The sequence below is a fragment of the Setaria viridis genome, chromosome 8 (genome assembly GCF_005286985.2).
Source record: "Setaria viridis chromosome 8, Setaria_viridis_v4.0, whole genome shotgun sequence".
Lineage (NCBI taxonomy): Eukaryota > Viridiplantae > Streptophyta > Magnoliopsida > Poales > Poaceae > Setaria > Setaria viridis.
Window position 1 is genome coordinate 16,390,875 of NC_048270.2, and position 72,089 is coordinate 16,462,963.

Here is a 72,089-nt window from a genome sequence, read left to right on the forward strand (position 1 = left end):
CCGTTTATCTGCCAAAATAAATCAAATAAACCGAGGCAGTTTTACACCGGGGCCCTTAAGGTTTTCAAAGTCTCGTAGATAAGCCCTTAACTCTAACAAATAGGTCCCTACGAAATTTTGAACTTCACAACCTTAACCCTATGGCGGCCGGCGGCGGACGAGATGAAATCCGGCGATTCTAGCGCGCAATCCAAGGGGACGACAGGCTGGGGACACGTGTGAGCTCACCTCGAGTAGGGTTGAAGAAGGTGGCGGTGGCGGTGATGGCTCAGAGAGGGCGAACGGCGGTGGGGAAGGAAACGCGGGCGGCGGTGGCGGATCTCGAGTGTTCCGACGCCGGCGATGTCGCTGGAGGGCAACGGGCGGCGGGGAAAGCTCCACGGGGCTATTGGGAAGCTAGTGGGGATGGTGGCAAGTGGCGGCGCTGCGTGGGTAGAGGCTCTCCACGGCAGGGTAGCGTGGCGGCTTGCGGAGCAGAGGAGTGGGCAGGGGGTGACGGCACGGGTGAGCTCTTGGGCGGCACAGTCCTACCTTTTATAGGCCCGGGGAGATGTGGAGGGGTGAGGCGGGGCGAATGCTGGTGCCGGACGTGGCCAGAGGCGAGTGGGGAAGGAAGGCTGGGCGGTGCCATTGGCCGACGGCGAGCATTGGCGGAAAGAAGCGGGGCTGCGGGGAGAAAATCTCCCGACCATTGGCTCGGCGCGATTGCAAGCGCGCAGGAGCGGCTTTGTCGAGCGGGCGGATTGGCAGAGCTTGGTGCGCGAGTTGTCGCTGTCAAGCGGTGGGTTGGCGGACGGAGCTCGGCCAGCGGGCGGCGTCGCCATGGCAGAGGGAGGTGGGGCGAAGCGAGGTGCGGGTTGGGCGAAGGAGATCACGGCCAGAGGATAGGATCAGCTCGCTCTTCTACTAGCGGGTTCAGGCATTACCTCATCCCATCACATTGGTGATAGGGTGCAACGAAGCTTGCCGGTGAGGGAGGGACACGCCGCGGTGGCGCTTTGGGCGAAGGGGCCGACGCGGTTCAGGCGAAGGGCCAAATAGGGTCAAAATTTTCCCAAACTATGAATTGTTGTCCTAAGGTCCAGCTTCAACTTCTACAAAAGGCTTGGGTTCGAAATCTAGCTAGATTTGAAGATACAAGGCTTCAAAGTTTGGTGGAACACCTAAAATTCAGACTTAGCTGATTTTCATGTTTTGGGCTGAGTTGACTGTTTTGGCTGACTTTGACTCAAGTTTTGGAAAGGTTCTATTGAGTTTTGGGCCTTAGTCGAATAAGTGGAGTCATATTACACACTCAGGACTCCAACTTTTATAAAGGGCTTAGCTCGGGCTCAGTTTAAATTTTGTGAGAAAACTGCATGCCAAGATGATGTCTTTCACTGTTTTAGACTTAGAGTTCAAGGGCTGAGTTTAAGAATTATGCTGAGTTTAGCCTAGGGTTTGAGCATGTTCTAGGATGATTTAGTCTAAGCTCAATTTAACAAATTTGTTATTCAAGGTTTACTCTAAAACTTTTGTAAAAGCTCCAAGTCAAGTCCAGATCTAAAGTACCCTACTCAGCACTGCTTTCAACACTTAGCATTTTTGAAATGAGGTTGATTTGCCACTGGGTTTAAATCTGGTTTTTGAATCTCTTCCTCTCCAAATCACTCAAAGTTCCAATAAGAAAAGTTGTTTGGTTTGTAAAGTTCTACAACTCTTAGATTGACAAAATTTCAAGTTGTTATATGAAATTCAAATTTTAAATTACCCCTAAATTGAGCTTCTAAAGGGCATTTTTGACCATTCAAGTGCTAGCTTAAGCAAGGTTAATTTAGCTAGGGTTGTTACACTTGAGACCAATGACTCTCCTAGGCATGTCAACCGAGTTGCTCCTTACCCGTATATGAGTAATGTCAGACACACCAACTATCATTGCTATAACATCTGGAAGCACACACAATCATTGTAAGAGGGAAACAAAATAAAAAAGATAGCAAGTAACCTAACAGTCGATACCGCATCACCGACTTGTAAAATACGCCTAGCTTCCTACCCGCGAAGAAAGGTCAGAAAGCGGCGACAGGTGGAACACAAATTGAGGAAACGATTCAGCGACAGGTTTAATACAAACCATCTTTGTCCACGAGGTGAGCTTGATCTTCGCACAAAAAGGCTTGTAGGAAGGCTTCATATTGATCACACGGAACTTACTAAATGAATACAGACCACCTTCCTCGATGGTACTCCTAACTATATCAACGTCACACCAGTAGCTTTCGCACACATAGCGTCCCCCTACACACCCAGTAGCCGAATCAGCACAAACACACACACAAGCACAGCCACAATCTGGATGAGAAGCACGCACCTTTTCATTCACAAGCACCAATTGAGATGCAGAGTAGGCCGTCCATCCCGAGCACCGCAATAATCCTACATGCGAGCGATACGAGCACGCACACACCAGTTCTTGCTCGCCGGCAAAACATCACGCAGCCCAGAGCACGCCATGGTTGCAGTGGGCGATACGAAGCAGGGGAAACTCTGGGACCCCAAACACTAGCACAGTAAAGCGAAGGGGCTATATATGGATAGAGCCCAACATTAAGAAGGCACTACATACCAACACGTCGGCGGCCACATGTGCGCAGCGAAGGACACGTCAGCGCAGCAAAGAGCATGCCAACACTGCGCCGATGCACACGTACACGCCACCACCACCGACAGCAACAAATTTTAATGTACCTAGCATAAACAAACGCGGGGTAGTCAAGCACGCCCTTATCCTCGAGGCTCCTAGCCAGCAGGGCGAAGGCACATAGCCCAACACCTCGGGACAGAGCAACCCCCGGACCCGGAACTGATAAGGCGAGGGCCCGAGGGGCTCCTTGCAAAATGGCGTGCTCCACTAGCAGCCCCGGCTAGGCCTAAGGGGCTCCGGGATGACCCCTAATTACTAGGCCGCGTCGTAGTCTACCACTTGCCCCAGGGGCGCAAAGCAAACATGTGGCGCTGCACCTCAGGACAGAGCACCTCGGGCCGTGGGCAGGCACCGGGGGCGGGCGGCGGTGGCGGGGGGCTCCCCGCAAAGCGCCAGGCGGGTGCCTTTCCACAAAAGCAGCATGATCTCTGAATTTCCTCTTCTTGGTGGAGGAATATCCTGGAGCACAGGGCCACGCCGCAAGAAAAATGGCCGCATTTACTGTACACCAAGGGCCTCCCCCGGACCCCGATCCGATACGCCGTGGACCTGAGGGGCTCTCCGCGAGGCCGTGTACCGCGTGGCGGCCCCGAGGCTGCTGGATCGGTCGTGGCCAGACATCCGGTCGCGATTTCAGCGTGACGTGGCCCGCACGGTTGGCCAGGGCAGGGATGCCGGAATAAAGGGAGTTGATAAGGACCCCTAGGCCCAGACCGGATCAAAGGCTGCCTGTTGCGTTTTCTCTGTAGTTCCCAGTTTCCGACCCTCTCCCTCCTCTCCTCCGGCGTCCTCGCCAACGGCGAGTCCGGGTGCCTTTGCTCTTTAGTTGTTCGTAGGAGTAGCTACCTATTTCAGTTTGTCGTATGGCTATGTAGTCGAGGATGGTAGTCCTCTCCCTTGTCTTGGGTGGTGGTGGGCAGGCTCCTCACCGGCGTGGTTGCCGGCGGTGGTCTCCACCAGCATGGCGAGGTGAGTGATCCAATAAAGCCCTTTATGCTCTCCCTTCATCTTCTCCCCATACTCGGTGGCCACGGGGGCGGCGTGGTGCTGCTCAAGTGGGCTCCGCGACAAGAAGACATCACCTCTGCTCCCTCTTGCTGAATGTCGCGGCATGTGCCTGTATCCCTACCTTCTCCGGTTGGGGGTGCTACCGTGCTTCGTCTGCGGCAGTTCCTGTGGGCGAGGTGGCACTGTTTGGGTCCATGGCCGGAGTGGTCGCCAGTGGCTGGGGATTCACGGAGGTGCTGGTCGGCGACGAGTTCGACGCTCAGGCCTCGCCGGTGGTTCCCATCACCAGTGTTCAAGCGGTTATGGGCCCCAACTTGGTTGCCTGGGTGGGTCCCACTTTGGTCTCCTTGTGGAGCCGTGGAGGTGAAAAAATGACCGGAGGTGGACACGTTTTCATACGTGCTGAGCATGCAAGCCTATGCTGTGGTTGCAATCAACGAAAGGATACTTCTTTCCATCCTCCTTCTGACCATCATTAAGTTTTTCAAGGTGAAAGTCAAGCTGTGTCAGTAAAGACTCACATGCACATCTCCAACGTTCTGCATCTCCGAAGCAATATCCATTACATCCTCTGTACTTGGCAGTAAAAATGTTCGGGGACGTTGGGTTCCTTTGCTTATTTTTAGCACGTGTCACATCAAATGTTTAGGTACTAATTAGGAGTATTAAACGTAGACTATTTGCAAAACTCATTACATAAGTGGAGGCTAAACGGCGAGACGAATCTATTAAGCCTAATTAATCCATCATCAGCAAATGTTTACTGTAGCAACACATTGTCAAATCATGAACTAATTAGGCTTAATAGATTCGTCTCGTCGTGTAGCCTCCACTTATATAATGGGTTTTGTAAATAGTCTACATTTAATACTCATAATTAGTATCTAAACATTCGATGTGATGGGTGCTAAAAATAAGCAGGAGAAACCAAACCAGACCGAAGTGGCAATACTCCTCAACGTTCGGGCTGACCTTTGACTCTTGTCGATGCTGGTCCTCAGATTTGACGTTGAAAAGAGTAGAGCCAACTGTTGGATGCGCGTGGCCCAATCTGAACTGCTGGCCCATTAAGCAAGTATTATAAATACTTAATCACCAGCCACAAGTTTTTTAACCCTACTCACTTTTCCCACCTGCCGCCGCATACACCAAGAGCTGGTGTGCCGCCGCATGCACCAGGAACTGGTGCGCTGCCGCTGCTGCTCTCACACGCAAGTAGTGCGCTATTGCAGTCTTTTCTCCCGGACAAAAGGTTGATCGCGGGAATCTCCGAGTATGTGCCGTGGAGTGCTAGCACGCTCCGGTTCGTCACCTCATCCTGCAATGTGGACTCCCATAGAGGTGTCGTTTGGTTGCGCACTTTATTAGATTGTACGACTACTTCCTCAACGTCAATCGGATCAACCACTCGCGCTTCATTAAGACTTCCGTTGCGACGCACGACGAGCGACGGTAAAATCTATGATCATCTACTCGCAAGTGATCATGTTTACGCGGTTATTTTTGTGTGGTAACGAGTAGAAAACCGCATTTTCTAACAATGGTACTAGGGTTGTGCTTGTGTTGTTTTGATCTAGATTAAAAACTTTGCATGGTTGGTTGTAGATCAAATCGTTTTGGTGAATAGCATTACGCGCGAATCAGACTGTATTACTCCGTTCTTGCTTTCTCATTATATGACTGGCTAACTGGCCGTCTTTACAACAGCGCGCGAGCGTCGCGCGGTTGACCACGAGGTTGTGAGTTCGTGTAGTGAAGCAATCGATACGCGGCGTGAACGGCTATGTCAGCTAGAACGACATGTATGTTAGCTTGCTGGCATCATGCGAAAAGCTGTTCTATCTGTTATCGGCTGACGGGATCAGATCATATTTTTTTTAAAAAAAATGGGGGAGGGACGTGTTGCATCGTTCATAGAAATGCCTAACTTGTTTTTACTGAGAATGATGTGATGGTATGGCCTCAAAATCATTTGATGATCTATGTGTAATAAATTCGTGTGGCATGCGTGTCACAAATTATTAAAGTCGGGTTGAGGCTGTTCCTATTCGGCCTGCATGCCACTCATGTGATGTATTATTTTATTTTAGCTACTAGCGTGTATAAGCTGAATTAGACTATGTAATTCTTTGACACGAGCGAAGTGGCTCGATGAATGTCGTACCTTGGAGAAGGTGCCCAAGATGCGACATCTCGGTGTAGGCGTGCATACTAGCGGTCGTCGGCATGTGCTAATTTTCGTTGGACGAAGACCATGCTATCACAATAATTTGATTATATGTGATGATTATTATTATGCACTGCCTATGATGAGCATGATAAATTCCTCACGAAAAATTAAGATTTTATGCCCTTCCAACAGCTGCACCATTAGGGTCTTGTTAGTAGGTGATGGGTCTGCCAAAGTAGGATGTCATCTCCTACCTTGATCCATTGGGTGGTATTGGACACCACGGCATAGTGTTGGTTTGCTTGACAGAGCTATCAAGTTGGACTTGGATTTTGGGGCATAAGTGTTGGCAGCCGAGACATATGATGTCACCCAACAAACGAGTCGCATTGGATGCGATTGGCAATTGTTGCCTACCTTGTTCACTATGATGCTAACGGTGATGCCAAAGCTCACTAGTATCATAGGGAACATTGGATCTCATCCTGCTATGCAACGTCGAGGGACGTTCGCACAACATAGTAGGATTCTTTCATTAAAAGTGTTAATAAAAGAAGTGCAAACCGTTGCATATCTTACTGCAATCTGTGATCGATCCTAGATAGATCGATCCTAAAAGTGCTCCAGTCAGCCCTCATGTGATTAAGATGATTGGGTACATTGAGAGCTTGCAGAGACTGGGTTTTCCCCTCAATGACGATCTCACCACCGATGTGATACTGCAATTGACTGAGTTGCATGGGATGCTTAAGACAGCAGAGGTGAGTCTTAGGAAGACTTCTGGTCATGTGATGACAGTCCAGAAAGGTAAGAAGCGTAAGCGCTAGCGAAGGCTAAGAAACTTGCCAAAAGTGGGACTTCCGGGTAGGCGTCCAAGGCCAAAGAAAAACAAAAGAAAGATGGTGCCTCTACTGATGATGCTTGCTTTCACTGTGGTGCCAAGGGACATTGGTTGAGGAATTGCAAGAAGTACTTGGAAGATAAAAGGAAAAAAGGAGGTGAGACCTCCTCTCAAGGTATTAATGTTATTGAAATTAATCTTGCTACACGTTGTAATAATGCATGGGTATTTGATACTAGTGCAATGATTCACATTTGCAAATCGTTGAAAGGACTAAAAATAATTAGACACTTTGCAAGAGATGAAGTGGATTTGCGCGTCAGGAATGGAGCAAAGATTGTTGTGTTGGCCGTCGGTACTTATCCATTGTCATTGCCTTCTAGATTAGTGCTAGAACTCAATAATTGTTATTTTGTTCCTGCATTGAATAAGAACATTATTTCCTCCTCATGTTTAGAGGATGATGGTTATGAATTCATAATAAAGAACAAGTGTTGTTCTATTTTTATGAATGGCATGTACTATGGGAAATGTCTCATTGTGAATGGGCTTTATGTTCTTGATCTAGAAGATGCAGAAATCAATAGCATTAGTACTAAGAGAACTCACGTAAATAACTCAAATCCTACTTACTTGTGGCATTGTTGTTTAGGCCATATAGGCAAGAAACGCATAGAGAGGCTCCATAAAGATGGTCTTCTCGATCCTTTCGATTTTGAATCAATTGAGATATGGGAGTCGTGCCTACTTGGAAAAATGGCTAAAACTCCCTTTGTTGGACATAGCGAGAGAGAAAGCGAGTTATTAGGCCTAGTACATACAAATGTATGTGGTCCAATGAACTCGGTCGCAAGAGGTGATTTTTAGTACTTAATTACCTATACTGAGGACTTGAGTAGATATGGCTATATCTATTTGATGAAGGATAAGGCAGAATCCTTTAAAAAGTTCAAAGAATTCCAAAATGAAGTACAGAATCATACCGGCAAGACAATTAAATTCCTACGATCGGATCATGGTGGAGAATATTTGAGCCATGAGTTTAGCGGTCATCTGAAGAGTTGCGGAATTGTTCCACAACTGACTCTGCAACGGTGTGTCTGAGTGGAGGAACCGATCCTTGTTGGACATGGTGAGGTCTATGATGAGTCAAGATGATCTTCCATTGTATTTTTAGGGCTATGCATTAGAGACTGTTGCGTTCACACTAAACCATGTACCATCTAAATCTGTGGAGAAGACGCCATATGAGATATGGACTGTGAAGCATCCCAGTTCATCGTTCTTGAAGATTTGGGGCTGCGAAGCCTATGTGAAGTGTTTGACATGCACTAAACTCGAGCCCAAATCTGATAAATGTGTCTTTGTGGGGTATCCTAGGGAAACCAAAGGATACTATTTTTATAACCGTCAAGAGAAAAAAGTGTTTGTTGCTCAAAACATTGTCTTTCTTGAGAAAGAGTTTCTCTCGAAAGAAATTAGTGGGAGGATGGTGCAACTTGAAGAAGTTCAAGAAACACAAGAAAATGTTTCAGTTCCCATTAATGAGGTGCGACATGATGAATCAGTGATGGTCGCTGACCAACATGATGAACCTCAACCACGAAGATCAACATGGGCACGTCGCGCACCTGATAAGTACACACTCCTGATTACAGGGCAGCAGGACATCCTATTGTTGGACAATGAGGAGCCTAAAACATGGATAGAAGCATTGATGGGATCGGAGTTTGAGAGATGGCTTGATGCCATGCGATTTGAGATGGAGTCCATGAGAGAGAATCAGGTTTGGAACCTGGTTGGTCCACCCGATGGCATGAGAGCCGTTGAGTGTAAATGGATTTTCAAGAAAAAGATAGACGTTGTTGGAAAGGTTCACATCTATAATGCACGAATAGTAGCGAAAGGTTTTCGTCAAATTCAAGGTGTTGACTATGATGAGACATTTTCGCTCGTCGCCATGCTGAAGTCTATTTGGATCCTTCTAGCAATTGCCGCATATTATGACTATGAGATTTGCCAAATGGACGTCAAAACGGCTTTCCTTAATGGAAATCTAAGTAGGGATGTGTACATGACATAGCCTGAAGGTTTTGTCGACCAGCAGAATGCTAGAAAAGTGTGTTGACTTAGGAAGTCTATATACGGGCTAAAGCAAGCATCCCGGAGCTAGAATCTTCGTTTTGACGAGGTAGTCAAATCGTTTGGCTTCTCAAGAATAAAGAAGAGGCATGTGTTTACAAGAAAGCTAGTGGGAGCGCACTCGTATTTCTAATCTTGTATGTGGATGACATACTATTAATTGAGAATGACATTTCGCTTATGGAGGATGTCAAGATCTCATTGAGAAAGAGTTTCTCTATGAAGGACCTTGGAGAGGCAGCATACATACTAGGTATAAAGATCTATAGAGATAGGTCTAAACGCTTAATTGGATTGAGCCAGAGCATGTACCTTGACAAGGTGTTGAATAGGTTCAACATGAATGATTCCAAGAAAGGATTCATACCTATGTCACATGGTGTAACCTTGAGCAAGACTCAGTGTGCGTCATCGCCTAATGAGCAAGAAATGATGAGTCGGGTGCCATACACTTCGGCTATTGGCTCGATCATGTATGCCATGTTGCGCACGGGCCTAGACATTTCGTATGCTCTAAGTGTTATGAGCAGGTACCAATCAAACCCGGGTGATGGTCATTGGGTTGTAGTAAAAAATATCATTAAGTACTTCCAACAAACTAAGGATATGTTCCTAGTTTATGGAGGTTCGGAGGATCTCATTGTAAATGGTTACACCGACGGTAGCTTCCAAACTGACCAGGATGATAGCAAATCTCAATCAGGATATGTCTTCTGCCTCAATGGTGGGGCAGTGAGCTGGAAAAGTTCCAAGCAAGAGACAGTTCAGATTCGATAACAGAAGCTGAGTATATTGCAGCTTCGGAAGCTGTATGGATCAAAAAATTTATTTCTGAGTTAGGCGTGGTCCCTAGTTGCTCCAGTCTGATATACCTCTATTGTGACAATAGTGGTGCTATCGCACAGGCAAAGGAGCCTAGGTCGCACTAGAAGTCCAAACACATACTACGGTGATATCACCTGATTCGAGAAATCATCGATCGAGGAGATGTGAAGATAGGCAAGGTGCACACCAACCTGAACATTGCAGATCCGTTGACTAAGCCACTCCTACAAGCAAAGCATGAGATGTATACGAAGTCAATGCCATGAGATGCTAGCATAACTGACTAGCACTAGTGGGAGGCTTATGATGATGTATTCCATAAAGGTAGTCATAAGATGATGACATCATGTCAACGTTTGTAATATGCATTTTTCAGTGATATGTTCCATGACTTTGTCATTATATGTGATTAGCGAATACGTGATTCGTTAGTGAAACTCCATGGTACAATATTGACATTGTACTAAAAATGATCCCCAACTTCCATCTGTCATGCGAAACTGTGATGTAGAGATAAGCTAGTACATGTGTTGGGTGGATGATCTTGTTTCACATGTCCTGGCAATATGGGATATTGCGCCAACAATGTAGGCACGTGTTAGGAACACGGTGCTGGATAGACCCACTACGAGACACCGCGAGTACACTGCTATCGGTGAGTCTCGTAACGACACGCATATTATGTCCTCTAACCTGAGATCAGTGGAGAGTCTCGGATTGTGGAGCATCGTATTTTGGGATTGCTAAATGCTATTCCATAACTGGGTAGTTATAAAAGTAGATTTTGTGTACCGAGTCAAGAAGGAATCTGCCCCTCCTGTTTCAGGAAGAGACTCCTCTAGGTCCTCTTGGTGTGATGAACTAGAAGCGCATGGCCATGCCTCGACCTAAAGGTTAGTTGATCAAAAAGGTTCTTCACTGAGCGAGAAATGGCTAAGAATAAGGGTAGCACTTCACTCACCTTATACTTGGCTAGGTGTCATGTGGCAGAAGAATACAATATTGACGAGTGTCAAGGTTATGCAAGATATGATCTTCGTGGACCTCCAGGAGTCAGTACGCCTTGCTAGAGGCCAATGCTAACTATTGATCAGAAATGGTTTCCAAGTCATGTCCATTGGTTGCATGAACCTACGGGGTCACACACTTAAGGGATTGGAACACATGGATACTTGCATAATTAACTCTTGTGCAAGTGGGAGACTGTTGGATGCCTAAGAGGGTCTGGCCCAATCTGAACTGCTGGCCCATTAAGCAAGTATTACAAATGCTAATCACCGGCCACAAGTTTTTTTTAACCCTAATCACTTTTCCCACTTGCCGCCACATACACCAGGAGCTGGTGCGCCGCCGCTGCTACTGTCATGATGAGGACATCACATGCTCGAATACAACCATCTTGGCATCTTTTGACTCCGAGGTGAAACAATTCTTTATCATAATTATACGTGATACATTTGATGAATTGATGCTGCACCATGATGTGTATTTGTTGTCAATTTCAGAAATACATACATGGATCAAAAATAGTGTTAAACACACATGGAAGGTATGGAGGACCAAAGAAGTAGATTGGGGGCCAAGTCTAAGTATTCCTAACGTCCTCCACCAGGCCATCACGTCACTTTTGGCCCAAGGAAAGAAAGAGATCCAATCCAACACGTTTTGGTGCTGGATTCAGACTGCAGCTCTGGCCCAACTTGCAATGGCCGCCATGACCTCATCCGGACTCCGTTTTAGACGTTAAAGTACTCCTTGCAATCCTTATGAAGTCTATTTTCATATGGATCTAGACTCATATCCATATCTATTCTGAGGCGGCCGAAATCACCGAAACACTACCAAGAGGTTTTCTATCCAGAGGTGCTGCGTCGCCTTATTTTGGCCCAATGGGCCGTGTATCATGTTGGGTCCATTAGGGACATGTCCTAGGGTTGGAGCACGACCCCAACACCCCCCTGGTCATCCTCCTAGGTATTAATAAGGATTAGAGCCACCACAAATAAATTGGGTTTTGTTTTGTTGAAAGTTTAGCCATTGCTACTTCCATGTAGACGTGTGTGTCGACTAGACCATCCGTTCTACTCGATTCAGAACCCCAACTTTGTGATTTCAGATTGGTTTTCATCTCCATATTTGCAATTGAGTTGCTTGTTCTACTTGTTCTTGCTTGTTCTTCGATTGCTTGCAGGACGAGTGCCCTAGTGGCCGGGTGACGCGCTCCACAAGATCATGGCAGCCATTGGAGGTGGTGTATCGGTTGCTAAGGCGCAGATTGGAAGGCTGTAGTTGGGCTGTGAACGTCATCTCCATCCACCAATCGAGTTATCCACGCCTCTCTCATCGAAGATCGGGAATCAACCCTAGCGGGTTCATATCATGTCACACGCACATGTCCGGTGCTGCACTATTGCAGTCCTCCCTCCCATATCAAAGGTTGATTGCGGGGATCTCCGAGTACGTGCCATGGAGTGCTAGCACGCTCCGGTTTGTCATCCCATCCCGTACGTGTGGACTGCCGTATGTGGTAGAACCACCCAAATTAACCCGGCTAAAGTGTGCTCAACATCACCTCAAATGCGAATAGACACTTTAATGGAATTAAAACGGTAGTCTGTCGGGTTTCACTCGATACAACCACGTATTTCCGATCGAAACAAGCATACAAAACTCGCACGAAGATGAGCCCAGAGATTACAACAATCTAGATAACATATTATAGAGGTCCCAAAATAAGTTATTACAAACTGTTTGTTCAAATCATAAAGAGTGTTCAAAGTTCAAAGCAGCAGAAAAGAAAATGATAGTTCTAATGACGATACATAATGCCATGGCAAAGCCTTCCATGATATCACTCACCACGATCCTCGCCCAACGAGGATGGGTCCGACTAAACCATCCACCCCGGAGGGATCTAACGGCGAAGTCACACTGGCAATCATATTATCAACATCAACATTACCTGAAAACATAGCCACAAGTAAGGCTGAGTATACTAATACTACGCAAGACTTACCCGTCAGGTGGTATCTAATCCACCGACTCCTAGACATGCAAGGCTTTTTGGCTAAGGGGTTTGTTTTGCCAAAAGCTTCTAAGGTAGATCTTTACTTTCAAGTTTTAGCATCAAGTTCTAGGTGTTTAACCATTCTAGGAAAGCACCTATTCTAAGCAAGCATGGTGAAACAAGCAAATTAATCAAGCATCAATATTTATCATCGTCCTTGTTCCTCTTCTTACTCAGTGCAGAAAGGCGGTCAAGTAGTCCCAAACTGTGAGAAGCAGACGATTTGAATCAAATTTATTAACCTTGCAAGGTGAACCTAAACACACGACATATGTGTACCACGCCGGGTTCACATATATCAGCCATTTCCATCGATCCCCGGCACATGTCCAGGGCCCACCCCCTTGGATACAATGCCCCAACGGTCCCAGAACTATGCCGTACCGAGGCTGCACTTGTACCCACATGATGCATCAGGGGAACCCGGTTCTAGAGAAAGCGGGGATAAAGTCCACGCTCTGGTTCAAACAGGTACTAGGCTTCCCGATCCCATACTCGGTATGTGTTTAGTATGTTCAAACACTTTACCACAACTCTAACACATTTCGACCTTAGCAGTTTGCCTCTTAACAGACGGGGCATCCACCATATACCAATCCCCGCCCGTCAACCTTATGATTCCAACATAAGTAAACAGGCAACTCCTATAGCTCGCGAGTGACAAGAAATCTCTCCAACTCATACGTACCATCATGAGGTTAGCTTCTACATGAGATGCATATGCTTAATATTTCATTTATAACAGTTCATGATGTAGATTGCATTTCGTAATTATTGTAAAAGCATAGGGTGCATATTCGACCACATTCACCTAGACAAGCTTATACACCTTTCTTCCTTTTTGGCCACGTTCACCTGGACAAGTTTGTAACAAATCTCTTCTTCGCAAAACAAGGTTGGTTGTGAAGGAAACATGGGTTTTACTTTGATGGTGATTGTGTACACATATAAGATTATTAGAAACTTAGTATTCATAAGATAAAAGGTGGTGTCATGTGTTACTGTTTAGCAATCTTTTTAAGCGTGATCATGTTCTGATGAAAAGCATAATTAATCACTTGCTAGTCTACCATCTCTAGTAGCAATTATATTAATAATTAAATTAGCTCTTAAACATGAATAAATGTTTTAGGAAGCATCTATTAAGATATGAACATGAAATTTTTACAAGAGGTTTCCCTCTACACAAGTTATTTACTGTAAAAATTTGAGATGAATTTGACATCTACAGACTAAAAAAATAAAATAGTGTTAAATTGCAGAATATGAAGAATAATTTTTAACTAGAGTTTTACCAGAAGTTTGGTTCCACAAATTTTACAGAAGGGTTACCAAACACCAACATATGCTACTGGGAATTTTTCAGAGTTTTATTAGGACAAAAACCATTTATTGCACAACAAGGTGATTAAACAACATGTATTTCATTAAGCAATGAACAACACATATTTCACAGGAGCAAGTATTTTTACTAGTCAGACATGGACATCACGAACCTAACAGAATTTATTTTGCATTTTTATCGATTTTCTACCAAATATCATGCAAATAACAAGATTAAGACAACAATTAAGCATTTGAATTAAAACGGTATGAACATCATGGATTCCATTAGCACAAGGTGCAGATCTAGATCATGAATGTTAAAAGGAAGTTAACAAAATTGGTTTCACAATTTTTAGACCTCTATATGATTTATAAGGCATTTATTAGCTTTTATACAAAATAAATCATAGCACCAGATGCAGGACAGTAACATGCACATGAACATTTTTAAATTGAACTAGACATCATCAGGAACCCAACAAAACAAGTTTTACATTTTTCTCATTTTTCTAAAATTTCTTAGACATTTTCCAAGTTTCAGCCATTTTAATCAATTTAAAACCAAAAAGGAAAAAAAGGTTTCGCGATTAGGCCCTTAGATCTTTTGAAACATCACAACTAGACCCTTGCATTTTACGCCTAAACCCTGGAACTAATTTTCAGGTTTTGCAATGTAACCCTTGGCGGCTAGCCGACGGTGAGATTTCGGCGAAGTCCGGCCATTTGGGTGTGGGCTAAGGGCGCAAGTGTGACGAGGAGCTCCCCAGTGATCTTTGGGCTGTAGGAGTTGAGGGCGGAGGAGGTTTGGCGAGGTAGCTCGACGGCGAGGCCTCAGGCGCAGCGCGGTAGCTTTGTCTCCAGCGAAGGTGGCGGTGGAGATGGCTGGGGGAAGGGGCTAGGGAGGTGTCGCGAGGCTCTAGTGGTGCAAAGGAGGGCTCGGGTGGTGTCGGTGCTGCTTGGAAGGGGGAGCTCGATGGAGACGGCTCTAATGGCACTCGGCGGAGCTCGGGTGCGGGGAGTGAAGGGATGGCACCGCCGGGTCTGGGCATGTCCCTTTTATAGTGGCAAAGCAGCGTGAGGATAAGGCGACGTTCGGGTGCTCCTTCTTGCGCATTGGCATGGACAGCGCTGGCATGACGCTAGCTGGCAAGGGGGCACATCAGGACTGGCCGGAAGGGCACGCAGTGTGCCAGCGTCTCGTGGCCCGTGGACCGAGGTTGGCCGGGAAAGATAAGGCGTGCCCGGGGGAGATTGCATGCGCGCTTGGTTGGGCAGCACGACGCTCGTGCTGTCGCGTCACCGGTGGAGGTTGGGCGATGGGGCGGAGCTAGGCAGGTAGCGCCACATGGCGACGGCTTGTTCGCCACGCGTGGTGACCACGCTCTGGGTTCGCGTGTGGCGTGCGAAGATAGGATCTTTGTGCCGGATTTTCTCCCAAGTTTTGAACTAAACGATGAAAAATTCAAATATAAAAGTTTGAGGTTGAACCATGGACTCCAACTTTACAAAGGATGATTGGTGAAAAACACAACAGATTTGGAGATAAAATTGTTGAAACTTTGGTGGAACGCCAGCAAAGCTGATTTGAATTTGACTTGAATTCGATCCGACTTTGACCCAGTTTTTGAATGCCTTCCACTCAAAATCAGAAAAAGTGCTAATTATAAAGTTGTTCAGTTTAAAAAGTTCTACAAGTTTTACATTGGCCAAAATTTGAGTTCTTATATAAAAATTTGTTTTTAAATCCTACCCAAGTGAGTGTCATTTAGGGGGTGTTTTCAACACTTAGCTAGATTTTGAAGTGTTTTTTGAATTTGACACTTAGCAAATTTGAATTGTCTCTTAATCTCTTGATGTTTTCTTTGATTACCCTTTTAATTACTAGGGATGTCACACCATAGAGGTGTCGGTCGGTTGCGCACTTCGTCAGATTGTACGACTACTTTCTCGATGTCGATCGGATCGACCACTCACGCTTCGTCAAGACTTCCGCTGCGACGCGCGACGAGCGAAAGTATAATCTATGATCATCTACTCACAAGTGATCCTATTTACGTGGTTATTTTTATGTGCTAGTGAGTAGCATACCGTGTTTTCTAACACCAACATCTCGAATTCGGTGAAGCACAATCAACATCTATGACGGCTTAAGATTCTAAATCCTCGACGACACAGCTCGGTCAAACAGTCGAGGGGAGTGCCGGCTGTACTATCGGAGTGCAACAAAGAGGACCCCAGATGTGAAGTGTCCCCACAAAAGTAGAGACTAAATGTGATCCAATTATTAGTCCCAGGAGGCTGATAACATATTTATTCAACAGATAGTTCAGAAACCGTACAGCTCCCGAAGGAGCGGGCGGGCAAGCCACACCCAAAGTAAAACTAGAGCGATCACAATACAAATCCAAGTTGCAGTCCAGTCAGACTCCGGGCTGCAATCGGAACTATGCGTCAGCGGAAGCATCCTGCAAAAGGGCCAACACCGCAGGCAGCGTTGGGTGCAGACGCAACCTCCTACTCGAAATCCTCGACGACGAAGTCTGGATACTCCTCTGAAGCAACAAAACAGGGGCGATTACAAAGGTACTCAACAAGTCCAACCCCATCCACGGAGGGGGATACAGCAAGAGTATGCACAGGATACAACAAGGATAAGGTTAAGGTTCATTTGCAATAAAGCTAGATTTTCAACACATTCATGGGTTCCTTTTCAAAGAGTTTTCGTAAAGCATTTTATTTAGTAACCGACACATCAAGTGGGGTTGATCCTACACAAAGGATCCAAGTTTTATCGCTAACGGACTCCACGTCCACCGTAGCGCACGGCACAACTGCCGGACACTTCCAAAATCCAACACACACCGTATAAACCAACCATCTCCAAAAGCTAGTTATGTGACCAAGCCGTAACTCGTCCAATGCCGTGGATACGGCTACCCGGATAGGTTTTAACTCTGCAGAGGTTGTACACTTTTCCCACAAGTAGGGTACCGCAGCATGATCACCTTAGTGCCGGTGCGGATCCTAACAAAGCCATTACCCACCTTAGCGAAAACTGACTAGTCAACATGGAAGCACCCAAGGGGTTATCGACCCATCCACGAGGTCAAAACCGGGACCTAAGTCACCAAGAGCTTAATCCTTTTCCATAGGCTCCCGTTGCTCACCAGCACACCTGAAGCCTAGCAGTTTAGCTAGTGGGGTTTATGCTAAGCCGTTGCCCCTACAACGGTCGAGTGGTTGCATGATGATTGAATTAGGCAAGATGACACATCAACTTGGTCCTTAACCATGACAAGATGGATATCACCCAACCTTGCTCAACCACTAAGGTACGAGCTCAACATTCCGGCATTTCACACAAGAAACACCCATCCATCTCATCCATGCACCACTTGTCTTTACACCTGAAAACCCATCTCCTCAGATGAACACACTCACACATTTATTTTCTGAATAAACAAGTGTAGTCATGATTGATTAAGAATAATGAGTTTCTAAGCTTTCTAGCAGTATTTATCATCTAAACCGAGCAACTCATATTTAGAGACAAATATAGGACAACAAGGAATAATCATAACAATCAAGGGGTGGCTATCCAACCACGTCTTGCGATAAAACAATATGCATTTTATAAAACAGGCCAATAGGTTGTGTTTGAAAAACTAGGTATTAAATATGCATCAAAGGGTGAGGTTGGACTTGCCGTCCTCAAAGCCCTCCGGGAGCTCCTGCTCGTGGTACTAGTCCTCGGGCTCGGGCTCGCGGTTGAACTCCTCATCATGCTCCTCCTCGGGTACTCCGCGATCTTAACTAGCTAGTGATGGGAAAAGGGAGGGGCGCCGGTGGCTATTCTGGAGGCGGTGGCGACGGCTCGGCAGTGGCGCACGGGCGGCGGCGGTGATAGGCAAGACAGGGGGTGCTTGTGGTGGTGTGGAGGTGCAGGGGCTCGCCCCCCCCCCTTTTATAGGTGGCGGGAGGAGCGGCGTGCGGCCGTGGTGATGATGGCGGCCGGAACTTTGGCCGGTGGCGTGCCGGGGTGGAGAAGCTCGTGGACGGCGTGGCGGCACGGTTGACGAGGGCACAAGGGCGGCGACCGGTGACCGGCGGGTGGCGACGCGACGCACTCGGCCAAGCGCTAGGCGCCAAGGCGCGAGCGGGCGCGGGCGGGCGCGGCACGGGCGAGCACGGACAAGCGCGGGGCGGGGCGAGCGGCGCGGCGGGCGAGCGCGCGGCTTGGCGCGACGCGGGCCCAACACGCGTGCGGGCGCTATGCGCCTCGGGGCGCGCGCAGGGGCAGGTGGTGCACGGGCGGCGCCAGGAGGGAGGAACCAGGCGCCTGGCGCCAGAGAAAAGAAAAGGTGGCAGGGAAAAGAAAGGAGAGAGAGGAAGGAGGGAGAAAGAGAAGGAAGAAGGAGAAGGGAAAAGGAAGGAAGAAAGAGAGGGGAAAAGGAGGGAAAAGGAAAAGAGGGAGATGGCGGGAATTGCGGGATTTGACGGCATGCGTGATGGACTTGATGGGCACGCGGCGAAAAATACGGGGAATGAAAAAAGAGGCTTGACGACGTCGGGGGTGGGAACGGCGGATCTGACGGGAAAGAGGGGATTTTTCGGGAGCTCAACGGTCGGAAAATTTTGGAATGCATTTTTAACGAGTGAGTTAAATTTGTAGTTTTTACGGGCGTTACAAACCTATCCCACTTAAATTGAATCTTGTCCTCGAGATTCGGCTGAATTCTGAAAAGATGGGGAAACTCCTTTAACGCATCCTCGCGTTCCCAAGTAGCTTCTTCTTCACCATGCCTACTCCATTGGACTCTGCAAATCCGCACTACTGAATTCCTTTTCCTCTTGGTGACGGTGTCCAAAATCTTGACGGGCACCTCCTGATACCGCAGATCCTTTTGCAAATCAATGGTTTCCAACGGTACTTGCTCCTCTGGCACTCTTAGGCATTTTCTTAGCTGGGACACATGGAATACCAGGTGTATATTCGACATTTCTTCGAGCAGCTGAATACGGTATGCCACAGCTCCAACTCTCTTTAACACCTGGTATGGTCCAATATACCGAGGGGCTAATTTTCCTTGCACTTGGAATCTCCGGGTACCTCGAATCGGGGAGACCTTGAGGTATACGAAGTCCCCTTCATTGAAAATCAACTCTCATCTTCTTTTATCTGAGTAACTCTTCTGTCTAGACTGTGCTGCCTTCAGCTTCTCTCGTATTTCAGCCACTCGTTCTTCTGCCTCTTTGATAAAGACGGGTCCCACTAGAGTGCGCCCTCCTACTTCCGACCACATCAACGGGGTCCTGCACTTTCTTTCGTAGAGAGCCTCAAACGGTGACATGCCTAAGCTGGCTTGGTAACTGTTGTTGTATGAGAACTCTGCATAAGGTAGACTCTGTTCCCAGTCTTTACCATAAGTAAGGACACATGCCCTCAACATGTCCTCCATAATCTGATTCACTCTTTCTGTTTGGCCATCAGTCTGGGGGTGATAGGTTGAACTAAAATCCAGTTTGGTGCCCATGGCCTTATGCAAACTTTTCCAAAATCTAGAGGTAAATTGGGTCCCTCTATCCGATACAATTCTGCTAGGCACACCATGTAGCTTCACTATATTGTACACATAGAGCTGAGCTAGCCTTTCTCCACCATAGGTGGTCCGTACAGGTAAGTAGTGGGCAACTTTAGTGAGTCGATCCACTATTACCCATATGGAGTCATTCCCTTTCTGAGTTTTGGGTAAACCCACTACAAAATCCATGCCAATCTCGTCCCATTTCCAAACTGGGATGGGTAGTGGTTGTAGTAAGCCGGCTGGCTTCTGATGTTCGTCCTTAACCCTTCGGCAAATATCGCAATGAGCGACGAACTGGGCTATGTCCGCTTTCATCCCATTCCACCAGTATTTCTACTTTAGGTCCATATACATCTTGGTGGATCCCGGGTGGATGGAATATGCTGAGTTATGAGCCTCATTCATGATGGTTTGTCGGAAATCACCTTCCTTGGGCACACAAATCCTATCCTTGTACCACAAGGTCCCTTTGTCATCCACTCTGAAGTCTGGGGCTTTATTCTCTCCGGTTTGCTTGCGAATTCTTACCAAGTCCTGATCTAAACCTTGGGCCTTTCGGATTCTATCCTCCAAAGTGGGCTGAACACTTAGCTTGCGGCTGGTATTCTAAGGGATGATGTGTACATTTAGTCGGGCCATTTCCTCCTACAAGTGGGGGTCCTTAGGTCCGATCTGTCCATAGGATTTTCTACTTAAGGCATCCGCTACCACGTTAGCCTTACCGGGGTGGTAGTGAATTTCCAGATTATAATCCTTGACCAACTCTAACCACCTTCTTTGCCTTAAATTCAGATCTAGTTGAGTGAAGATATATTTTAGGCTCTTGTGGTCTGTGTAAATCTCACACTTGTTCCCAATCAGATAGTGCCTCCAGATCTTGAGAGCATGCACTACTACTGCAAATTCCAAATCATGGGTGGGGTAATTTTTTTCATGGGCTTAAGTTGGCGGGAAGCATATGCCACTACTTTCCCATCCTGCATCAGGACACACCCTAACCCTTGTCGGGAAGCATCACAATAAATGACGAAGTCCCGCTGGATATCCGATAGGGTTAATACTGGGGCGGTCGTCAATCTTCTCTTCAGTTCTGGAAAACTCCTCTCACATGACTCTGTCCAAATAAATTTCTTGTCCTTCCTAAGTAGCTCTATCATGGGCTGGGCTATCTTAGAGAATCCTTCAATAAACCTCCGATAATACCCAGCTAGACCAAGAAAGCTCCTAATTTCACTAACATTAGTGGGTTGCTGCTAGTTGGAGACGGCTTCAACTTTCTCGGGATCAACTGCTACTCCTTCTGTAGTCAAAATATGACCAAGAAATGCCACTTTCTCGAGCCAAAATTCACATTTGCTGAATTCAACATAGAGTCGGTGGGCTCTCAATTTCTCCAACACTACCCGTAGATGATGCTCATGCTCTTGGACACTCTTGGAGTAAATAAGTATGTCTTCGATAAAGACTACGACAAACTTATCTAACTCCTCCATAAACACCTTGTTCATGAGGTTCATGAAATAAGCAGGGGTATTGGTCAGTCCAAAGGACATCACTGTAAATTCAAACTGGCCATAGCGGGTGACAAAAGCTGTCTTCGGGATATCACTTTCCTTGATCTTGAGGTGATGGTAACCTGATCTCAAATCTATTTTGAAGAAATATTTGGCTCCTTTCAACTGGTCAAGTAGGTCATCTATTCTGGGAAGGGGGTATTTATTTTTGATGGTGACCTCATTCAGTGCGCGATAATCCACGCACATCCTCATGCTTCCGTCTTTCTTCTTGAAAAAGAGCACTGGGGCTCCCCACGGGGACGAGCTAGGTCTGATAAAGCCACTCTGTTGCAGCTCACCTAACTGTTTCTTCAGCTCTGCCAACTCAGATGCTGCCATTTTATAGGGTCTCTTGGCTATAGGGGAGGTTCCAGGGATAAGGTCAATTACAAACTCTATATCCCTGTCTGGGGGCATTCTAGGTAGTTCTTCAGGAAAGATATCAGGGTACTCACTCACTATCAGAACTCCTTCTATGGCCTTGGCTTCCAAGCTAAAAACCATTGGGTCGGGTCCACTTTCCCGAGTGTGATAGGTCACTTGTACACCGTCCTGATTAACCAGGCGTACCACCTTATCGGCACATCCTATGTGACCATCATGTAGGCTTAGCCAATCCATTCCAAGGATCACACTATCCCCTTAGACTCAAGTACTACTAAGTCTGCTAGGAATCCTACCCCACTTAAATTGATCCTTACCCGGGAACAACCTAGTCGACACTGGATGTCGGCTCCAGGCGTCTGGGTTATTAGGGGTACCTTTAGTAGTACTATAGGTTTGTGGTGCTTATCCACAAAGCTTGATGATATAAATGAATGTGATGCCCTAGAATCGAAGAGTATTGTTGCCAAGACTGAGCTGACTAGAAACTCACCGAGTACCACGCCCTGAGCTTCCTGAGCCTCTTGCGCGCTGATGTGGTTGACGCGAGCTTGTCCGAACAACTGCTGGGGCTGCCTCATCTGCTGGTTGTTGTTGTTGTTGCCGGGGTTGTTGTTGCTACGGACGGGAACACGGTTGGCTCCTGACACTGCTGCCCTTGGCCCAGTCACTGCGTTGGAGAAGGCTGATGCAGCTGGCTTGTTGGCGTAGGGCCAGTTGGCAATGAAATGCCCCAGCTCACGGCAGTTGAAGCATGCCCTGCTATTTGTAACAGCTGCCAATTTAGTCATCTAAGTGACTTTGAAGAATTAAAAGCAAATTGAGAAGAAAAGAAAAAGAAATTAGCCGAAAATCAAATTCGGGTCAAATTTGGCCGAAATTTGAATTTTGAATTTGAAATTCAGAAAAATTCGGCAAAAATATGGAATACAAGTGTAAGAGTGATTAGAACTTAGGGATCAAGAATTTGGAATAGAAATGGTGCAAATTATCTCAAAGGAATTAAAGAAAGGAAAAAGAAAACTGAAGTTACTGTTCCTCGTCTGAAAACAGAAATTCAGAAAAAAACAGCAGCAGAGTCTGTTTTCAAAATTGAATTCTGAAGAATTTTTCAAATAAGTGCATCAGGACAACTATACCATATTGAAGTATGAACTTTGGACCACAAGATTTGAGTGTTGTTGGCCAGGAACATGGAAGGGAACAAATTCGAAATTGAGCTCAAAGTCAGCACACTGTCACAGTTGACTGTCACCCTGAAAATGGTTAAGTCTGAAATCAGCAGTATAGGGTCGACTTTGGACTTGAATTCAGAGCAATGTAGATCAAGAGGGGTAGGAGTTCTTGAGCAAAATGGAACCTTGGGATGTTGTAGAACACATTTGGGAAGAAGTTGGACTGAAAGGAGAGGAATTGGATCACTAAACTCAGCTCCAAAGTGAAGCAAGTGCCACTGTCAGTTAACTGATGAAACTGAATGAAAGAGTAAACGGGATTCAGACATTGCCCGAGGAAAAACTTAAAATTGAAGACTTTTTGATGTTTATCTCGGGCAAAGACTTATAGATGAATTGGAAAGCCTGAAATTATCTACGACTTTGGTTAAGACCCACGTGCACCGTCGGATTGGAAATCTACCATAGGGAGGCTCTGAAGTTCAGGCATTAAAAAGAAAAGGGGAGGAGGCGATGACAGAGCAACAGGACGTGTCGCCGCCGCCGTCGTCGGTCGCTCGCCAGCGCAAATAGCTAGGCCACCTCCTCACCACGCAAGCCTATGAGTAGGCCACGGTGTCGCCCATGCGCGCGGTTAACGGTTCGTATATTTACCGCTCCCGCGCCGCCGTTTCACCGCCGCTCTTTTTACCGCCGCCAGCGCCTCTGTCTCCGTTGCCGCCGCCGAGCAAAATTCCACCGCCACACCGCAGCTCCCGCCGATTCCTTCCGTCCACACCTCCGCCCACACCCCACCAGCAACCCTAGCAACTTGTTGCCCAGCTTCTCCGTCGTCACGCCTTGAACCACCGCTGCTTCTGTCCGCCATCGCCGCGCCGCCCGCTCACGGTGAGCCCTACCTTGCGCTGTTTCCCTTCCTTCTTCAGTCGTCGTAGGCAAGTCCTTAGGGTCCTAGGATGGTGTGAGAGTAGTCGTTCGAGTAGTTTGTGCCGTCGTCGTGAGTAGTCACGACCGGCCGAAGGTGTCGTCGCCCGCCGCCGTGGAGGGGATGGCTCCGGCCATCTCCCGAGGAGCTGTTGCCGCGCACGGGTGCGTGAAGGTGTAGAGGTGCCGTCTTGGCCTAGCTTCGCCGCCGGTGGGGCGCCGGCCGGCGAGTCGCGCCGCCCCCTGTCGCGCGCGTTTTGGCGGGAGGAGGAAGAAGCATCTGGACGCTCGGGCCCGCGCGGCAGTGAGAAGTGAGAGGGGGAGAAGAAGGCCGGGAAGGCGCGGGCGTCTGTGGGCCGGCGCGTTGAGGCCCAGTGACACGCGCGCGGTCGACCGAAAGAGAAAAAGGCCGGAAGCCCAGTGGAAAGCAGGCCGCGCTCGCGAGAAAAGAGAAAAAGGAAAAGGGCCGTTGGGCCGGTGTCGGGCCGGAGGAGGGGAAAGAAAAAGAGAATCGGCCCACGGGGCCCGTTAAGGGAAGAATAAGGCCGGCGGGTAGAAAAGAATAGGAATAGGTGGGTCCGCGCCGTGGGGCCTAGTGCGCATGAGAGGGGGTAGAGTTAGGCTCAGTAAGAAAAGTTTTCCGGGTGTTTTTCGGGAAAATTAGATTTCCTTTAAGAAAGTAATTAGTTTAAATCCATTTTACACCGTTTAAATCACAGAAATTTCTAGGAGTGTCCAAAATTAGTGAAACCAATTTTGTTAGGCTTGTTTTATTTTCCTTTATGCATTAAAATTTTTACACCCTAGAAAAAAAAATAATAAAAATTCGGGTATTTATTTAATGCCTTCCTTTTAAGGTAATTAAATAAATACTTAATATTTATAAAATGTATAAAATATGAAATAACACTTTCTTAATCACAAATTATTCTTAACTCATAGGAAATTAGATTTTCAAGTTAGAAAACAATTATAACTTTTTCTAAAGATAAAAGAAAAAGCCTTAAGGAAGGTTGAGTAAGACAAAAAAAATAATAAAATTGTGGGTTAATCTTTTGGGTTTACGTGTGTTGGCTTGCAACTTTATCATGATAAGTTGTATAGTACTTGTTGGCTTGCAACTTTATCATGAAGGAAAGTTGTATAGTCTTTTATTCAAAATTTTGCATTTCTAACCCCTGCATGTATTGTGCTATAGATCCCGAAGCACCAGAAGGAGAATATTTGGAATTTTCAGAAGGACCTTCGGAGTTCGAAGAAGTTTTTGAGTTAGTCCCCTGTGAAGCCAACCCGTCAGAGAATACTAACTTTTTAAGCGAACAAGGCAAGCCCCGGTGCATTTATACCTATCTATTTTGGAGTCGTTATTTCATGTGTCTAATTATTGGTTATTTGCTTTATGTATGCACTAAGTCTAGGAGTTGCTTGAAACCTATTCTTATGTATGATCATGCCTTGTTTTAAGGACATCTTTGCCACTTGTTCAAACCTTAGAAGATACCCAAGTCTAGAATTGCTTACTTGCTTACATACTTGGTTTACCAACCTTAAGGAAAATTTTTGAGTCATACATGTTGCTTATGAAAATAACTTGGAAAGTTGAAAGCGGACAGAAGCTAGAGATGTAGTTATGTCTGCTAGATTAATTTGGTTAAGGCCCGATTCGTTGTCTTAACCTTTGATCAAGTGATAAGCATCTAATCACTTACTGGGTATGGGACCAGTAAAGCCCAGTAGGTTAGTAAACTCTATGATCGGGAATACTTCGTACCCGCGCTTGACGTGCTGGAGATTGGCAGGGGTGTAGCCTGAAACTCACATGGTGATCGGGCCAGACGTGGGGTCCCATGTGGGGGTGCATCCCTGGGTCCGGGTAGTCGTATTCCTAATCATTGATTTTGCTAATCGAGAGGTTGTTATGTACGACCTGGACAGTCGTATAAAACTGGTGATCAGGGTACTCTCCTGCAGGATGTAAATGGGTCCGGATCGCCGCAATTCTCGGTTATGAATGCACTCGATCACTGTTGAGCATCGTAGTATCAATTCATGCTATATATATACCTTTGGTTGATATTTGATGTATGACTTAACCTCTATGGTTGTTTTTACTTTCTGTTATCATTTAGAATGATTAGGTAATGACTTAACCCAAATAAAAGATAAAACTAAGGCATCACTTGTAGTAAGCTTTCAACAAAAGTTGCATCAGCCAAGTACACCAAAAAGCTACCATATATACCCCAAGAAAACTATTATATTGGTTAGTCGGGTAAGACTTGCTGAGTACCCCGTACTCAGGGTTTTCCCCTTGTGGCTATCTTTCAGAAGCTCCGCAGGAGTCTACAGAGGAGGAGACCCCGAAGTCCTAGGGTATTGTCCTGAGTCTCACAATACCCCTAGAGAAGAAGTTTTACATGCACATCTTCTCCTAAACTGTTTATGTTTAAATCTTAGAATTCTGTCTAACACTGCACCGCTAAGTTTGCTTCAATCTATGTTCTGTAATAATTCGTACCTTTTATATGTATGTAAAAATGTAATGTTTGTTGATATTATCCCATCGCGGATACTATCCTGATGTATGGCTATGAGATACGTCGTGGGTTTTTCGAGGAGTCCTAGGGACACTCGACGGACTACCGGACTTATGCTGTTTTAGGTGCGTTTCGGATAATTGTTGTTTCGACAGCGATTAGGCGCACTTAAACCAGCTTAAGTTGGGCAGTTCCGCCACACTATTGTTGGTGACTTGACCGGCGCTGTTCTGTGGGGCCTTGGCAGTGTTCTGGCTTCTGAATGGGGCATTGGTCTGATGGGAACCGGAGGCTTGATACTAGGTCCGGTACTGCATGGGAGCTTGGGACCTGGGCACGGGGTGACCAAAGCTCCTTGGTTTCTGGAACCTGTCCTGCTGGTGGGCCTTGCTGTCCAAGAACCAGCGCTTGTTGTCCCTCCTTTCATCTGCTTTGGCCCTCTCAGTCAGGATGGCCATGTTCATCAGGGTGTTGAAATCAGGATAGATCTGAGGAGTAAGCAGGGTCCTCAGCTCTGCGTTCAAACCCTTCTTGAACATATCTTGCTTCTTCTCATCCTTGTCTACTTCTTCTGGAGCATAGCAGGCCAACTCCATGAACTAATAGGTGTATTCTTCCACGGACTTGTTGCCTTGGCGCAGTTCACGGAACTCATTCGCCTTGCGCTTCATGGTGGCCGCAGGGATGTGGTAGCGGCGGAACTCAGTCATGAACTCATCCCAGGTGATAGTGGAGGCATCCTGGGCGGCAGTGCAGTAGTTCTCCCACCAAGCTAAAGTAGTCCCAGTGAGTTGATGGGCAGCCAGGAGAACCTTGTCCCTGCTCTCACAGCCAAACGGCTCTAGCTTCCTCTGGATGACCCGCAGCCAGTCATCAGCGTCCAGAGGGTTGATGGACTCACCAAAAGTGGGTGGCTTGGTCCGGAGAAAATCTGTCAGCTTCTCATTCATGCCCTGTCCGCGGGGCCTTTGGCGGGTGATGGCATTGGCCAAGGCTTCCAGCAGAAAGGTTTGATTGTTCATGACTTGTACCAAATCAATAACCGGTGGGGGCAGTGGCTGCTGTGCTCCCACTTGACTTTCCCCCCTGCCCTCGGGCTGATTCACTTCTTGCTCCTCATGGTGCACCGCTGGTGGGGGTTCCTGCCTTTCCAGATGTCTTTCTGCACTAGGTGTGGCACGTGCTTGACTCGGGGAGGTCCTGGTAGCACGCTTGGGAGGCATCAGCAGATTGAGTGAACTTTCATGAGACTTGGATTTGGATATTAAAGTGATGTTTAGTTAATTAATTCGGATTTTCGAAGAGACAGAATCGACCTCCTATCGACAAGCACACAGACTAACAAACAACAAGCACAAATGATTTTATTATTTTGCCGGGGCGGTTACAACACTTGGGGTGGGGCCAAAACACGCACTATACGGCCGGTACAACAACACAACTGGGGTACAAGTCTAGACTCGGGACAGCTTCTGGGGTACAACTCTAGGTGGGGCACTCTACTCGCAGGACGAATCTTCACCCTGCACGGAGTGGTCTTCTGGCGGAATAAGGAGGGCCAGCACCTCGTCCCTTAGGGTCCCACCGGCGGAAAGGGGTTCCGAGGCTTCTCCGTTGGCCACCTCATAGTCCCTTTCCGAAGGCGGTGGTACTGGTGGGGCATCAGGGCTCTTCCGCTTCCCGGACCCCTGGGCAACAGGGACTCCATCCAAGACTGGGGCCTCGTCGTCCTCCACGACCCGCATCTTCCTTCTCGCGCGGTTCGAGTGGTGGACCTCCTTCAATGCCCGCGCGTGCCGATCCTCGACCTCCTTGAGGGCCTCAATGGCGAGGGCCTCATTGCTTTGGGCGGCCGCGGCTCGTGCCTCAGCTGCTGCCAATCTCACCTGGAGTCTCCTCACCATGACTTCTGCGTCCTCGGCTCTACGGATCTGCTGCTTCAGATGGGTGGTCTGCTCGTCGTAGAGTTCATCCAAGGTGAGGAGGTAGGCAGCCATGTGGAGCACGGTGGGGTCATCCTCGCGCTGTCCACGTCCTTACAAATTCCTTACCCGGGCCAGCCAAACCGGGCGGTTTTTCTTGACAAGCGGGTAAAACCTCATCGGTGTGCGACCGATGTGCCTCTCATAAATCTGGCACAGGTAGCACAGGACTTTCCGAGCTGCCACCTAGTAAGTGCCTTTCCGCCGGAAACCAATGGCACACACGTTCCAAGGCTGAATGTCGGGGAAGCGGCTGCTCCTGCCAACGTAGATGGTCATCTCACACTGGAGAGTCCCGCGATCTTCATACTCCCGGCTAGAGTACTCCGAGCGCTCATAAATCCCAAGGCGGTCCATGCAGGCGAACAGCAACCTGGGAAAACCGAGCTCCTCCAGGCGATGGCTATTGACCCTACCTTATTCGGCCATCTGGAAAGAATCGGGGTGTAAATCAGTTTTGCAATTGAGCAGAGGGAGCAAGAAATTTTGTAAATCATTTAATTTGGTCAAAAGGGCTTTCTTGGTCCTAATGGTTATGTCCTACGGCCAACGATGGCTTTGATACCACCTGAAGCGTCCCCACAAAAGCAGAGACTAAATATGATCCAATTATCAGTCCCAGGACGCTGATAACACATTTATTCAACAGATAGTTTAGAAACCGTACAGCTCCCGAAGGAGCGGGCGGGCAAGCCACACCCAAAGTAAAACTAGAGCGATAACAATACAAATCCAAGTTGCAGTCTAGTGGGACTCCGGGCTGCAATCGGAACTATGCGTCAGCGGAAGCATCCTGCAAAAGGGCCAACACCGCAGGTAGCGTTGGGTGCAGACGCAACCTCCTACTCGAAATCCTCGGCGACGAAGTTCGGATCCTCCTCTGAATGAACAAAACAGGGGTGAGTACAAAGGTACTCAACAAGTCCAACCCCATCCACGGAGGGGGATACAGCAAGAGTATGCATAGGATACAACAAGGATAAGGTTGAGGTTCATTTGCAATAAAGCTAGATTTTCAACACATGCATGGGTTCATTTTCAAAGAGTTTTCGTAAAGTATTTTATTTCGTAACTGACACATCAAGTGGGGTTGATCCTACACAAAGGATCCAAGTTTTATCGCTAACGGACTCCCCGTCCGCCGTAGCGCACGGCACAACCGCCGGACACTTCCAAAATCCAACACACACCGTATAAACCAACCATCTCCAAAAGCTAGTTATGTGACCAAGCCGTAACTCGTCCAATGCCATGGACATGGCTACCCAGATAGGTTTTAACTCTGCAGAGGTTGTACACTTTTCCCACAAGTAGGGTACCGCAACACGATCACCTTAGAGCCGGTGCGGATCCTAACAAAGCCATTACCCACCTTAGCCAAAACTGACTAGTCAACACGGAAGCACACAAGGGGTTATCGACCCATCCACGAGGTCGAAACCGGGACCTAAGTCACCAAGAGCTTAATCCTTTTCCATGAGCTCCCGTTGCTCACCAGCACACCTGAAGCCTAGCAGTTTAGCTAGTGGGGTTTATGCTAAGCCGTTGCCCATACAACGGTCGAGTGGTTGCACGATGGTTAAATTAGGCAAGATGACACATCAACTCGGTCCTTAACCATGACAAGATGGATATCACCAAACCTTGCTCAACCACTAAGGTACGAGCTCAACATTCCGGGATTTCACACAAGAAACACGCATCCATCTCATCCATGCACCACTTGTCTTTAGACCTGAAAACCCATCTCCTCAGATGAACACACTCACACATTTATTTTCTGAATAAACAAGTGTAGTCATGATTGATTAAGAATAACGAGTTCCTAAGCTTTCTAGCAGTATTTATCATCTAAACCGAGCAACTCATATTTAGAGACAAATATAGGACAACAAGGAATAATCATAACAATCAAGGGGTGGCTATCCAACCATGTCTTGCGATAAAATAATATGCATTTTATAAAACAGGCCAATAGGTTGTGTTTGAAAAACTAGGTATTAAATATGCATCAAAGGTTGAGGTTGGACTTGCCGTCCTCAAAGCCCTCCAGGAGCTCCTGCTCGCGGTACTGGTCCTCGGGCTCGGGCTCACGGTCGAACTCCTCATCATGCTCCTCCTCGGGTACTCCGCGATCTTGACCGGCTAGTGATGGGAAAAGGGAGTGGTGCCGGTGGCTACTCTGGTGGCGGCGGCGGCGCTTGAGGCGGCGGCGGTGATAGGCAAGGGAGGGGGCGCTTGTGGTGGTGTGGAGGTGCAGGGGCTCGGCCCCCCCTTTTATAGGCGGCGGGAGGAGCGGCGTGCGGCCGTGGCGATGATGGCGGTCGGAACTTTGGCCGGTGGCGTGCCAGGGTGGAGAATCTCGTGGATGGCGTGGCGGCGCGGTCGACGAGGGCATAGGGGCGGCGACCGGCACCCGGCGGGTGGCGACGCGACGCGCTCGGCCAAGCGGCGCGAGCGGGTGCGGGCGTGCGTGGCACGGGCGGGCACGGATGAGCGCGGCGCGGGGCAGGTGGTGCACGGGCGGCGCCAGGAGGGAGGAACCGGGCGCCTGGCGCCAGAGAGAAGAAAAGGAGGCATGGAAAAGAAAGGAGAGAGAGAGAGAGGAAGGAGGGAGAAAGAGAAGGAAGAAGGAGAAGGGAAAAAGAAGGAAGAAAGAGAGGGAAAAAAGGAGGGAAAAGGAAAAGAGGGAGACGGCAGGAATTGCGGGATTTGACGGCACGCGTGATGGACTTGACGGGCACGCGGCGAAAAATACGGGGAACGGAAAAGGAGGGTTGACGACGTCGGGGGTGGGAACGGCGGATCTGACAGGAAAGAGGGGATTTTTCGGGAGCTCAACGGTCGAAAAATTTTGGAATGCATGTTTAACGAGTGATTTAAATATGTAGTTTTTACGGGGGTTACAAGATGTCTCTTACGTGGCCAGCTCTCTCTTGTGGCCCGACGCCCGCGTTGGAAATACCACCCATGCTTCTCCACCACAAGTGCTGAATTCGTTTTTTTAGACCATTAAGTACCGATGAATTTGAGTGTGTTCATTTGAGTCATCTGGCTTACTCTATTGTAGTAGCTCGGAAGCTACAACTTCCCTTGGGAGGGAAGATCCCAATCTTTGTACTCTGTTTTAATTTTTAATATAATCGAGTCATTAAGTATAAAAAAAATCAAAGGAGATAACATTTACGAAGAAAACCAGAAACCATGTTTTTTTCACTTTCTCACTTTAATCTTTTTTTGCAGCACGAGCTATGTAAACTCTCTATATCCATATATACTCTTGCTGCTAACTAAATTCAATTGTCTCCCTCATATCTCAAATGCTGCAGCTTTCGCGATGAACAGTCAAAAGGAAGGAGGGAATAGTGCTGTTTCGGACCCCTATTCCAGGGATCCTACGGGGCCATTCGGCTGGGTCACGTCGCCCTTTTTTCACGGGTGCCCGATCCCGGAGGATCCGGCTATCACAGGATGGTGCCACAAGTTCCCGCAACTTTGCGAAAAATCGCTTAAGTTTTCTGCTAATCGGACCTCGGAGAGGTTCTCAGACTATAGGGGTGTTTGGAAGCACTCCACTCCATAAAAAATTGCTCCACTCCACCAACTCCGAAAATTTCGCAGCCAACGCGTCTAGCTCCAGCAACTCCGGCTCCAGAAAAAAGGTGGAGCAGGAGGGTAGATCCACGTTTTTCATGGAGTACCTCAAGAGGTGCTCCAAAAATCTCCTTTTCAGACCTCATCATGGAGGGATTATTTACCCACCATTGCCACTGGTTACACAGGTTACCGGTTCGGTTCTTATTTTTCTATCTCCTCCGTCATCTTCATTTCCTTCTCCCATGGGCGCAGGCCGGCGGGGGAGTCCGGCCGGGGGCGAGCTCCGCGGCGGCGCGGCCGGGGCGCAGGCCGGGGGCGAGCTCCGCGGCGGCACGGCCGGGGCGCAGGCCGGCCGGGGGCGAGCTCCCCCGCGGCGGCGGCGCGGCCGGCCGGGGGCGAGTTCCTTGCCAGGTGCCCACTGTCGTGGCGTCCGTGGGAAGAAGAGAAGAGGAGAGGAGAGAGAGGAAGAAGAGAGGAGAAAATAGAAGAGTATGACATGTGGGTCCGTTTACAAAGGGTAAAATAGAACATTCACAACAAGTGCTCATATTTTTGGAGCTGAAGCACTGCCATTAGCCAAACACGTGCAACAGCTCTATATTTTTTTGGAGTTGGTGGAGTGGAGCTAGGAAAGTGTGGAGCTGATGGAGTGGAGCTGGTTTTTCTGAAGTGGAGTGCTCCCAAATAGGCCCTATAGTAATCGTGTTCATTTTTCTTACATAAAACCCCTAGCTTCTAAAATATTTTAACAAATCGAAAAGGGAAGTGCTAGCGCCCAAACGTCCGATAATTTTGTTTTATCGGACGCTTCATCGTAACATTGAAAAATAACTATCGAAACATCAAAAATCAACACTTGCAACACCGAGGATTGCAACACCTTTACGTGCATGAAACATCCCGAATTGCTTCGTGCAACATTCAAAACAGATACATTGCAACAACACAATAAACATCTCTTACAACATTGCAACAAAGAAAGAAGAAGAGACGAAATAAAGAAAACAACTATATGCAACATCATGAACAAGTTGGTGCAATACCCAATTGCTGGTAAGTTAGACTGTTGCAAAACAGATAAAACATCAAAAGCTACCGTTGCAACATCTAAAAATAACTATTGCAACATCATGAAGTACCTATTGCAACACTCAGATCCACGACAACCAGCCTGCCCGTTGTCAGTTGAAGGAGAGGAGATGCCGCCGGATCTGAGGAGGCTGCCGCCGGCCGGGGTAGGGGAGGGTCAGGGGTAGGGGACATCCAAAATAACTATTGCAACACCATGAGGTACCTATTGCAACACTCAGATTCACGACAACCAGCCTGCCCGTTGTCGACCGAAGGAGAGGAGATCCCGCCTAATCTGAGGAGGCTGCCGCCGACCGGGGTAGGGGAGGGTCAGGGTAGGGGACGAGGTTCCTGGAGTGTAGGAGCCCGCCGCTGCCGGGGTGGACGAGGAGGACGCCGTGGTGGGGGAGCGCGCTGCCGTTGGGGTGGGGGATGAGGCCACCGGGGTGCGGGACGAGCCTGCCGGGGTTGAGGAGCGTGCTGCCGCCGGGATGGAGGAGGAATACGTCGAGATGGAAGGTTCAAGAAGAAAAGGGATAAGGAAGAAAAAAGCAGTAGAAATAGATAAGGGGGGTGTTTACTTCCACCTTGCTAAACTTTAGCAACTAAAGTTTAGCAACTTTTAGCTGCTAAACTGGTAAACACCCTTGCTAAAACTTGTTAAAGTTGAGTTGCTAAAGTTTAGCACTTTAGCAAGTTTTTGGTTGCTAAAACTTGCTAAAAGGTGGGCTGGACAACATATACCCCTCATTTATTGCTTGTCTTCCCCCTTCTGCGCACCTTTAATAAGGGTAGATAGGTCCTTTTACAGCTCATTAAATGTCTTTTAGCAAGAGTATCCAAACAGCTTCACTAAAGTTTAGCAACTTTTAGCAACTAAAGTTTAGCAAGGTGAAGAAAACATACCAAGAACAGAGCGGTGGGAGCATCCGTTCGTCTGGACGGCCTGACAGTAGCGTTTCCGAATCGAAAATCGTGCCTTTTTTCCAAAAACCGCCCAACTGACGCTTTGCAAAAACCGCCCGCCGCCGCCCACCCTGGACGAGCTGCCCCCTCCCGTCCTTCTCCCTCTCCTCTCCTGTCTCTCTCTCCCTCTTCCCTCGCTCCTGGCACCGCGCCGCGCTGCCCGCTTCCGCCACCGTCCGCCCTCGCCGCGCGCCGCGGCCCGAGCCGCCCCCCCCTCCCTCTCTCTCTCCCTCTCTTCCTCCCCCTTCCCTCGTTCCCGGCCGCGTCGTGCCGTCTGCTCCTCCTCCCCCTTCTCTCTCCTTCCCTCTCTCTCTCTCCCTCTCCCCCTTCCCTCGTTCACGGCGTCGTGCCGCGCCGCCTTCCACCCTCTTCCTCTTCTCCGTCGCTCGCTCTCCCCCCCCCCCCCCCCCCCCCCCCCTCTCTTCCTCTCTCCTTCTTTCTCTTTTCTTCCCCTGGCTCCCGGCGGCGCGGTTGCCTTGGCGCGCTGGCTCATCGTCCTAAGATCCCCCGTTGTCGCCTCCTGCTCGCGCCGCTCGCCCGGACCGAACTCGTCGCCCCTCTACATTCCTCTTCCTCTTCTCCTTTCTTCCCCGCATCCGCCCCCGATGGCCATCGTCTTCCGCTAGACTCCTCGAGATGGAGGCCGCCGCCAGCAAAAAGATGCGATCCGGCGGCTTCACCTCCCTCACTTCCCTCCGCCCGTTGTAGGCGCCTTCTCCCCTGGGTCCGCCCCCCGTGCGCTCCCTCATGGCCTTTTGTGTCAAGCCGGCGGTGGGGGAAGAGGAGGCGTAAGCAGAACGGGAGTTCCTCCCCACGGCCAGGGCCGGCTCTAGACCCGGGGACGGTGGTGAGGTGAACCACGAGGAGTGCCGGTGCTGTCACCTCCACGCCACAATTCTTGCCGAACTGCAGCATTGAAGATAACCCCATCGTAAGGATTTTGATGCTCCTTGCTTCTTACAGTTTCTCTTATGTGTCCCTGGTCCAAATTGAACTCAGATTCAATGCATTTTTCGAGCAGAGCATCAAGACTTAGTGCTTAACGAATTGGTGCTGCGGATCCAATTGGTGCACTCCCGCATGATTCCTACCCACTCCCACACCTGGTCATCCTTCAATTTTGTCTTGGTTTGCCTTTCTGAGCCTTAAACTTGCATTTTTCTTACTCAAAATTTTCACAACAGTATGATTCAAACTAAGCTTGTTAATCTATTTGTCTCCATGGTCCTAAATTGTTCGATGAAATGCCACCAACCAATGTGAATATTATGTAATCAGCTTTGCCTTTTGTATCCAAATTTCTAAATGAGAGATCAATTTGATTACTTTTATATGTGTTGAATTATTTGAGAGAGTAGTAACCTTTGACAGGGAGACAATCCAAATTTCCTGATTCATTGGCTTCTGAGTCACAGGTTCTTTTACCTGAGATATTGCACCTATGGTTGTTATATTTAACTGATGTTTACATGAAGTCCATGTAGAATTTGACTTTTTTTTTCTTCAACAAAGGGCAACGTTACATTATATTAACTTGAGAGGGCAACGTGCCTTTGATATGTCCAAATAATTTAAAAATTTCTGTATATCTAATCTGTCTATCCGGTGAGCAATTTTTGTGGCATTACACTATATTCCCAAGCATATTTCTCTTGACAATGAAGATGCTTTTCCATGACTGCACTATCCAGTATTGTAATCTGGTGTGCAATTCCTATGAGAAAACCGTTAACAAGGTTGTCAGGACTCAGGATTGGTGGTTCCATACAAATGGCAGGGCCTCAAATTTACAAGATGGTAAATTGTGTTGAATCAGGGGTACTAGAGTTTGAGGAATCAAATAAGTTGCTACTTGCTAGCTATGTCGGTACTCAGAACCATCTTTTATTTTGTTAAAAATGGTAATAATTATGTATGCACCTTTCCATGTCCTTGATCAAGGAGTTCTGCTACATCAGTCTTTTATTTTGCAGGAACCAAAGTTGTCCAACGCATGTTTGTTATTACCATGGATCTTGCTTCTTATCATGCAAGACAACTAATGCCTAGTGTTTGAAACTTGGCTTACCTCTCATTGACTATATTTGAGTTATCCGACTGTTACCTTTACATTTTTTAGTTGTTCAAGGGGATGATCTTTCAGTAGTTTAGTTGATGACAGATTGCATTTAAGCAACGGAAAGAGGCACCAGTCAGTTCAACCTACACATGACAATAATTTTGTTGTGTTGTCTCACTTTTATGAGAGGGTGCTGAATTTGATCCAGGACAGGCTATAAACATTGCTAGAATTTTGTTACTTGGGGTTAGGAGTACCGACCTACGACTATGGAAAATTTTACATGAGATTCAACTCAGTTGAAGGTAACTAGCTGGTCACCATTGTACATATCTTTTTTTTCAGTTTAGTTTTGCACAAACTGATGCTTGATCGGGACATAGGTGCTGTATACTCCATATCTGAAGCAAGTAGCAGACTACTCAAACAGTTGTCAGAATCTGTGATTTACCCATTGTATGGCGCTTAAGGTATACTCTCTTGTGATTTCTAAATGTAAACAGTGCTGTCACTTCTAGGTTTAGAAGTATATCGGTGTACTCCTTGTGTTTGTTAATTTCTTAATAGCAGCACTTAACCACCTTTGGATTGTGTTCAATGATTGAATCTAGTGGTGACTGAAACACACATTGGAGACCAGAGTTGTGCAGCCTAGGTGTTCCAAGGCCACAACAATACAAAAATATAGATCTTGTTAATATGGTCAACCTCCTGTAGTGTTGGATTACCAATTCCATGGCGACAGTTAGCATATTGGTTCCCTCGCTGCAAGTTCTCAATTTTGTCTTTAGTGCAGTTAATCTGTCAAGCTACATAAGTGCTTGCATAATTATGACGACATATTAGAAATGAGTAATCTAGGAAAGTGTCATTACACAATTGCAGACTAGCGCATGCGTGTAAAATAGGAACTGAAACATTTTTCCCCAGTTCAAGAAGCAGGTTGGGCTTTTGGGCATCTATTTCAAATCTCGTTATTTTCTTTGCCTGAATTCATACTTTGGTTCACCTGTGTGTTACAGAGTAATTCTTGTGTATTTGCAAGATTTGGTTGCTTGAATATGCCAATTTCTTTGAGGACTTGAACTTCAAGACTAGCAGATTTTTTAAATGTACAGTACAATGTTCCTTCAAGATTAGCAAATTTTGTAATGTACAGTAGAGTGCCTAACTGAAATTTTTTTCCCTGTAGGTACAGGATAAACCTGAAGGTTGATCTTGAATGCCACCAGGGGCTCGGGCTAGTTGTGAATTTGTGATCAAGCAATTGGTTTCCAAATCTGATGGCTTGATGCAATATTTTATAAATATGACTTAATTGTTAGCTCCGTAAAGACTCCGATCATTCAAAAAAAAAATCTTGTGCAAATGAGCATGAGCCTTTGACGACCTTGTATGATGCTGTCTTGGTACTTATTGTTCATGCATATTTAAGATTGTGACTGGATTCATTGACAGCTGCTGCCTTTACTTATGCATCAAAATCTTTTTAGTGTTGTGATTGGTTGTCCAACTATTATTTTGGTGGTTGTTCATCAAAATCTTACTAATGTTTCTTTATTTATTCTCCAGTCCATCAAACCTACGGTTCTGATTGGAACATCAGGAGTTGGAATGACATCCACAAAATATGTTGTTGAGACGATGGCTTCCTTCAATGAGGTAATTTTTGTCAGCTTTTGCTACCTAGGCTGTAATGTTGAGGTGTTGTCTTGCAATTGTGGTTTGTTAACTTATTACATCTCTGAAATATAAATACAAAGGCATGTCAAATCCATCTTTGCATTCTGAATGTACTGCTGAAGAAGCATATAACTGGACTCAAGTGAGCAGAGTCAGATCTGCAGTACCATTCGAAATGCAGACTTCATGAGTGAAAAAATGATTTGTGTTTCATAAAATGTTTATAAAATGTGACCAAATTTGGTCTTGGTCTGGTTATCCCTGGTGCCATCCATGTCCATGAGGACATGCTTCTTGATGCCTGTAAGTACTTTCTTAATGGAGCCTATGAACATACTATTTATCAAAATGTAGGAACTTGGAGGGTTGGGTGTGAAGCAATCTGATGGTTTTATTCATTCAAATAGTGGAAGCACTAGCTGATCAGGTCACTCGAGAGAATTGAAAGGTATCAACCTTCGTGCCTGTCACCAGCATCAGAAAGATTTCCGCTCACATTGCTGTCGCCATGGCTGCAAAAAAGCTTATGAGCTTGGTACACTTCACCTCAGTTTGCCCCGATTCCAAATATTTCCATTCGCCTCCAATTCCCATAAACTTTTGGCTACAGGTTTGGGGACCATTTGCATTACCCCCGAGACCTGGTGAAATACGCCGAGAGCTGCATGCACACTCCTGTCTACAGCAACCACCGATAGCTCTGCGGGGATAACTTTTTAGTAATAAAAAACTAGAAATGCAGGGTACTACAATGTTGCGGTGGTTTTTGTTGGTTTGTCACTACTTCGACAACCCTTGTTGCTACTGCTGATGCTAGTAGACATTGTACATGTCTATGCATATATATATTGTAACGTACCGAGGCAAACCATCTTGTGTGCCAATGTTTGTTATTCTTTCACAGTTACGACAGGCAGATGTCCGAAAGAGTCAAATCGCTGTCCCAAGTAAGCTAGCAGTGGAAACAAATCCAGTTGACACAAACTGTTGGGATACGAGGAAGATTACGCTAGTGTAAAATAAAAATTTTCTATCGCGTAAATTAGGAAAACTGCTGTATATGGATCACGGGATTACCACTTGACGTACTGGTGCGGAAGATGTAGAATCGCGTGGGGGGCAGCGAAGTCGATCAGCGTAGTTGAAGACGTAGTCGATCACGTCGATGTCGAGCAGCTTCTCAGCAGCTCATCCACGTGCAGCAAGGTCGTCCTCGTGCTGCGGCTCGTCGCAGCTCGTCCAAGTACTGCAGGTGTAACACCTCCAAGGTATCCACACGTGCAGGGAGGAAGCATCGCAAGCCGGATTGCTAGGTCCGCGGGTTGCAACAGGGCGAGGGTGTGGGAGGCGCGGCAGATGTGTTTTGGGCAAAAGGGATGAAACCCTAGGGCACTCCAACCTTCTATTTATATTTATAGAGGTTCCTGACGGGCCTCTGGGTCCGAGGTCCATTAATACTTCTAAACCTGATCCAACTCGGATTATATTCGAATTGGGCTTCCAACCTTTTAAGTGTGTGACCCTATGGGTTCGGATACGTATAGACATGGCCCGAGTACTCCTACTCGGCCCAATAGTCGGTAACAGCCTCTAGCAAGATGTGCCAACTCCTATACGCACACGAAGATCATATCAGATGAACCGTCACAACATCAAGTATATGCTATTTCCCTTTGTCTCACGATATTTGGTTTAGCTCCAAGTCGACCGCTCTTTCTCGATCCCGTGATTCGGAATCCCTTTGTAGGTTAACTCTTAACCGTACGTAGCATGGTCATGTATTTTCAGATCCGATCACTCGAGGGGTCCAAATATATCTCTCTCAATCAGAGAGAGTCAAATTCCATCTTGATTGACCATGCCTCATAACATGTTTCTCGACAAACCCGAAAGCTACCTTTTTAACTACCCTGTTACGGTGTAACGTTTGATAGCCCCTAAGTAAGTCGATCCACATCTTGAGTACATGCAACAATCTCAGGTCTAAGGACAAAGCGTACATGTTGTGTAAAGAGAGAACTACTTCTCATGTTGGGTCAGTCCTAGCACATGTCTCTACATATGCCTACATTATTAGTTTGACATCTCTATGTCCATGACTTGTGAAACATAGTCATCAACTAATATATGTACTAGTCTAATATTTATGTGTGTCCACACATGAACTCCGACTAGGGACAACTTTTAGAATAACCATACAAGTAAAGAGTTTCACGTACAATTCACATAATTGCAGATGAATTTAAGTAGCCTTTAATGGATATTCAATAAATATAATATACAAATCATGGATACAATCAGATATCATCATCTCTATGATTGCCTCTAGGGTATGTCTCCAACACAAACATGTAGATTGAAGGAGTTGTAACTGTTGCAAGCTACAATTGACCCAAACTGGACCGGAAAGATGGCGCGCAGGAGGCGCCCCCCAGGCTCTAGTGAGAAGAAACTAGAAAGTCACGTCATGGCAGTGAATCAGAACCCCCGTGCTATTTCTCCTCCCTGCTCCAGCATTTACGGACAAGCAGAATCAACTAACTAGGGAATACCTGGCTGTATGAAGTAGATATCAAGTAGATTGTACACCTTAGGAAGTTACTTTATAGTTAATTTTTTATGTTTGCTATTTTACAAAATTTATGCGCTCTTTTCATTATCTATGCGCCTAGACACCTGATGAAGTAGCTTTAAGTAAATTTTGTTAGAGCACGGAGTAACTTCTTAATATAACGGATGAGGGAAAAAGTAACTTAACTTTACTGAATAACAAATTAAGGCCCCGTTTTCTTCCACTGACTTATTTTTAGCACCCGTCACATCGAATGTTTAGATACTAATTAGGAGTATTAAACGTAGACTATTTACAAAACCCATTACATAAGTGGAATCTAAACGGCGAGACGAATCTATTAAGCCTAATTAGTCCATGATTTGACAATGTGTTGCTACAGTAAATATTTGCTAATGATGGATTAATTAGGCTTAATTAGGCTTAATAGATTCGTCTCGCCGTTTAGATTCCACTTATGTAATTGGTTTTGTAAATAGTCTACGTTTAATACTTCTAATTAGTATCTAAATATTCGATGTGACACGTGCTAAAAATAAGACACAGGAAGAAAACGCCCCCTAAGTTCCACTAATTTGCACCAACATTGCACACCTAAAATCTCAATTTAATTGTTCAATGGTGGGTTTTATTTTTTTTCATGTTAAGCCTAATAGATGTATATGATAATGTACCTGCTACAACACAAATATTCTCATTTGAAAGTAACTTCTCAAAAAAATTTATCTGTCCAGGAAGTAACTTTGGCAGATTTTTTGCAAAATACAAAGTAACTTCTTCGTAGTCTAGTTTCAAAGTACATCCGGTAATACCTTGTTTTCTAATTGATGCAAATCAATCCCGTAACTAACCAAATTAGTGCACTCATAATCGCACCTCGGCTTACAACCGATTTAGTGCGACTTGACAACAGTTTAAGTCATGTAATCATCTGTCCAATCACTACTTAGCCATATCATATGCTAAGTCAAAAATATAAAGCCCACAAAAATATTTCGGAAATTTTCTAAATTAGTTTTCCTATGAAATTTATTCTTGATGGCAAAATCTTTGTAGAATTGAAGTTGCATGTGATCTGATTGACCAGGTGTGGGTCCTCATGATAAGAGTAAGTACATTGCTACACCTCAGCAGTCTCATAGGTTAGCTCATAAAATGCCACGTAAGATTTTTGCTGACGTGAGGAGAGAGGGTGAGGAGAGAGAGGTCGTTGTTTCGTGAAACAACCGTCTCATAGGCTATATTTTAGGATTGAGACGGCTCTCCACCATTATACGAGTTGTGGTTGCATGCAACTTATAAGATTTATTTTTTTTCTATGCACAGATTAAGAAAATAGAATTATTAATATGACAAGGCTAAGTAGTGATTAGTATATGATTACGTGGTAGAAACCGCTGCCGGATGAAACTAAACTATTGTAAAGTTGAGGTAGGATGATCGGTACTCCAGATTAGTTAGCTAAAGGGCTGGTTTGCATATACTCCCTCGGTTCCAAATTACTATTCGTTTTAGCTTTTCTAGATTCATAGTTTTTACTATGTACCTAGATACAATGAAAAACAAGGCGCGGTTAGGCGCTCGCCTAGGCGTGATTAGGCGTTAGGCGGGGCCGTTCCGCCTGGCCTAGGGGTGTAGGCGCGTCCTGCTCCGCGGCATTCCGCGGAGTTCCGCGGCGCCTCCGCGGCGAGTAGGCGGAGGAGGCGGCACCTAGGAAAGGAAAGCCCTGCGCGTGGGAAAGGAAAGCCCTGCGCGATAAAAGGAATCGATTTCCCTCCAGCCGTCGCATCTCGAGCTCCCTGCGCCCTCGGCCGCTGGTCCACCACCGCATCTGGAGGAACCTGCGCCCCCGTCCGCCGCCCAGCCCTGCCCCTGGAGGTCGCATGCGCACCCATCCGCCGGCCCGACGCTGCTCCTGGGAGGTCCCCTGCGCCCCCGTCCGCCAGCCCGACGCCGCCCCCGGGAGGTCCCCTGCGCCCCCGTCCGCCAGCCCGACGCCACCCCCGGGAAGTCCCCTGCGCCCCCGTCTGCCAGCCCGACGCTGCCCCTAGGAAGTCCCCTGCACCCCCGTCCGCCGGCCCACCGCCGCCCCTGGACATCCTCGCTGCACCTCGCCCCGCCGCTCGGGAACCCCAAGGTGAGGGCCTTGTCCTTCCTCCCGCCACCCCCTGCTCCTCTGTACTCTTCTTGGCTTCTCATCTCATCTGTCATCTCTGCAATTCAATTCAATTCATGGTTGATATTTGCAATTCATGGTGCATGTTTGCTCTGTGTACCTCTGTATGCTCTATATTGTAGTCATGGTTGATATCTGCAATTCCAATTCATATACCTTGTAGTCTCTGCAATTCATGGTTGATCTCTGCAATTCCAATTCATATACCTTGTAGTCTTGCACTGCTCTAGACTCTAGTGCTCTGTATCTCTGCAATTCATATACCTGATGCCTCTGTTGCTCTTCAATGTTCATGTAGTATGTCGGGAGGTAGTGCTGCTAATGGTTGTGCTCCTAAAACTGGTACTGGTGTTACCACTGAATGTGCTCGGGAGGAGGTGAATGTCCTCAAAAGAAATTCAGATGATGTGGGATGAGAGTATGGGTTTCTGGTGGATCCAAACAACAAGGACAAGGTGGAGTGCAAGTTCTGTGGTCACCGGAGCCAAGGTGGAGTGCATCGGTTGAAGGAACATGTGGCCAATGTTGGAACAAATGCGAAGAAATGCAAGAAGAGTACACAGGAGGCTAAAGACAAGTGCAAGAAGTCACTGGAAGATTCAAAAAGGAAGAGGAAGGAGGTAGTTGCTCGTGAACTAGAGCTTAGAGAAGAAGTGAATGTTTCTCGGGTTGGAGGAGAGGATGAAGAAGTAACTTGTGTTGGAAGTTCAGAGCCTCACAAATTAGGACCCATGGATAAGTGAACACGTGCTATTGATCCTAAAGCAACAAAATCTGAATCTTTGCAGCAACAGAAGCTGAACAAGGAAGTTTGGAAAGAAAGAACACATGAGGTGCATAAATATATTGCAAGATGGGTCTATACACATGGTAATTTACTACTCACTTTCTTTACATTTCAGATTTGAATACATGCCTGAACTACTCACTTTTTGTATCATATGCAGCCATACCATTCAATGCTTGTGACAATGATGAGTTCAAGCAAATGTGTGAAGCAATTGGACAGTTTGGCCCTGGACTTCAACCTCCACCTCTGCGTGATCTGCGAGAGAGTTTGCTAGGAGAAGAATATGCAAGAACCAAGAGTTTGCTGGGAGAACGTGAGGCTGAGAAGGTGAAGAATGGGTGCTCTGTTATGACTGATGCTTGGTTAGATAGGAAGAGGAGAAGCATAATGAACCTGTGCACTAAATGTGCTGATGGATCCAGTTTTGTCAGCTCAAAAGAGATGTCAGATGTGTCACACACAAGTGAAGTCATATTTGAACTAGTGGACAAGGCAATTGAAGACATTGGTCTGGATGATGTGGTGCAAGTAGTGACAGACAATGCTTCTAACAACATGGGAGCAAAGAAGCTACTTTTGGAGAAGAGACCAAACATCTTTTGGAGCTCTTGTGCAACTCACACAATCAATTTGATGCTCCAAGGAATTGGCAACATGCCACGGTTCAAGAAGGTGATTGACCAAGCAAAGGCATTCACCATATTTGTATATGGGCATACAAGAACATTGGAGTGCTTGAGACACTTCACAAAGGGGAGAGAGATAATAAGGCCAGGAGTGACTAGGTTTGCTTCAGCTTTTCTCACTTTGAACAGCATACTAGAGAAGAAGGACCAACTAAGAAATATGGTGGTTCATAATAGGTGGGACACATTGAAGGATGTGATGTCAAAAAAAAGGAAAAGATGCAACAGCAACAATATTGAGTGTTTTTGAGCCATTGGTTAAAGTTCTTTGTTTGGTTGATGGGGATGTGAAGCCATTAATGGGTTTCCTATATGGAGAACTACTGAAGGTAAATAGAGAGATCAAGGAAGCCTATGGCAATGTTCAGTCCTGCTACAACGAAGTTATTGCTATTATTGACAAGAAGATGAAAGGAAGACTAGATTCTCCATTGCATTTGACTGCCTATCTGCTGAATCCATACTACAGCTATGGTAACCTATCAATCTTTGATAAAGCCACAATAACAGAAGGATTTATCAGCTGTGTAGAGACTTTTTATCATCATGATGAGAAGCAAGATGAGGCTGTCAACACTGAACTAAAGAAGTTTCAAAATAGAGAAGGAAATTTTAACAAGAAGCTTGCAAGGAGTTGTGAAAAATTTGATTACAATCCAGGTAGAGGTAACTTATGTAGTTATGTTACACAGCTGGTTATCATCTATTGTATGTTTGTAACTAATATTAAAGAGTTGTTGTTTATTTCAGCATCTTGGTGGCGGCTGTATGAAACTGAAGCACCAGCTTTACAAAAGTTGGCAACAAGGATCCTTTCTCTGACATCAAGCTCTTCTGGTTGTGAAGGAAATTGGAGTACATTTGAAATGGTTAGTCCCTAACTCCATATCTAGTGACTAGATTTCAGCAGTAAACTTACAGGAATTAAGATAGTTATATGCTCTCATGTTTAATTTGTAGATACACACTAAGAAGAGAAATAGGCTTACTACAACCCGACTCAACAAATTGGTCTTTGTTCAATTCAACTCCAAGTTGATTAATAAGAAAGAAAGGATAATGTCAAAGAAGACCACTGATGTTCTCTTGTCTAGTGAGACAACTGAAGCTCAAGGTTTTCTGTATGAAGATGGAGATAATTGTGCAACAGTTGTCTATAGAGATGAGGAAGATGAGGAGATGGAAGGTACAGGGATACCTTGGTCTGTTATTGGAGATGCAGTGGGAGCAGATCAACAACTTGAGCTGCGTAGAAGTGCAAGAGTGAGATAACTTTATAAAGGAGAAGAATTTGAGTCCGAAGAAGAAGAGTTTGATGATGATGAGGATGGATATATGGAACCCTATTGAAGAAGATATGGCAGTGGGGCTTTATCAATTAGACAATTATCATGTCATGTTTATCACTTTATCTTTTAATTTATCTTCAACTTATGCTGAAATACTATATTTATATATATTATTCAGCTATATATGCTGAAATAAAAAAAAGGCAAAACGCCTAGGCACGCCTAGGTGCTAGGCGATGGGTCTCCGCCTAGAAACCGCCTAGCGCCTAAAAAAACATTGCCTAGATATATATTATGTTTAGATACGTAGCAAAAGTCATATACCTAGAAAAACCAAAACGAATAGTAATTTAGGATGGAGAGAGTATAAGGGATGAAATTCACACTTTTACAATACTTGAAGGTGAAAAATACATTTTCTTTTTTTTTTAAATTCTTATGTTTCGTTTTATCATGAAGCATTTAGAAAGCGCAACAGGTCTGCAACAATTCTTGATTTTGTGGAAGTGGAGCTACCTAGTTCTATGCTCTGAGTGAACGCAGCATGTGCTGCATTTCTGGATTGACGACGGAGGTGTGAAATTCATGGCAAAATGCTGGAAGCTCTACATAACACCATGGTGACGCACTCGTTCTGCTAGCAGGGAAAATGTTACCGCCGCCGGCTATCCTTCACTGGGAGTAGCTAGATAACCATATCCCGGCTAAGCTTACAGAACTTAGCATGCTATTTAAACTGCAAAAATATACAGATGCCACTGGGTTCCAGATTGCTTCCATGTTGCTATTTTCAGGTATGCTAACATGCTTGTGAGGAAACTTCTGATCTCTGATCACCATCAGTTGTCACCTGAACTTGTGCAGCATATTGCAGGTTCCAGAGAACCTCTTCGATGGACGGTCGGGTTGAGGATTGGGCAGATAGGCATTTGATCATGATAGAAACCACTATGGACAAGGAGTCCTGTGATGAAGTGCCAATAACGACTGAATCCAGAACTTCCTCTCGCTCTTCCTGGCATGATATTGACGCAACCTGCAGATACAATCTAATGTTTATTAGATTTAGTTGGTAGTTTTCCCCAGTAGTTGTACTGGTATGACCAGACTAATGCTCATGTTGGACTTCAGTCACACAGATATGAAGGCCAAACTTAGATCACTGAGAATTAATCATTCATCAGTTGCGCCGGATGCCTCATCCTTTTCAGAAAATGAAAAAAAAATGTAACTCAAGTTGATTACAGGTATTTTGCATATTTGTTACTACAAATTGTGAAGGTGAAAAGGATGATGCAGAATGAAGTCTAATTACTAATTATGACCAGGAGTATAGATATTTTAAGTACTTATAAATTGCCTAAAATCTTCTTGTAAATAAGCGACCTACTCAGGACCAAGCAAATCTTGATCAAGTATCACTACTAAAAACTTGATAACGTAAAATATGAAGGGGAATATACCAAATCATTTAAAACAAAAGGGCCCCCTTTTTCATGTAATTTTGGTCCCATAAGTGCTTCCAGTAGAATACAACCAAAGGAGTAGACATCATCCTCCGAATCTTCCCTAAAAAAAAACACACAGATATAAGTTTCTTGAAATGGATCAGCATTAATTAGGACATTCATGAACCCCTATAATCAGATTTCCTTTCCTTTTTCTATTTCAATGCATTTGGTGAGTGGAATGAACTCTTCACTAAACTTTACGGTATGTCTTAACTGGATATCAGAAATCAAACTAGGCACAATTGGAAGATGCATATAAAATCAAGCTTAGCTGCATTTGTACAGCTGGGACTTACGTTTCTGCAGCATTGTTTTGTAAGTATCTTTTCTCTTCTACTACCTGCAAACAGCAAACGTTTAGTTTTATACTAAAATACAGGAATTCTACCCTTGAAGTTGCTTTATTAAAATTTAATAAATAGGTGAGAGCAAGGTGCAACATTCATTCGGAATGACAAACCCACCTCATGTTTGTATATCTCCTCTGTGATTATCGATAATCCATAGTCGCTCAACTTTGACACAAGGTGTTCGTCAAGCAAAATACTAGAAGATTTTAGCCGGTTATATAAGGAACCAGGAATTATTCCTGTATGTAGGAAATGAACAGCCTTAGCTATGGCAATCAGCAACTGCAGCCTATCACACCACTTTAGGGTCTTCTCTGGACTAGAGCCTGGCAGAAAAGAAAGTGCAATGTAAATAACAAATTGGGCCCAAAAATTTGCGTTGTTTCATTTAAATTTACTTCTGCATATTTAAATTTAGGTTATTACCAGAAAGATAAGAAGAGAGAGTTCCACCAGGAACATATTCATATACAAGAAATACCCTCTTCACACTTGATTCATCAACTGCACTATCAATGCAGTGCCCCAAGAGGCAAACCAAATTTGGGTGGCGAAGCTTTGCAAGGAGATCTAAACGAAGCTTTAAATTTCTGATTGAATATCTCTGGTGTAATGCCAAACATCTTATGGCAATCAGGGTGCCATTCTCTAGCTTTCCCTTGTATAGCTGAAAATAAGATAAGTTGTGACAAATGGAAGGTCAACAAAATACTATTCATACTACTCTGACCAATATTTCTACTCTGCTGCGATAAAAAACAGATTAAACCATACTCAATATTGAAGAAAAAAAACATTAAGTATTAACTGTATCACATTTGGTAATAAAAAATATGAATATTAAAATATGGCAACAAACCTTTCCAATTGCTCCCTCGCCTAAAAATGCTGACCTTTCAAAGCTTTTTGTTGCTTCCTTGAGTTCCTCTAAAGAAAATATGCGATATGAAGGCTGTATTTGTGTTCCTAATTTGACAGCTTGAGATATACACCCTGCAATGAAGGGGAGATTATTGAAATTGACAAGGAAAACAGGAGAAATCATCTTATGTGAGTATTATAGTTAAGAGAAATTAGAATTCATGCATGCAAGAATTCAGATTTCATGACAATTCCATCATTATATTGTTATTCACATCTACATATACACAACTGCAGTGTTGAACAATTGCATGAAATGGCAAGTCCAATGCTGTACTGTAACAATGTGAAACACAAAAACTATGTCACATTTGCTCATTCAGACATAACGTAACTTGGGAGAAATGGACTGTTTAATTCTTTATTTTGGTTTTTGTAAACAGATAAATAGTCACTGTCACAAAGTTCAATAAGTAACAAAAGGGGGTCTCCATAGAAGGTAAAGTGCCAGATATATGTAATGCGCCAAAATCTTAAGAGCTCTTACTTGCATTAACTAACAATTCTGAGGACATTCCTGAAGTTGAATTATCTTGTTTATGCTTTTGCAGGAACTGTTGTTCAGCAAGAACTTTCTGACAGCTTCTTCTGTTTGAAGCCATTAACACCAGAGAAAGCACAAGCACAATAAACAAAATACCGACAACAGTGACTACAAGTCCAACATCCTTGTTTGATCCCTTATGAGATTGTTGGCAATATTTAGCTTCATGCTGGTGAGCAGGGCCAACACTAAAGCAATTCCCATCAAACTTAACGACCTTGTTATTCATATTGCCATTCAGACAAGCAGGCAGATCACCTGTGAGTCGGTTAGTGGACAGGTCCACAAAGCCCAGAGTACTGCTGCATGTTAAGCTACTCGAGAGTGATCCACTAAGCATATTTGCTGCCAAGTTCAGATAACTGATGTTGGGGAGAGCAAAGAGCCCTTCAGGAGGACTCCCCACAAGAAAGTTGAATGAGAGATCAAGGTGCTGAAGCCGGTTTAGCTCACCAAACTGCTTGGGAATTTCACCCTTTAGTGAATTCTTGCTGAGTAAGATTGTTACCAATGCTGTAGGCATCTCTGGAAGATCTCCATCCAACTGATTGTCCCTTAAATCCAGCATCTCAAGTTTATTTAGGTAGGCTAAATTTGGAACATCCCCCGAGATGCTATTGCCAGCAAGCGCGAGCTCCGTAAGCATGGCAGCTTTGCCAATTGATGCTGGTATGGATCCTTTCAGCCTGTTACTCTGCAACCGAAGAACAGTGAGGTTTGAGAACGAGTCAAGCCAATCTGGCACACTTTCATTGAAATAGTTACGATCCAGTGTCACGGTATGGAGCTTTGACATGACTGAAAGCTTAGGAGGGATCGATCCATACAGAAAATTGGAGCTCAAATCAAGCACTTCAAGGGAAGACAAGCGGTGAATCTTATCCGGGAGGGGACCCCATAGGCCCAAAGACACAAGGATAACAACCCGCAAGGTAGTCAACCTTGCCAACGTAGTAACAAACGAATCAACAACAAAGGCTTCTGAAAGGGTGACATTAGGAACAGAATAGCCACTGAACTTTGGTGGTTTGGTGATCCTGTCACCGATTATCTTTAGCTCTGTGATGGCATTTCCCTCACAGGTTACAGCAAGTACCGCAGTGGGTTGAGTGTAGCAGGGATCGCTGCTTGGGCTGCCCCATGCATCCAGCTGCCTGGGGTACTCCAGCTGCTTCCTGAGCTGCTGCAGCAGTTCGCTCTCTGAAGACTGTTCACTTCTTGGGAATAACATAAAACAGGTTGTGGCCATGATAAGGATACTCAGGTGCCAAGCCATTGGAACTCAACTATCTCTATATTTTCTCCGTTGGCTTGGTATCTTGGTGAACTTTTATCACTTCAAAACTGGAATTGTCAGAACTTCAATGAGAATTTTCTCTCGCAACAGAATAAACCAGAAAGGCCCAAGGTGGAGCAATGTAGTTGCAGTGTTGCACACTGATTCCTCTTAGACCTTTCCTTGCTAAAAACAGTTTCCTGCAGAATATTATAATTTTTTAGCCCAAATTGGAAGTAACAAAGAGTAATTACAGCAGTACAAGGCAAATATGTCAGTAAACTGACTCATATCCTTGTCTTATCATAAATAAAAAATCCAAATTGGGTGCCGGACGGAAGAACCTCACTTCAGATCGAACAGGGGAAGAAACAAGGCAACAGTGTACAGTTTCCTGCGGTCTAAATAAAATAACATTTGGGTTGTAGCCCAAATATGTTGGAACCCGACAAAGAAAATGACAGACGGGTCGCGGGGCGGAGCATTAATATGCAATAAGAACACGGCAACAGTAAATTGATCAAATTGTACTGCCAATGCGAATTCCCCACCATACGAGCTTGCTGGCACAAATACAAAATTCAAGTTCGGAACCTGTGGTTTTGCAAGAACGCTTGATGGGGACTTAATAACAGAATGGTAGGAAACAAGACAGAAATCTGAGCTTGCAAGCAAGAACTGCAGCGAAACCGACCAAGAAACGCAGTAGGCTTGACGGTAAAACAAAACCGCTGTATCGCAAAAGAAGGAATCCAGCAAACTCGACGGGGAAACGAGGGTTTACCACATGACTTTAAGGAAACGTAAAACTGAAAACATGGAGGAAAATTGGAAATTTCAGTATCTTCTTGAGACCGAATCACACCGTAGTACCAGAGTAGAGAATGCATCAGGAACCAAATTGGCGCAGAAGAGAAATGACATTCAGAATGCAAATGCGGGAACAGACTAACACAGAGATTTTGACCTTAACGCAGCGAATCCAGGAGGCAATAGCAAGAAGCTCGCCAAGTCACTTCAAAGCCTGAACCCCGCGAATGCATCCAAGAACCCCCAACATTCTTTCCCCATTCTTCCTCAGCACCTAGCAAGCAGTCGCAGGAGGAAGAGGACCAGCAGGGGAGGGAGGGTCGGAGGCAGGGAGAGTGCCGCAGTGCACACGGGACCAATCTCTCACCTACGCGGTTGCTCACACTCCCCCCAGCAGCAGGCGGCAAGCAGTAGCGGTCCTCCGGGAGGACATTAATGGACCCTGGACGGTGACCGGTGGGCGTCGCCAGGCGCCAGCGCTACCACTGCCTGCGCCTCACCTCACCCTTGAACGAGGATGTTTGGTTGCTAGCCATCCGTTGTTACTCCTCAGTCACGAAGCAGTAAAAGTTAATCCGCCGGCACTGGGGCACGCAGGGGAGTGGTTGGCTTGGCTGGCTGGCGCGGAAGTAGAGGCGCCGGGCGCGGGCGGGGAGGAACGGGCCAAAGCGCCGCAAAGCGAGCTGGGGAGGTGGTGGCGGAAACGTTTTTACCTGCGGGACGGCACAGGGTGCGGGGCGTCAGGGCGTGCCCGCCCGGCCGCTTTGAAGTTTTGACCGGTGGCTGGCACGCTGACGCTGGTGGGTGGTGAAACCGTGAAAGTGAAGCCGAGCAAGGAAGAGGGCTTGGATCCAAATCCACGGAGCGGGACGGAGGGAGACGCCGAGACGGGGCCGCTCCGGATTTTCAGCGCGGTCCCGCGGTGTCTCGTCGTCGGCGGTGGGGGATGGGAATTCGCTGTAGCGGTGGAATTTAGCAAGTTCGCTTGGCAGCTAGATGTGGCCTAGTTTGGTTTCTCCTGCTTATTTTTAGCACTCGTCACATCGAATATTTAGATAAGTATTAAATGTAGATTATTTACAAAACCTATTATATAAGTGGAGGCTAAACGACGAACCAAACGCCCCCACATGTGTCTGTGAGATCTGGATGGATTGATCACGCAGGTATGGGTTTAAACCTGACAAAACACCGCATTGTCCTTGTATTTTATGGATGGATGAACACCGGTGGTAGGGCTCTGTCAAATTATGATCAGTTCATGGGCCAATCAGTTTGAGTTTCAAAACCAATTAAGTGCCTTTGTTCTTTCAGCGAAATGATAGCTCTGTTCTCGTGATTTCATTTCTCACAAGAAATACTATACGTGTGCTACTTACAATTTTATAGTCTATCAAGATCCTTCTCTTCAATATAAGCGTTTGCTTGTTCTTTTGCCAAATTAGTATTCCAATATATGGAAAAAGAATGTTCCATCGGTACTAATAATTGTTTCAGCATACAAATATTTGTTAAAAACATAGGCAAAAGCAGATTTGAACTAATATATTATCTTAATGGGAAGCGGGCTATATTCATCTTATACGGAGGGAGGTTAGGGGGAAAGAAAACAAATATGTTAATCATGCGGTGCCAGCCACAAATTTGCCCACATGAAAGTTGGAGAACCTAAAGCCTTGTTCGGGGGGGCCCTTATTTTAACTTTATTTTCGACTCCACCTGTTTTGCAAAAAGACTGAGCATTGTAGCATGAAGTCATTGTGTAAGTCAAGGTCAAAATCAACTGACTTCATCGACTTTGGCTTCACAAGTAAAGCTGTGAGAAGCCCTCCCAAACAACCCCTTAGTTCGTGATGATGTCTGGCTTTGGTCGTTGGAATCGGCTGGTGACTGAACTTGTCTCCTACGATTCCAACGAGCAGCAACTACCGTGCAAGTAGCAGGAAAAATAATTTAGCATGCCTCGAATGAATCCAGCATTACTCATGATCAGCTTGCACTTCAGGTCTCCATTTCTTATATTTAGCGTAATTAACCCATGCAAGGTTGGTGTTCGTCAGGTGAATTAAGAAGTCTCAGAACAAATGAATATGTCCTCATGTGAAAATACAAGACATATTTTGTTTTGACTCGGTCTCTAGACTTTGTCCATTGTCTTGTCACAAAATATGCTCCTTATGGCTACAAAACCAATACATTGTGAAAGTATTTTGAAATATCTAGTTGTATAATTCTATATATGCTGATATACTTATAATTCAACTAATTGTTAATCAAACTTCACAGAAAAAGTTAGATTTTTAAGGGGTGGGGTATTTTCTTTTCATAAATTTCATGGGTTTTGTTCCACTTATGGAGAGACTCTAAACGGTCAACAATATCTGATGATTTCGGTCTCTTGAGAGGTTCACGGCAGCATGTATGATGTATCTACTACCATGGCACACTCACACTCAGCAATGTGAGTTTTTTCAAAAATAAATTTGGAATCTACAAGTGCTTAATTATGTTTTTCGTCAACTCTAGTAGGTGAATGCAACTCGAGCATATCTGTATATAAGCAAATACTAATAGCAAGCCTTAATTTTGGCGTCAAATCACTTGCATGAATGAGTAAACCGCTCGCTATCTTTGGAAGCAAGGACAACAATGTGGGTGAGGCTGACTACCTTTTGAGCAAAGTGTGCTGTCTCTTTTTCCTTTTGAGGAAATCATGTGATGTCTCCTCTAGATGCTGGCGGCCCTCCCATGATCCCATCCCTTTTCTGAAAATCTTCAAGGGTAATGATGATGCCGAATCCAATCATTTGCTCCTCAAAAAGATTATCAGCCATAACACATGCTCTTGTACTACCATCTTCTGATAAATCACTTTTTTCTTGTAGCAAAATGCCTGTAGTCGCGTTTCTGTGTATGAAAAACAAAAAAAGGTGCGCAATTCGATTTACCAGGAAAATGACTCGACACAGGATAATTCTAATATGACTTTTTCTTCGGGTGTAATTATGAGCATTTCTAATCACTTATGCCAACACACCACACAATAATAACACAATGATCCGCTTGCGTGCAACGGAGCTGCAACTGTACGGTGTCCCGTACCCAAGGTACAGGAACGTGCACCGTGCTTCTTTCCTCCTAACGCCGGCTGTTTTTGTTACTACTAGTACGTGACACAAACTTTTCTAGTGTCACCTGCACCACAGGACAAACTTTATTTCGACCATTGATTGCTGCTGATAATCACAGACGCGTCGATTGTCCTCGCAGCGTCGCAGTCGCAGTAGCAGGAATGTGCCAAACTGCCAATATATCATCATGTCGTATGCACCATATCTAGATGTATGTAAATATTTACGAACTTAGAAACTCAAAACGATCTATATACTTTATGATGGAGGGAGGAGGGAGTACGTAACAGTGTATTATATCGATGTACATGTAGAAGTACCGGTCTGTATTTTCCTGACACAGCGGTAGGTCCATCGCTCCAACAATGCCATGTGCGTGGTCATGCATAGAAATGGACACGGACCCAGAGAGGCAATGCCAAGTCTCAGTTCTGATTTCTGAACGAGTCAACGAAAAAACAAACCATAGCGAGAGGCTATTCACCACAATGCACGGGAAGGAGACACTGAATAAGAGCAAAGGATACACACTGTACTTTTCATGAAGTCACGTTGTAACTTTTGCTCCACTTCCAGCATTCATACTCGATCCAACGCCTCCATCCTTTCCTGAGCAAAAGGGCCCAACAGCCAGTGAGCGACCTCGTACTCATCTTCCTCAACTGGCTGGTCGGATCCTGCTCGGCACCGCCGCCACGGGCACGAGGTAGATGAAGATGTCCATCGACGCTATTGATAGTCGTTAAGTACCAAATATAGCCGTCAATATATTCAAGAATAAAGGAGGATTAGCATTTTTTACACGCATACACTAGTAGAGAATTGGCTTTCGATCCGCCCCCTTTTGTCCCGGTTTAAAGTTGACCCGGGACAAAAAGGGGTGCGCCACGGTAGGCAAAATTGGAGGGGAGATTTACTCCCGGTTGGTAATTGCAACCGGGACTAAAGGCCCCCCTTTAGTCCCGGTTGCAACGGCTAGCTGGGGGGCGTCGGTGGCGGGACCCTTTTATCCCGGTTGGATCCTCCAACCGGGACTAAACTTCCAACCGGGACAAAAGGTGTTCCTTTTTGTCTCGGTTGGAGTTTTTAACCGGGATAAAAACTCATCCCCATTATATACGGCCAAGACAGAGGACTTTCTTCCTCCTCCAGCCCGAGCCAGTCCAGCACATTGACAGAGAGAGCCGAGCTTCACCTACTCTCCAGTGGTGCCGAAGCAAGCAAGGAAGGTGCTGCCCGAAGTTTTTTCCCTCATTTTCGTGGGAATTTCACTCGGCCAACACAAGTGTTGCGAAGGTTTGCTACTTCATCCTCGTGTTATGCTTTGATTTATGCTTTGGAGATGGAAATATTATTTGCTACAATGTGATGATGAAGTAGAAAAATGGAGAGGTATTTTGAGCTAGAATGTGAGGGAGATTGATGTGTCATATATAGTATGCATTATTGCAGTGGTTTAAAAATGATGCTACCTTGTCTAGACGGTTTATCTTATCAAATTCAATATGGTTTTTTAAATCCATACTTGTTGAACTTGCATACCGTGTTCATTTCGGCGAGGATGTTCTCCGCCGAGCAGCAACGTATGTCAAGAAGGAGGTTCGATTCTACGAGAAAGAGTGGATACGGACATGGTGACCGTGTCCCCTTTTCCGTAGCATCTAACCTCTTTCATGACGAAGTGCGGTGCCGCCCAGCTGAGGACATCCTCGCGAGATGATCACGGTCTTCAAGTTGAACAACTTATGCAGTGTTAAGATAATAATTTTTATACATAGATGGCTTCTGCTACTGGAGGAAGTGGTGATGGTGGGGGCGATCGTGGTTCCTATTATGGCAAGGTTCCAATCATAGTTGGCCCTCAGCATAAGCCGAAGAAAAAGAGCTCGCTGGAAAAAGCAATGCTTCGTTATTTGCAGCAACGTCATGAAGAAGCTGTTGCCGCGGGTTAGGAACCTCCTTTTGGTGGTCGTTATGCTCCACCCTCAGTCCCGGGTGTTTCACGTCCACTTAATACTACCGTTTCAGGCGGCACAAATAAACCTAAGGATGAGGTTGGGTCAGCGGAACCTTCGTCTTCACCGTCCAAGGATGCTTAAAGTCCTCCTTGATAATAACCAGTGGATGGCTTGTTGTATTGTATCATGTTGTTTGGGACTTTAATTTAAATATGTGTATTTGGATCTTCATGTTGTTGTATTGTACCATGTTGTTTGGATCTTTAATCGATTTTCACGTGTAATCCATTGTCAAGTGTAATCCATTTTCATGCGTAATACGATGCAGATGGACCGGCAATGGATGTATAATGCAGACAGGCGGAGCAAGGCGTTTATTGATGGCTTGCATTATTTTCTCGAAGTGGCAAAAGCGAACAAGTCAGAGAATGGGTTCGTATGTTGTCCATGCTTCCAATGCAATAACAGGAAGGAGTATTCAAAGGATTCCTGGGGGACTATTCACAGCCACTTGTTTAAATACGGTTTCATGCCTAACTATTTGGTTTGGACCAAGCACGGTGAACTAGGGGTTGTAATGGAAGATGGCGAGGAGGAGGAGGAAGATGACACCATTCCGGACTGGGTTGCAGGCCAAGCTTTTGCAGGTACTACAATGGGCGAGGCTGATGAAGATGAGTTTGCAGAAAATGGCCCTACTGATGACCTTGGTCAGGTGATACGAGATGCATACAGAGATTGCGAAACTGAGAAGGAAGCAGCAAAGTTGCAGCGCATGATAGATGATCACCAAAAATTGTTGTACCCAGGTTGCCAGCAGGGCCAGGTACGACACTAGAATTTGTGCAATGGAAGGCAAAAAATGGTGTGTCCGATAAGGCATTTCAGGGGATGTTGAACATTGTCAAGAAGATTCTCCCCGAGAATAATGAATTATCGTCCACAACATATGAAGCTAAACAGATTATTTGCCCTCTCGGATTGGATGTTCAGAAGATACACGCATGCCCTAATGACTGTATCCTCTATCGTGGTGATGAATACGAGAAATTGGATGCTTGTCCCGTCTGCGAAGCCCTACGGTATAAGATCAGGCGAGATGATCCTGGTGATGTCGAGGGGCAGTCTCCCAAGAAGAGAGTTCCCGCGAAGGTGATGTGGTATTTCCCTATAATACCACGCTTGAAGCGCTTGTTCAGGAACAAAGCGAATGCTAAGTTGATGCGATGGCACAAAGAAGACCGTAAGGAAGATGAGATGCTGAGACACCCCTCAGATGGGGCACAGTGGAGATCAATTGATAGAACATTCCCAGACTTTGAAAGTGAAGCAAGGAACATAAGGTTTGGTTTAAGCACTGATGGATTCAATCCATTCGGTGAGTTGAGTAGTGGCCATAGTACTTGGCCTGTGACCCTTTGTATGTTCAACCTTCCTCCTTGGCTGTGCATGAAGCGGAAGTTCATTCTGATGCCGGCGCTTATCCAAGGCCCAAAACAACCCGGCAACGACATTGACGTGTACCTAAGGCCGTTGGTTGATGACCTTTTACAGCTCTGGAAGGAAGAAGGTGTACGTGTGTGGGATGAGGATAGACAAGAGATCTTTAATCTACGAGCACTGTTGTTCGTAACCATCAACGATTGGCCTGCATTGAGTAACCTTTCAGGACAGACAAATAAGGGATATCGGGCATGCACCCACTGTTTAGACGACACAGACAGCATGTACTTGAAGCACTGTAAGAATGTCGTCTATATGGGTCATCGTCGATTTCTCCCTGCTCACCACCAGCTGAGAAAGAGCGGGATGCATTTCAAAGGGGCGCCAGACCATCGTAGAAAACCTGCACACCGTAATGGAAAGCGTGTGTTCGAGATGATGAAGGATGTAAATGTAGTATTCGGAAAGGGACTTGGTAGCCAACCTATTCCGAACGACGATAACGGACATGCACCCATGTGGAAGAAAAAGTCAATATTTTGGGAGCTACCTTATTGAAAAATCCTAGAGGTTCGCAATGCAATAGACGTGATGCACCTGACGAAGAATCTTTGCGTGAACGTGCTAGGCTTCATGGGTGTTTATGGAACCTCAAAAGATACATTGGAAGCACGACAGGACCTGAAAGCCATGGGGCAACGAGATGACCTACATCCGGAAAAGAGAGATAATGGACAGCACTACTTACATCCTGCCAGTTACACTCTCAGCAAGGAAGAGAAGGATAACATGTTTGAATGCTTGAATAGTATGAAGGTCCCGTCTGGGTACTCCTCGAATATAAAGGGAATAATAAATATGAAACAAAAGAAGTTTACAAATCTCAAGGCTCATGACTGCCACATGTTGATGACCCAGTTGCTTCCGGTTGCACTGAGGGGTGTTCTACCAGAAAATGTCCGGTTGCCGCTCGTAAAGCTATGCGCGTTTCTCAATGCGATTTTGCAGAAGTCAATCGATCCATCCAAGCTATCAAAGCTACAGAACGATGTGGTGCAATGTCTTGTCAGTTTTGAGTTGTTATTTCCACCATCCTTCTTCAATATTATGACGCACTTACTGGTTCACCTAGTAAAAGAGATTGGTATTCTCGGACCTGTATACCTGCACAATATGTGGCCTTTCGAGAGGTTCATGGCAGTCCTAAAAAACTATGTTCTTAATCGTGCCCGTCCAGAAGGAAGCATCGCCAAGGGATATGGAACAGAGGAGGTGATCGAGTTTTATGTTGATTTTATTGATTCAATTGACTCGATTGGGGTTCCAAATTCACGCCACGAGGGGAGGCTCCGAGGAATGGGCACCCTTGGAAGGAAATCAAGTTTGAGCAATGATACTGATTTGTTCGACAAGGCACACTACACTGTTCTACAACAGTCATCCTTTGTGTCTCCGTATATCGAGCAGCACAGGCAGATGGTAGCTTCCAAAAACCCGACCAAATCCGATGCTTGGCTTACCCGTCATCACATGGAAACTTTTCCCTCCTGGTTGCGCCAACAACTTATGGGTAACTCTGAGATTCACCCACAGCTTGCCTGGTTAGCCAGGGGACCTGCTACCACAATCGTCAAATTCCAAGGCTATGAGATAAATGGTTACACATTTTACACGAGAGCCCAGGACCAGAAAAGCACGAACCAGAATAGTGGTGTCCGCATAGATGCCATGGACAGAAATAATAGCAAGGAGTCGTATTATGGTTTCATACAGGAGATATGGGAACTCGAATACGGACCGCTGTACATCCCTCTATTTCTTTGCAATTGGGTGAAGCTAACTGCCGTCACCAAAGATCAGTACGGAATGACAATAGTAGATCTGAGCAAGACTGGATACAGTGATGACCCATTCGTACTTGCCAATGATGTGCATCAGGTGTTCTATGTGAAGGACATGTGCAGCAAACCCAAGAGGAATCCAGAAGAGACATGGGAGCCAAAGTGCCACATAGTTCTTCCAGGTAAAAGAAAAATCGTGGGAGTCGAGGATAAAACAGACCAATCAGATGATTATGATCAGTTTGATGGCATGCCTCCATTCGCCGTTGAAGTTGATCCAAGCATCCTGCTATCCAAAGAAGAGGCTCCGTACTTACGCCGCGATCATGATCATGGAAATTTCGTGAAGAAGAAATTTTACAACGTTGTATTGTAATGCGTTAAATGTACATGACCTTTGTGTATTAATTGATACAATTTGTAATTTACCCTATGTATGATTTCATGTGTTATTAAATTTGTTAGGTGAAGATTTTTTAGATAAACATGAACATTGTTAACCACATACTAACATGGATTTTTCTGCGCATTGAAATAATTTAATTGAATAATTTCTTGATCACAGCAATGCAGTAAAATAAATATTTTACAGGCTAAATGAACTAGTATAGAATTAATGATTAATTCATACTTATTGTCAATTTACTCGTTAATTAAATATATTTTTGCATGTACAAAATCTGTGAAGGTTTTGTTTTTCATCCTAAAATGCAGCGAAAAGATAAAATAAAATCCATTTCCAAAAAACAGGCGGGAGAAGAAAAATAGGAAAAAAGACCTTTTGTCTCGGGTGTTAACAGCAACCGCGACAAAAGGCCCCCCTTTTATCCCGGTTGCAAACGACAACCGGGATAAAAGGGTACGTTTCGTCTCCCGTCCGAACGTACCCTTTTATCCCGGTTGCCAACTGCAACCGGGATAAAAGGCCCCCCCTTTTGTCCCGGTTGGTGGTGGCACCCGGGATAAAAGGGTACGCTCCCAGCCCCACCTGGCGGGGGCACCCTTTTGTCCCGGGTCCCGTCACCAACTGGGATAAAAGGGGGGGGGGGGCTTTTATCCTGGTTGGTGACGGGACCCGGGATAAAAGGGTACGCTCCCAGCCCCACCTGGCGGGGGCACCCTTTTGTCCCGGGTCCCGTCACCAACCGGGATAAAAGGGGGGGGGGCCTTTTATCCCGGTTGGTGACGGGACCCGGGATAAAAGGGTACGCTCCCAGCCCCACCTGGCGGGGGCACCCTTTTGTCCCGGGTCCCGTCACCAACCGGGATAAAAGGGGGGGGGGCCTTTTATCCCGGTTGGTGACGGGACCCGGGACAAAAGGCCCTTTTGTCCCGGGTGCCATTACGAACCGGGATAAAAGGGGGGGGGTTAAAAGGCACTGTACTCCCTTCTACCCCCGCCAGTTACACACTTAGCCAAATTTTCGCCAAGTCCCGCGCGTTCTCCGCCGTTGCCGCCCGTCCGCCTCCCTCGCCGGCCGCCGCCGTCGTCGTCCCCCATTGCGCCGTCGACGTCCCCCATTGCGCTGTCGTCGTCCCCCAGCCGGCCCGCCTCGATCCCCTCCTCGTCCGTCGACGCGCCCGGCCCCCGGCCACCTCGTCGCCTCCGGCCACCGGCTCCATCCTCGTCGCCGGCTCCATCCTCGTCGCCCCTCGTCGCCCCTCGTCGTCGTCTCGTCGCCGTCCCGCCTACGCCGCCGTCATCGTCGTCACCTCGGCCACCGTCGTCCTCGTCGCCTCGGCAGCTGCCGTCCTCGCCGCACCGGCCGCCACCGTCCCGCCGCCCGGCCGCCGCCGTCCCGCCGCCCCGGCCGCCGCCGTCCCGCCGCCCCGGCCGCCGCCCCGCGCGCGAGAGGTCCGCTGCCGTGCCGGCGGCAGCGCCGGGAGGGTTTTTTTTTTAAGTTAGAAAATTAAGTTATATTTTTACGATAGATTTTTAATTTTGAGTGTTAAGCTAGAAAATTAAGTTATATTTGTACCGTAGATTTTTTAGTTAGTTTGTTAAGTTAGATTTTTAAGTTAGAAAATGAAGTTAGAAATTCATAGCTAGGATGCACCGCCGTCCCCTCCGCCGTCCCGCCGCCGTGATCGCCGCCGTCCCGCCGCCCGTCACAACCTAGTAGGCACCGCCCGTGGTTCCGGTGAACCGTCCCCGCCTCCGCCGTACCGCCGCCCTGACCGCCGCCGTCACAACCTAGTAGGCACCGCCCATGGTTCCGGTGAACCGTCCCCGCCTCCGCCGTACCGCCGCCCTGACCGCCGCCGTCCCGCCTCCGCCGCCCTGATCGCCGCCGTCACAACCTAGGCACCACACGTGGATATTGTTAGAAATTCGTAGAAATTCGTAGAAATTCGTCAAAATTCGTAGAAATTCGTAGAAATTTGTAGAAATTCATAGAAATTCGTAGAAATTCGTCAAAATTCGTAGAAATTTGTAGAAATTCGTCAAAATTCATAGAAATTCATAGAAATTCGTAGAAATTCGTTAAAATTCGTAGAAATTCGTAGAAATTTGTATAAATATTCCGGACTTTGTATGATTCATGTTATTTTATGATTTCATTATATACATGTATGATTCCAGACTTTGTAGGACTTTGTAGAAATTTCTAGTAAGACAATTTCTATGACTGTCATGTATGATTCCATGTATGTTTCCATCAATAGTTGAAATGGCAGACGATGAGACCGCAAGGTATATCATGGAGCAGATAATCGCTGGTGATGGTAGTGGCGACAACGTTCCACTATCATACACGGATGAAGAGGGCACCCAGGCGGACATGTTCCTCAACATGTCCGCCGATGGGAATGAAGAGCAACAGCCGCAGCAACAACTTGCCGTGGCGGAAGGTTCCGTCGAGGTATATACAACCATTCTTGTATTGTTTCACGCCACCGTTACTACTACGTACTAATTAACGAATCTTGAACTGTTAGCCCTCCGGATCGACACAAGGGCAGAAGACCCGAGGTCGTACAAAGGTGATGGAAGGGAGGCTTGTCATCACGGAAGTTACAGAAGAGGGCAGGCCGGTTGCTCCCGAGAAAGTAGCAAAGAAGTACGTGAGTCAAATCGGGGCAATCGTCCGGGACAACGTGCCTATCAGCATCAGAGAATGGAAGGGCAGAAGCACTAATCCGTACGCCCTTCCAGAGACAGAAAAGAATATGCTGTGGGAAGACGTGAAGAGACATTTCACATTACCTGAAGGATATAGTGAGAAGGATGTCAAAGCGTGGACGCTTAAGAAGATGGCTACTCAATTCCAGACATTCAAGAAGATGCTGGATACCCACTACATCAAGAAGGGCAAAACTCCAGACTTCAACGCGTGGCCAAAGTTGAGGGACCACTGGGATGCATTTGTTGAATATAAGAGGAGTGAAGAAGGTGTGAAAAAGATCACGACCAACACAGCAAATGCTAGTCAGAAGGGCTACCATCATCATTTGGGGCGAGGTGGGTATGGCTCAGCAATTCCCATGTGGAGGAAGATGGAACAAGATTTGATCGAACGGGGAATCGTACCTGCAACTATTGAATGGCCCGAACGATCAAAAAATTGGTACTACGCTCATGGAGGCTCCCTAAGCCAAGAGGATGGGACGTTGATTTTTAATGACACAATACGTGAGAAGGCCGAACATCTCATGAAGAACATTGAAGATTCTAAGGCTGGGAGGTTGCAGGTGGACCGAGAAAATGATGAGCTCACATTGGCCCTCGGTAATCCAGAGCACCCAGGACGTTGCCGAGGGTTCGGGGTGGTTCCGTGGAAGTTCGCTTTCCGAGGCGACAACGCCTCGTACAGAAGCCGGAAGCGAAGAAAGGAACAGATCGAGGAGAGCTGGTGGCAGATGCTAGAACAAAGAATGATGGATGAAATCAATCGGCGGGTGGCCCACGCAGTTGCGAAGTTGGCCCAATCTGGAGCAATGCCGAATCCTAACACCGCCAGCCCTTCTCAACGCCTCTTGAGCAGTTGTGCTTCTACAGGGGTCCCCGATGCGCAGACGCCCAGGTTACCCGTGGAGGAGCAATGGTTCCCCGTGGATGCCATCACGCAACGGACCTCATGTGAGCTGCATGCACCGGTCTCCAACCTCACTATTAAGGTATACTTATACATAATATTTATGCAATCTTGTCAATTGATCCAGGCCTCAAGATCGGAGTTCAACTTGTTTACTTCTGCTATATGTACAGGTAGCGTACGGGAGTGCGTTAGCAACCCTGGCAGGGCAGAGCAGTCATGGCATGGAAATTCCAACAGGCTACGCCAGCGTCTGCGTAGAGCAAATAGTTGATCCCCAGTATGAAGGTCTAGAGCTCGACTTCCCGGGAGGCGACGGGGAAAAGACATTGGCAGATGCGCTTCATGGGATCATTCTATGGAAGAAACGCTACATCATTATTCCCGGCACGGAGCCATCTCCTCAGACCTCAAGACCGCTCCCCGTAGATCCCCAGCAGCGACCTTCTCCTCATACCTCGAGACCGGCATCTGCTGCTCCAGGACCGTCCCTTCCATCTATATCAAGGTCTCCATCTCCACCACATCCTGGTGCTGGGAGCGACGACGACAATAACAACACCCCTCCCCGATCACCGTCGCCGGCACCAAGAGCGGCCCCCTTGAAGGAACCTGCACCACCACTAAAGAAGTCACGAGCACCGCCTCCCAAGCAAAGACAGAGAAAGAAGAAAACAAAGGAGCCTGAAGTGACTCGTAAGGAACGCTTTGAGGCAATGTCTCATGCAGAACAGTGGGCAGAAATCCAACGAGAGGCCAGTGAGTGGTTCAAGAAACAAGCCGAAGAAAAAAAAGGCAAGGGAGATGGAGCCACCACCAGTAAGTCGGCGAGATTTAAACTTTTTTATCAGGATGGAAGAAGGAGCCAAGAAAAGGATACCACTCTTGTCAAACTATGAACGGGCTCTAGTAAAGGCTGATGAAAAGGATAAAAGGAAAGGAAAGTCATCTTCCAGCGGTCCAGTCCCCGACCTCAGCCATTTATCAAAAAAAGATGCTCAACGGGTAAAAGCAATGCCCTTGGATCAACAAGCAAATGTATTGAAGTTCATGGAAGAAATAGGTCTGGGACTTGATGAATGCATAGGGCAAGTTGAGACGCCAACTGCACCGCCCCCTGAGCCGAAGTGGCCTTATGAGCTAGGCAAACCTCTAGTAAAGCCTTCATTGGTACGGAAGCTATCAACAAAGATGTACGAATTCCATCAATGGTACATGATGGCATCCGCCGACTCGAGGGAAATGATCGGCATGAAGGTAAAACCGATAGATTTTCACGGTGAAGGGGAGAAAGTGCTGTGGCTAGACTTCAAGGATATATACGAAGTGTACCATCATGATGCCCTGGACGTCTCTCTGATCAGCGCTTGGATTCTGTAAGTGTCCGTTTATCTCTACATGTAAATTTTGGCGTGCGTCACCGTACTAACTTCATCTTCCATTTCATGTAGGATGCTAATTCAGACATGCCGCCGAGATGCGTACCTACATATAGGCTTCATGGATCCATCTGTAGTTAACCAACAACAGATACAATTAGCGCCGGAAAAAACCTTTGCGGAAATATACAATTTCCTACACAAACAAACATTCAAGGATTTCATACTACTTCCATACAACTTCAAGTAAGTGTGTGTATACCGTCTACTTTCGATGTCTTTTTCCTTATCTCTACATGTTAGTTAGCTCTAATATGCATGAACATTTTACGCACGCAGCTTCCACTGGATCCTTATTATAATTGAGCCTGAAAGAAGCCACGTCACTGTCTTTGATTCGTTAAGGAAAGATCCGGTGGACTACCAAGAATTGCAAGACACGCTAGGCTTGTAATAATTCTGGACCTTTATCTCTATGCAAAAATTTATTTCCTAAATTTTATCCCTGTTACACTATATCATTCATTATTCTAATCCGCAGCGCATGGAAACAATTCATAAGGACACACAAAGGTCCATTCAAAGAAAAACTTACATGGAACACAGACTTCCCGGTACGTATGCAGTCTGCACATTTATTACATTGTATAACACGAATATTTCATAACTTATTTTTTTCCGCACTGAAGTGCTTAAGACAGGAACCCGGGAATAATCTATGTGGCTACTACATCTGTGAGCACATGCACAGTTTTATGGGACCCAAGGGACCGAAGATGACGCCGCACAACTTTAAAGTACGTAAAATAAAACTATTACTAGTTAATTATTTTCTAGCTCCTTATATGTATTTGTTCATGTAACATTCACAAATTTCCAAATTATAGATGTTAAATATTCAACAAGGACTCTTGAAGGAAGAAAGAGTAGCGGCAATATGTGAAGGTCTCATTGGATTCATAATGGACGAGGTGGTAAATCCAAAAGGAGAATTTTATTACGATGGAAGACAATTAGACACTCCGATCAGCAACACCACGACGGGAAGATTGTAGGAAGATACTTTGATTTATTTGTATATATAATACGCGCTAATTATGATCGATTTGTACTAAGCTAGTTGAATTGTGTATATGAATTGTGTATAAGGATTGTGTATATATATAGTAATTGTATAATTACAAATCCCATTCGTTTAAATACTAGTTGATTTCGTTTTTAAAAAATCTCAACTACTAAAGGTTAACAAATTAAAAGGGCCGCGGTACTACGTATACGTGATGCATGCATGAAAAATTCAGGCGTCACGGTAGTGCCATGCAAGCGCCATTTAGTCCCGGTTGGAATCCAGCCGGGACTAAAGGGGGACCTTTACTCCCGGTTAAAAGACCCGGGACTAAAGACCCCCCCCCTTTTGTCCCGGTTGGTTTATCCCGGATGGATTTTCGAGAGATATGCACCCTACCAACCGGGACTAAAGGCCAATTCTCTACCAGTGATATTTAGTTAAGAATAATGTAGTTCCACATGTCCTTGAAGATTATTTGAGTGCAGGTGAATAAACACAAAAGGAAGGAGAAAGCACACTCTAAGGAGTAAGAAACACAACTCCAACCAATAGGAAGCTGCCATGTCTGCATCCCATGGATTGAAGGGCCCACAAACTACTACAACCACCTCAATCCACCACATAACGCACACAACTGTCGTTGGGACCCATCAGGCAGTCACCCAGGCGAAGGCGGTTGCGGGGGGGGGGGGGGGGGGGGGAGGGAGGGAGGGGCATAGGGGGCTAGCTGAACCACCCTTGACTCCCGTCATCTCCAGGCGATGCGTGGCGACGGTTTATGGGGCCCCTATGTCGGTTATGGAAGATTCCCCGGATATTCCATAGCAGAACCGCCTCCAAGCTCCTATAAATAGAGTAGCTCTCCCCTCTCTCTCATACACACCACAAGTTGAAAAACTCTCTCCCTCGTAGTTTCCAAGTTAGTGTAGTTAGGCTGGAGTAGCTCTACTTCAGGGTTTCATGTCTTCTTGGAGTTCAGAGTATGGCTCTTGTATCTTACATTCCTAGGTTAACTTTATGTTATTCAAAGTATTTATCTTCTTCATATAGTGTTATATTTGGTTCTTCTATGCATGAGTTAGTCTTATACCCTTGCTATGTTGATATGATAGGCTTATACGCTCGTATGCTAGTAGTATACCCTTGCTATCGTAGTATATGATTATATGGTCTCATGTGTACCTTTAGACCATGCTATAGTACATACATTGTGTGCGTATATATCATATATAGGCTAGTCGATCTATGTCACGGTATCAGTTCAATGGCATTGTCTATGATGGCTTCAGCCTTTGTCACAATAGCTTGGGATGGCTGGAGTGTTGTTAACAATGCAAGCATGGTGCTTGGATTGCTTATCTTCATTGGATATGAGTTTGCCCCACAGATTGGTAGGGGTAGGTGGCAGGTGGTGACAGCCCTGTCCATCCTTTGTAATCCCCCACATTCGGGTACGCTGTAGGAGTTCGTAAATTAGCAGTAACTACGCCGGCAGACCGGTAGGGTACTATCTCCCCGTGTGTGCCTAGGTGCATAGGCCTGGTCCCTATACAATGTGTATGTATATTATGCTTGTATGATCTGTGCAGTATATAGGAAGTACATATGAGCATAGGGCTAACTCTTGCTCCTTCTCCCTAGCTTAGTTATCTTGAGATGATTCTTGTGTGTGTCATACTACCCTATCTGTCATTACCTTACCCTTGCCTTGAGTAGTGTTTCTATCCATATTATGATATATTCATATGCATCGTAAACTCTTTTGACCTACCCGCCTTCCTTTGGGAAATACGATACCCTCGGGAATATTCTTGGGTGAAATGCTACAACGGTACATCCGTACACTTATGAATTTATTCGTGATCGTTAAATATACCAACAAGCATTTCTGGCGTTATTGCTGAGGAAGGCACTGGTTAAAAGTTTTTACTTTGTATATGTTTATATTTATAGTTGATAGATCATAACTCAAACAGGCTAGCCTTGATTGTCTTCTCTATCTTTGATGTGAAGACAGGTAGTGTATGACTGGTTTTGACTTGCCGTCAAACCTCAGCGAGAATCCGGAGTCACTTGTGAGAAGGGTATAATGTCATGTCGTTCCTCCTCAGATTACTCTCTCGGTAGTCGATCCAGCTTAGTTTGCACCATCTACGTCAAACGCGATGGCCCAGAAGACTCTTCATGAGTACTCCGCTCCCTTAGCCTCTCAGGTGTTGAAAGACCCAGAGGTGGACACAGGGAACACAAGCTTCGAGATGGAGACGGGTCTCATTACCTTGGTGCAGGCTAGCCGATTCTATGGGAAAGCCAACAAGGACGCAAGTGCCCATCTGCAACAGTTCCTTGAGCTCTGCAGCACCTTCACCATTAGAGGGGTGAGTGAAGATGCTATTCGTCTCTGACTATTCCCGTTCTCTCTCCTTCGGAAGGCGAAGAAAGGGTTCTATGCGAGCCGTACAGAGGTAAATACATGGGAGAAATGCTCTGCGATGTTCACCGCGAAGTTCTTTCCACTGGGAAAAACTATGGTAGAACCACCCAAATTAACTCGGCTAAAGTGTGCTAAATATCGCCTCACATGCGAGTAGACACATTGATCGAATCAAAATGGTAGTCTGTCGGGTTTCACCTGATACAACCACGTATTTCCGATCGAAACAAGCATACAAAACTCGCACGAAGACGAGCCCAGAGAGTACAACAATTCAAATAAAATATTACAGAGGTCCCAAATTAATTATAACAAACCGAGAAAAGTCGCTCAGAGTTCAAAGTAGTGGAAAATAATGATAAGTCTAACGTCAATACACGATACCATGGTGAAGCCATCCATGATATCACTCACCACAGTCCTCGCCAACCGTCCATCCTGGAGGGAGCTAGCACAGCTAAGTCACACTAGCAATCATGTCATCAACATCAACATTACCTAAAAATATAGCCACAAGCAAGGCTGAGTATACTAATACTCCGCAAGACTTACCCATCGGGTGGTATGTAATCCACTGACTCCTAGACATGCAAGGCTTTTTGGCTGAGGGGTTTGTTTTGCCAAAAGCTTCTAAAGTGAATTCTTACTTTCAAGTTTTAGCATCAAGTTCTAGTTGAATAACCATTCTAGGTAAGCACATATTCTAAGCAAGCATGGTAGAACAAGCAAATTAATCAAGTATAAATATTAATCATCATCCTTGTTCATCTTCTTACTCAATGCAGCACATGATCAAGTAGTCCCAAACTGTGAGAAGAAGACGATTCGAATCGAATTTCTTAACCTTGCAAGGTGCACCTAAACACACGACATATGCGTACCACGACGGGTTCACATATATCAACGGTTCCCATCAATTCGCGGCGCTTGTCCAGATCCCACTTCCCTTGGATACAAGGCCCCACCAATCCTAGAACGACGCCGTACCGTGGCTGCACTTGTACCCACGTGGTGCACCAAGAAAACTCGGTTCCAAAGAGAGCGGGGGATAGGTCCACACCGGTTCAATCAGGTACTAGGCTTACTGATCCCCCATACTCTCAGCATGTGTTTAGTACGTTCAAACACTTGACCATGAACGCCGACACGTTTCAACCTTAGCAAATTTTCCTCTATACAGATTGGGCATCAACAATTTTAGGAACATAGTACCAAGCCCCACCCTTAAGTAAACAGACAACTCCTATAGTTCACGAGTGATAGGAAATCACTCGACTTTTATCGTGACCCTATTTAGCATAGTAACTAAATGACTTATCATTCTAGTATTCAAACATGGGTACTAGGGAGCATGCAACTAAGGTTTCAATACTCCTATGAACTTAATGCACAAACATAAGTAACATAAGTATTGCATAATTTGGAAACTAGGATTATGCTCCAGGGCTTGCCTTCTTGCCCTAAATCAGCCTTGGGCTCTTCCGAACTTTGGTTCGGGCCTTGGTTTGCCTTGATCATGTTCAGCTCAGCAGGAGGGTGTCCTTCACATTCCGGGCCGAGCTCGTACGTTCCATCAGCGAGGTTAGCTTCTACATGAGATGCATATGCATAAGATTTCATTTATAACCTTTCATGATGTAGGTTTCATTTCATTAATCATTGCAAAAGCATAGGGTGTATTTTCGACCACATTCACCTAGACAAGTTTATAAACATTTATTTTCTTGACAAAACAAGGTTGGTTGGAAAGAAAATATGGATTTTACTTTGATGGTGATTGTGTACATATAAAAAATTCTTAGAAGCTTATTATTCAAAAGACAACAGGTTGTGGTGTGTTGGTACTATTTATCAACCTTTTAGAGATGATCATGGTACTGATGGAAAACATAAATAATCACTTGTGAGCCTACAAGTCCTAATAGTAATCATTATTAATAATTAGTCTAGCTTTCAACATGAATAAATGTTTTAGGAAGCATCTGTTAAGATATGAACATGAAATTTTTACAAGAGCTTTCCCCCTACACCAGATGTCTACTGTAAAAATTTGAGAGGGATTTGATAACCACCAAATTTACTAACAATCAAATATGGTTATATTGCAGATTATGAAGAAGGATTTTTAACTAGAGTTCTATCATCAGTTTAGTTCCACAAATTTTACAGAAAGGTTTCCAACACTATTAGAGACTACTGTGATTTTATCAAGATTTTATAGGCATGGGATCTATTTATTCCACAATAAGGAGATTAAACAACATGCATTTTGTTAAGCAATGGAAAACACCTATTTCACAAGAACAAGTATTTTTACTAGTTAGGTATGAGCAGTTGGAAGCTACCAAAATTTATTTCGTATTTTTATCATTTTCCTATGCTTTTCTACAGATTTCCAAAGTTTTAGCCATTTCAATGTAGTTTATTCAAACTTGAATTTTCTCTTTTTACAGCACAACCCTTAGAACTTTTCAAGGTTTACAACCAGGTCCCTTAGTTTTCTACATTCAATGAACCCTACCTATTACCTGAGTGTTTCAACCCTCTTAATGAAGTTTTGTGAAAAAATAATGAATACAAATTATGTTCCGAACTTAATCACGTCCCCATTGTTTTGTATCCACTTACTTGTTTATTTAAGATGCTCTTAACTTATCTTGTCGCATGTGGGGGTTGTCCTAAAGTGGTTAGGGGTCTTTTTATGAGCACTTTTGGTTAGGAGTGAATGAGAAGTTGCACCGTTAGCCTTTAGTAGTCTTGTATCGCGATGTATGACGCTTAATATGTATCGTGCCCTATGTGTTAACTTGTGAACTTTAGTGGTTGCAATTCCTACTACTCAATTCTCATATCCAAATTTACCCATCATGTTCATTTGTTCAACAACATTAAAGAACTTCATTAGAGACGGTATTGATTAACCTATGACCATTTCCCTTACCACATGATTGTTCTATGACTAAGCATGGCTAAGTAATTTGCAAGATCAAGTTATTATAAGCATACTACTCGAGCGACAAGGTATATGACAACAAAGCTAGGGAGTCCATAATAACAAAAACATGGGTTCTGATAACGCAATAAGATGACCCACATGCATAGCGATACATAGTAACAATTTCATTTCAAAAGTAGGAGATAAATATGCTTAGCGACTTGCCTTGGTTCTCTTTGGGCTCAACTAGAGCTCTACGTTGGCCTCGGCTCAAGGGTCACGTTCTCTGGCAAATCACTTTCTAAAAGAATGAAATATGTGCATGCATTAGAGATGATGCTATGAGTGCGAATGCTCATGAAATGCATGAAAAATAAGAGAAACAGTAAGAAATGGATTTTTAACAGAACAATCTAGCTGCAAACAATACCAAATCATACAATAACAATGAGATAAACTAATTTGCACGATAAGCCAAGCAAGCACGAAATTGCAAGACAAAAATCATTTGTTGAGAAACAATTATGAAATAAATTGTACTAACAGAAGACAACAATACAAAATCATGAAAATTGGATTCACATCAAAAGCAATTTTTAATGTGGAGATATAAAATAAACAAGATAAAATACCATTAAGCACATTAAATCCAAAAAGGCTTGTAAATCAACCATAAAAGCATCAACATCATTTTTCCTAGATTCTGTGTGGAAAACAAAGGCTACTAAAAGTGGTTTCAATATTTTATCAATTTTTCACTTTTTATTACACAATTAACAATATTAAGACAACAATAAGCATTTAGATTTAAAACATCATGAAGACCATGGATTCTACTAACACAAGTTGCAAATCTAGAACATGTATGTTAAATGGAAGCTATCAAAATAAAGTACTATTACTCTCCTTTCTATTTCACTGATAGTTTTTACTTGCTTTCCCAAGTGCATCATTACAAAGGTGTTTACACTTAGTCACTTGGAGCTAGCTTTGATTTATTCCTTAATCACTTTGATGATTCTTTGATTTAGTCTCTTAATGACTAGGGCTATCACAAAAACCAACACCCTTTGTGGAAGGATTTTGAGTTTTAAGCAAGCAGCCTCTAAGTTGATTCCCGAGGTGTGGGAAAGGCTTCCGGAGTACATCTGGCCGATAGTAGTCAAGGTTGTCGCTGGCGCGTCGGCTTGCCAATTGTAGGTGTTGCCGCGTGAGCTATAATCTTGATCGATGCGATCCTTGGCGTTGCCTTGTCAGATTCAACTAGGATAGGGACTTGCGGCTTTCTGTGGATGGAATCGCCCGTGATCCAATTATTTTCCCAAGCTTCTCGACTTTGCTTTGAATTGGAACTCA

The 72,089-nt window shown here is 45.5% G+C and overlaps 1 protein-coding gene and 1 pseudogene across 1 annotated transcript; one reads left to right on the top strand and one right to left on the bottom strand.

Annotated features, from left to right (window-relative positions):
* Positions 1-42,628: 42,628 nt before the first annotated feature.
* On the top strand, positions 42,629-45,247 carry LOC140220229 (uncharacterized; annotated as a pseudogene).
* Positions 45,248-45,624: 377 nt separating this feature from the next.
* On the bottom strand, positions 45,625-51,234 carry LOC117834030 (probable inactive leucine-rich repeat receptor-like protein kinase At3g03770). Its single transcript, XM_034713639.2, has 8 exons — positions 50,664-51,234; positions 48,364-49,896; positions 47,815-47,948; positions 47,382-47,622; positions 47,070-47,281; positions 46,902-46,945; positions 46,558-46,663; positions 45,625-46,130 (listed from the first exon to the last, which is right to left on the bottom strand). The coding sequence occupies exons 2-8, from the start codon at positions 49,694-49,696 to the stop codon at positions 45,894-45,896; spliced, it is 2,307 nt and encodes a 768-aa protein (XP_034569530.2). The 5' UTR covers positions 49,697-49,896; positions 50,664-51,234; the 3' UTR covers positions 45,625-45,893.
* Between the last annotated feature and the right edge of the window lie 20,855 nt (positions 51,235-72,089).

Bases quoted from the DNA above. Each gene is read 5' to 3' on its own strand.
- LOC117834030 (XM_034713639.2), bottom strand. From the start codon at position 49,696: ATGGCTTGGCACCTGAGTATCCTTATCATGGCCACAACCTGTTTTATG. The intron at 47,949-48,363 runs GTAAGAGCTCTT...CCTTCATTGCAG, and splicing joins AGAATTGTTAGTTAATGCAA to GGTGTATATCTCAAGCTGTC. The intron at 46,131-46,557 runs GTATATTCCCCT...TTGTATCTGCAG, and splicing joins CTTTTGTTTTAAATGATTTG to GTTGCGTCAATATCATGCCA.